The 72,089-nt window shown below is 38.0% G+C and overlaps 2 protein-coding genes across 5 annotated transcripts; both read right to left on the bottom strand.

The window, feature by feature from the left end:
* Positions 1–21,484: 21,484 nt before the first annotated feature.
* On the bottom strand, positions 21,485–30,512 carry LOC133877739 (protein OBERON 3). 3 transcript variants are annotated; one of them, XM_062316143.1, is made up of 2 exons: positions 28,332–30,512; positions 21,485–22,185 (listed from the first exon to the last, which is right to left on the bottom strand). In XM_062316143.1, the coding sequence occupies exons 1-2, from the start codon at positions 30,232–30,234 to the stop codon at positions 21,602–21,604; spliced, it is 2,487 nt and encodes an 828-aa protein (XP_062172127.1). In that variant the 5' UTR covers positions 30,235–30,512; the 3' UTR covers positions 21,485–21,601. The 3 variants fall into 3 exon arrangements, with proteins under 3 accessions (XP_062172127.1, XP_062172136.1, XP_062172120.1); XM_062316152.1 differs by having other exon boundaries at positions 21,485–22,158; positions 28,332–30,511; XM_062316136.1 differs by having other exon boundaries at positions 21,485–22,191; positions 28,332–30,510.
* A 5,879-nt stretch (positions 30,513–36,391) lies between these two features.
* Positions 36,392–44,172, bottom strand: LOC133877729 (uncharacterized). 2 transcript variants are annotated; one of them, XM_062316114.1, is made up of 2 exons: positions 43,886–44,172; positions 36,392–40,733 (listed from the first exon to the last, which is right to left on the bottom strand). In XM_062316114.1, exon 2 carries the CDS (start codon positions 39,037–39,039, stop codon positions 37,183–37,185), a length of 1,857 nt encoding a protein of 618 aa, XP_062172098.1. In that variant the 5' UTR covers positions 39,040–40,733; positions 43,886–44,172; the 3' UTR covers positions 36,392–37,182. The 2 variants fall into 2 exon arrangements, with proteins under 2 accessions (XP_062172098.1, XP_062172109.1); XM_062316125.1 differs by having other exon boundaries at positions 36,392–40,686.
* Between the last annotated feature and the right edge of the window lie 27,917 nt (positions 44,173–72,089).

The following is a 72,089-nucleotide window of genomic DNA, read 5'->3' as shown; positions in this document are numbered from 1 at the left end:
GTGTGAGTGGAAACCACCTTTGTTTTGAGACCAAGAAGCCAAGCTTTGCAAATGGAACTTTCTTGGACAGCAACTCTCCTTCACTCTCTAAGCCATTGAGGAACTTTGGGTGAGTATTTTCTCCCTCAAACTTCTCATAAGATCAAGTAGTTCTATTGCTATTTGAAATCATGACTTGCTCTTGTTTTTAATTATACATGTTATATGAAAAGTTGGCTAGCTTACATGTGAGTATATGTGTAAACATATGGATGAGTATTTACTACATGAGATTAATAATTTAGAATGGGAAAATTGTGTTTTAAAAATGGATCAAGAAATGTAAGTGTGAGAGTAAATATGTTGAGTTTTTGATATATATATATATATATATATTAAGAGAAAAGAGGTGAGCAATATTTAGGTGTGTTATAAGGATGTGAATTAAAGAAGAGTAAAATCATATGTGTGCTTGATTATATGACAATGTATTCTTATTTTTTAAAGTATATTATGTGATGGATAATTCTAGTAGTACAAGAGTTGGTGTGTAAGCATTAAAATAGATAAATAAGAGATCATGTTTAATTCGGTAGCCGTTGCGATTTATAGGAAGAAATATGGTAGTAATAATGATTTCATAAGAATACTTTATTAATTCGCTATCATCATATAATGATTGTTATGCAGTTGTAAAGGAAAATATTTGGAGCAGAAACTAGTAAGTATCTCTATACTTACTGAGGACGAAGCTGGTTGACTTTCCTATAATATTATATTTACTGTTTTATTTACTTGTTTGCGCATGTGATTTTGCATATTTTATTATTTTAATAACCTGTCTAATAACAAGCTGTTGGATCAAGATCCACGGTGGGTATGCGAGGCTTCACATGAGTTCCAAGGTTCTCAGTGAATGAGGAGATACCTGAAAAGATTAATAAATACGAAAACTGGTGTACCAAGGTCACCAGGGAAACCAAGGTTTCCGGGAGCCAAGGCTCCCAAAGATTATAATTAAAAGTTAAGTGAGGAAACCAAGGTTTCAAATAACACGCTAAACGTGCCAAGGCCAACAGAGTAGTGGAAAAAGGGAAATACCTAAAACTCTACACTTAAGACTGTCATTGCTTTATGATTACATTATGTTCATTTTATGTCTATGACTCGCGATCATGGATTATATTCTGTATATACATGTGATTATATGGCCATTGCATTATGTTGCATTAACTAAATAAATCAGCACTCATATTATTATTGGAAACAGCGGACTTACTTTAGTGTTTATGTTGTTTTCTTCTCTTTGTATGGTACTTGTAATGGTTCAGGCTATGAAGAAGAAGAGGATTATCAGGACTATCCCGACACATAGATGGTTCTTGGTTCAGTTTTGTAAGGCTGGATAGCCTATGTTTTGGGACTACCCTGTTATAGTCCATTAGCCTAACTTAAAACAATATTTATAATTCTCCGGTTATATATAGATTTTGGCTTGTATAATTATCTAGCCCTGTGTGGCATGACTGGTATTATTGTCTGTATAATTATGCTGACTGACTCATTATATATATATTTTGAGGTATTTCAGTAGTAGCTCTGAGGTGTCAACCTATTCCCAATTCATATTACATTTATTCCGTTGCCAATAATTACCTCTGATAAGTTAGTAATGTCTTGTGGAAATTCGAAAATTTTCACTGACGCTTTTTGTAAAAGCGGGGCGTTACAGTGCCTAAATACATTGAGGCTTAGTGCCTTTGAATGTCAATTGATCATGCGAGCACTAGAGTAAAACTCTAATATGCAAGCACGTCTCTACTGAAGAACAAATAACGATTTGCCTATCTATACATAGACATTAGCATTTCTAATTCTAGGCAATGTGAACATCTAGGTACATCTAAACTCAATGCTTATAAAACATGCAACCAGTCGATAAAAATATACATATGTTCGTGTCCATTAAAACTCATATGCATACTAATACGTCTAGCATAAAAACTACTATAGAAATCCATAACAGAAACACAATAATGCTCCCAATAAAATACATGCATGCTATTGCAACCAATGTGCCAAAGGGGTAACAGCCAGCCGAGTGGTCTTTTACATAAAACTGCCAAAGGGGATTTCGCATGCCCAGTGGTCTTTTATAAGGTTGTGCCACAGGGGAACCCGCCAGCCCAATGGTCTTTACAAACTATTGCCACAGGGGAAACCAGCCCAATGGCCTTCTACAAACATTGCCAAAGGAGTCGCAGCCCAATGGTCTTTTGTAAACACAATGCCATATGCTCAAAACACTATTTATTTCAGTTTTATGCTCAATGCTTGTGAGTTGTGACAACAATATTTTCTTAAAACAATTTGCAATCCAATATATCCTTTTCTAAATCATAGTTTGCATTATTTAAATCCCAACAACAATAGGAAATCAAATACCTTAAAGCAGTTTGAATAACACCTTTCATTCATGCTTCAATTTCTTTAACATCAATTTCATTAACATCATTGATATTTTTCAACATAATGAGAAACTACTCAAAACATCCAAAAAGCATATAATTAACATATATCGGTTCAGTGATGAAAAACAACATATAATTTGCAATTCTATAGATAAATAAAATGTATAGTTTACACAATGAGTAGAATACTCATCTTGGCTGCGCAGATTACAAGCTTAACTAGGTTTCTAGACAATTTCTCGCAATGTGCCACTGTAAAAATAACATATCACACATTACTTAATATTTCTTTAACACTAGATTAATATTTAGCTCTTAAATTATCAAAGAGCTAACTCATGGAAAACCCATAGAATTTCTAAGGTTCCAAACACATACTCATAAACCATAAATACTAACTAAACCCAAATGACACTAACCCAAAATATTTGCTTAGGGTTAGACATTAAAAGAATCACAACCTAAATAATTACTCATTACATTAAATAGTAACCCCCAAATTATATTCACTAACCTAATCACAATAAATACTAACTTATTAACATAAAACACTAACATATTTAAAATAATATTAACCCATAAGAAAATCTTAGGGTTAAATTCACAAAATACCAATTAGACTAAATACCCGTAAATTAGGGTTTGAGAGAAAACTTACAAGTTTACCAAACCAATACCCAAGGTTTAGGTAGCCTCTAGAAAGCTCCAAATGGCCAAACACCTAAAGAATATTGAGGATTAAACTCACATTTACAAGATTTCACCCAAAAATCTCCAAAACATGAGTTTAGTGATTTACCTCAAAAAGATCGGTCAAAACATATATCAACACTCGTAGATCACGTTCCCGAAGTTGAATTTGAGTTTGGACCCTTGGACCTTCGTAGGTCAAGGTTTTTGTATGAAAAACTTTAAGAAAAATGTGTAAAAGAAGAGAGGAAATCGGAGAAATGAACCAAAAGGGCTCAGATTCGTATTTAAGTTCGGGGCCCTTTGTTGTGCAAATATCTACCTAAATAAATAGGCAAATACTTGTACGTTTTACTCGCAAGTGCACAAGATCAGAAAGATAGTACAGTAGGCAAATACGAGATCATTCCCACGAGGATTGGTAAATTATACTTAAAAGATTTCCTAAATAATTAAGATGAGTGAAAAGAAATAAAAGTATTAATAAGATCTAATAAAAGAAAAGAGACAAAAATATTGAAGAAATATAATAGGAGATAAGGTAGGGCTTCAATATCCACCGCTAATCATACTCAAATAAGATTCACAATGCCAATGCTACCATCATAACTTAATACTTAATGCTTACCAGCCACAAGGGAATGGTATCTTCTCCTAAAGCTATTGATTTCCCTAAGCAACGAGTTAGGCATAGTATCTACTCTAACTCTTTTCTTCCTTGAAGGATTTAGCATGGTATCTACTAAGTTGTTCTTCAAGAAAGCATAAATTTATGGAAATCGGTAAACACACTCAGATTGGAACATGGTATCTATTCCAGTTGTCTTTATGTTGATTAATCTAGGAACCTGTGATTGGGTTCTTTTGTTACTTTATTATGCCCAGGATTCGGTCATCCAAATTGACATAAATAACAAATCCATACCACATGCATATGATGATCAAGCATAAACATGAGAGGAATTCAAGAAAATAGGAAATAATCAAGTTAAGCATTAATATATGAATTGTAGCAAAGGCGCCAATTGAAAACCTTAACAAGACATAATTAGGGCTTTAATCGAGCCCTAACTAAAGTATTAGTTACAACTAATATAAACTAAAATTATATACATACAGAAAATAAATAAACGAATAAAGAAAATTAAAACTAGGAAGAACCTCCTTCTTGATGTAGCCTTTGATTCTTCCTCAAAGCTTGTGTGTGTTTTCTTCAAAGGCTAGAGGCCTATTTATAGGGATTAGAGAAGCTCTAGATGCTCTAGAAATCCTAGAACAATTACAAATATGACTTCTAGTCCAAATAGAATAATTACAAGTATTTTTCTTTTCTAAAATTTCCATCCAAGTAGGAAAAGGATTCCAAAATCCATACAGATTTTCGGTCTTTTATTACGGGACGATTTTGGCATGGTAAACGTCCGAATTAGGAAAAATCTATTTCTGACATATTTGTTTCATTTTATCTTAGATTTCCAACCCCACCAATATAGTTGTAATCTGATACTTGAGCCGAAAGTTATGATTAAATTACTGAGACCTGCTCATTTTGGATTCTTTCCAAGAATAACGATTTTTTGCCAACTTTTCTTTCCTTAAATTCAAAATTGATTTGGAGATTGAATCTATCCAAAAGTGAGATTTCCAACTTCATTATAATCTTGGAATTTGATGGATTTTCTTCCAAAACCTGTAAAATATAAGAAAACACAAAAACAACACAAAACATCAAACTATAACAAAACTAAGAGCTTAACATATGTAAATTAAGGGGCTTGAATGTGTAACATTCAGCACTTATCACCCTCTGAATGAGATAAGTAAATCGTTCGGACGTGCGCACACGTGGTGCTGCGTCATTAGCCGAGACACACTATTCAGAAAGGACTTGCTACCATCCAGACGCTAGACCGCTACTGTACCTATTCGATGGTTGTTTGGTGTCCTATCCAGACACCAATTCTAGAGAGCAATTTTCGCTCTCGGTGGTTAGTGTTCGCTCACGCGTTTGATGGGCGTCTGGTCTCACTTACCAGTACGACTTTTCTCACCAAACATTTCCTTCGGGATGTTCATCATTCTAGCAACATGATCTACATCTTGAAGTTGATGCACAGAAGCCAATATGTAACATTTTGCCATTCATTAGATTTCTTCTCGCATTCGAATTGCTGTTGTAAATTAATTAATTGGTAATCAGCTAAACGGCTTGTCTCCTAGTCCCATTCCACAATGAATAAGACTCGGAGATTTACTACTCCTCAAGAAGAGAATACTACATAGCGAAAACATAAGATATTCTATCATCATTAATTACAACTAGAGCATCTACCAAGAGTTATTACAATAATTGAAATCACACTATACATATCATCGATAAATGATCCAAACTAAATCCTTAATGCACAATCAAGCCTCAAATTCTAAGCCTAGAACATCACCCAAAAGTACTAATTACCATGAACGACCTTCAAAATTCAACAATCAGTCCTCAAGCATAACCAAATCGATATCACTATGCCAAACTACCGCAATTGCTACGAGGTCCAACTCGAATCCAACATCTAAAGGTAGCTCAACTATAAAACAAAACATGTTTTATAGGTGGAAAAGATACAAGCGTAAGTACACGACTTAGTCGCATGGTAATATTGTAGTGCCCCAGATTTTAAGACAAATAATATAATGTCTTAAAATAGAATTTAAGACCTAGTAATAGTAATAAAATAATATGAATATTTATGGAATAAATATTCATCTATATTTTATGTGAATATTTATAAGATTGAATATTCATTTGAAATATATTTATAGATCTATTTCACTAGATGCGTTTAATAAACCGTAAGCAGTAGAATACAAAAGAGAATGAACCTTATACATGGGCGTTGATCCTCCAAAACCATCGATCGGTCGCATAGACACTCGATCTCCAAAACCGAAGATCGATCGACATGAGCTCGAGTGCCATTTTCATCCACTCGATCGCCATAGTTCTACAGAAACCAAAATTACGCAAGTCAATTTCTGAAGTTAGAGAATAACTAATATTTACTTACAGATAAATGATATTTTTCACCTCCTCCAGCACAACACTTGCTGCCCACGTTAGTTCGTAGCTGTTGGATGAATTTCAACTCAATTGGATCCAAACCGTTCAACATCTTTATAAATAGAAGGGCCTCATTCACGGTCTACGCACAACTTTACAACTTTCTTCCTTTCTCTATAATTTCTCTCTAGCTCTCTTCTTCTGCTTCTTTCTTTGGGCAGCAGACTGATGCTGCTCTAAGAGAAAGTAAAATTGCAAGAAAAAGAAACAGAATCCTCTTTTGCTTTCTCTCTATTTCACAAGCAGCCCAAAAGGTTAGAAGCTTCAAAACTCTTCTTCTCCCTTTTGGCTAACTGTTGTAAAACTAGTAGCAAAAATATCCTCTCTATTCCTCCCTGATGCAGCCCTATGATCCTCTCACCCTCTTGGCCCAGTAATGGGTTTGTTAGAAAAGAAATAGATAAATAAGAAAGAAAGATGTAAGCTCTTGTTCTTCTCAAAATTTAGAAACCCATATTTCCCTTTGACCACAACAACAGAAACTTTATGCTATCCTCATGAGCTGCATGTAACGCCCCACTTTACACAAAAAAAGCGTAAGTGAAAATTTCAAATTTCACGTGACATTACGACATCATCAGATCTGAGATTTGATAGCGGAATATATTTTTTCCTTAATGATAAGCATTGAATGTTTACATTCAAAGCACCTTAATTCGCATATGTTAAACCCTAAAATGTGTTGTTAAATAATGTGTTATTGTGTTTTAGTGTTTCAACTCTTTTTTAGGTCCTAATTGGAAACAAGAACAAAATCATCAAAATTAGGTCTAAGATACATCAAAGACAAATTGAAGATCATTGGAGGTTAAAGTGCTCCTGCCAAGAAGAGAAAAATCGGTCAAATACAATCGATCGATCGAAAATTCCATGCATAAAGAATGCGATCAATCGATTTTGCAGTCGAACTAAAAGTGATCGATCTACATGCGATCGAAAGAAAATTCCAAGGCTAAATAATCGATCGATCGACTTTGGATATTTCAGAAAAGATCTTCAGATGCCGACATATTTTTGTGTGATCTAAATTCATCCTCCAGCTGTGCGGTTCTAATCAGATGTTGTCACCCTTCATTTGTGCAGCTGAAAGTGATTGAATGGGTTAGATCTGTTGTATCAAATTCTTTACAAATAGAGGATGGACGTGAGAGTTAGAGAGAGAGAGTTTTTAGTTATTTTTTAGTTTTAAGTTTTTGTGCATTTCTTTGATGCACCATTTCCTTCATATTTTCCAGAGAGTTTAGATTTAGTGTATTTTAGTTCTGTAACTCACTTTAATTCTGTTTTTACTCGAGTAAAGTTTGAATTTAGTTTGTTGTAATTGTTCTTTATGTTTTCCAGCAACTTCCTTCTTTCTTTTTCTTTCTTTGTTTCATTTTATGTTTGATACAACTCTGGAATCCGAAAATTCCAGAGAGTTTAGTTAGTTCCTTTAATGCTTTTCTTTAGATTTTCCTTTCCTTAATTCTTGGTCTTTAGTGTTCTTTGTTCTTAGATTAATTCCTTTATTAGATTAAGTTGTTTTATATATTGTTAGCTGATTTGTAGCTTTTTATCCTCTTAGAGAAATGAGTTCTTCTTCTTCTATAAGAGAATCTCATATCTCCATGAGTAGCTAAATTAGTTATAGGGTATTGATGGAACTCTTTCCAATTGCCATGACTTGATTGTGTTATTCTTGGGTTTCTATACATGTGTGATGATTACATAGCCTAGAGGTTTGAAAAACTCTTGTGAATATTCTTCAAAACAAATTCAATCTTGAAAAGAAGGATCTCTTGTCTATGAGAATCCTTTGATTCTTGATTGAACTCAACATTTCCTTTTTCTTTGATTAAGGGAATGATGGTTATGTAATGGTTCTTGTGACATAATCTATGTGAACTTGATGAATCATGCTAGGGAACATGTATTACTCCACATCCTTTTAATTTAATTGTTGTTTAGATGCTTTTCAATTATAGTGTAATTTTATGTGGAGGTTATGTGCTAAACTAAGATGGTTTATGCTTTTTACATAGATATGTATGCTTATTGAAAGGTCTTGTAGTCCATACTAGGGAGCATTAATTATTCATGCATAGATATTAGTTGGATGACTATTGTATAAGTAGATGGATTATCATTACCTTTTGAACTAAACTAATTTCATGTTGAGGTCGTCGTGTGATTGACAATCATTACGCGCTATTATACTTGTGAAGAGAATCTGAGATAGACATAATATGCCATGTGTACGAGGATTGAGTGAAATTAATGCCCTATACTTTTCATTTTCTTTAATCTCTCCAATTTTAGATTGTTTCTAGTTCATGTTAGCTTAGTGATAAAAATCAAACAAAATATCTTTTTTTTTTTTTAGTTAAATTGGAGAACGTCTTAAATATTTCATAACCAAACAACCCTCAATCCTTATGCTATGATACCCTCCTTAGTCTTATTCTGCAAAGTCTCGTACTATTGCGAGTGTTACAAATATTAAAATCCACGTAGTTGTGAAAACCGATTAAGTTCAAAACCAAATTTCTTATTTTTAATCATCGGTTGGGTCACTGCCACTTAACAACTTAGGAACATAACACATCAGAGCTGACTGAATTATCTCAATATACAATTAAAGATGATCAACATGTTCTTACATAATAATTACACACAAGCATTAACACATGTGCCACAAGCGGCACTAATATAACGTAACTAGTGTTTTAACCTAACACAAACCATAGGATATTACATATTAAAAACAACACTTAAGAATATCATTCATAAATATCAAGATCAGCATAATAATCCTAGTAGTTCTAGCCTTGCTCCCATCCTGCATAAGCATATATGTGATTGTAGTTACCACCACTATCTCATACTGTAATCAAGTGAGTCAATTGCCTTCAATAATATAATGAAGTGTGGATTTATTTAAAAATATAAAATGCAATAGTACGATGTAATGACAGATCTATATGCACAATCTCATTAATAGTTCTATATGCACAGTCTCATTTATAGATGTCGTGAGACTCTAATTCATAATACAGTCTTATCATGTATAGATGGATATATAGATGCCGTGAGACTTTAATACATGATACGGTCTTACCACAGCCGTGGGTATTTTACCATCTCCACTCCTACCATAGATAGATAGATAGATAGATAGATGCTGTGAGACTTTAACACATGATACGGTCTTATCTTTGCCGTGGGTATTTTACCATCTCCGGTCTTACCATAGATAGATGGATAGATAGATGCCGTGAGTCATTAACTCATAATATGGTCTTATCATTTATAGATATTTAGGTGCAGTGGGTCTCTAACCAAACCAATCTTATCCTATTATTGGCGATTGGTGCCTTGTGACTTAAATTTTCGGTCTTTGCCATGGGACTTTAACCTTCAGTCTTCAGATTGATTAGTGCCTTGGGACTTAAACCCTTGGTCTTTGCCTCAGGACGTTAACCCTCGGTCTACATGATTGATTAGTGCCTTGAGACTTAAACCCTTGATCTTTCTTATTAATAGGTTCATATCTCATAGCAGTAAAATATGCAATGCCGATTTATTAGCAGGCTCATGATTCAAGACAGTAAAATATGCAACGTCCCAACCAAATCGCATACAATTAAATAAAGCAGAGATCACAAACCATAGAAACCAATATCACCATTTAATTAAATAAATGCATATAATTAAATAAAACATATACCACCATATTATGAAACTCAGTATCAATCTCAGTAATTGTTTTAGAAATACTTACTCATATAATTAAACAAATACATATAATTAGACAAATCTACAAACATAATATTAAAGAAACCAGTATCATTCTTAGTGAGTAGAATACTCACAATTCTATCCTGCTTCAGACAATATTCACACAAGTGCTCACTGCAATACAATTTTATACTCGTCATAGTATGTTAGTACAAAATTGTTCAAAAACCTATTTTATCACATTTATCTTTTTTGTCTTCTAACCACTTAACATAATTTCCTAATAATATAACGGCATATAAAATAGGTCGGTTGTATGTCCACATATTTTATGCGAACATTTTACGGCATTTATTAATTAACTTCCAAAATACCCTTCAATTAAAACGAGCATTATAACAGCTTTAGCATTAAAAAGCTTATATATATTTTTATATCAAATAAACATCATAACTCCATTAATATAAATAATGAGTTTTACATTTTAAAAACAACTAGATAGCACAACGGCATAAATATAAATAATCCTTATTTTAATCTTTATAAAATATGGGTAGAATAACTGCATTAGTAATACTAATGCCTAAAAATGCTTTTAGAATTTTAGGCAGCATAACGACGCTTTTACAAAACATTTCCTTTTACTCGGGCATCACAACGATGTGACTTATTATCAATTAAATACGTCATTTGAAAAGTCCTGTTTAAAACATAACTTCAAACATTAGAATAATTTTAACTCATAAATCATAAACATTCAAAATACTAATAACCTTAAAATCATGAAATAAATAGCCAAAGTTAAATAAGAAACTCACCAAATATATCACAAAGTGTGATGTCCAAGATCATAATTAAATGTATAAGTGGAAATTAGACTAAGCAAATGATTAGAGTTAGTAAAATGTCAAGAAAATGTAAGAAGACGCGTAGAAAACACTTAGAAAATCTTAGAAATGGACTTTCTAAGTGGGTGTCCAGATGCTTACTTAGCCCGTCCAGACGACCTTGGCAGAAAGTCCATGTTTACAACCCTGTCTGGATGCTCTTGAGAACACCAAAACCCGAGAGGTCCTATTTGCAGCGTTGTCCGAACACCCCTGTGAACACCAAAGTCAGAAAGTTTCCGTTCGCAGCCTTGTCCGGACAACCGAGTGAACACCTGTGACTTATTGTGCATGCGTCCAAACGCTCACTTATCCAGTCCGGACGGCACTAGAGATAAATGTGGATTTGTGCCCTTTTGGCTCATTTTATCCGAATCTCTCTCCCACCGCAAGATTTTTCTTAAGGTTTTTCATACAAAAACCTTGATCTACAAAGATCCAAGGGTCCAAACTCAAATCCGACTTCGGAAACGTGATCTACACGCTTGGATCTACGTTTTGATCGATCGTTTTGAGGTAAATCACTAAATGCATATTTTGGAGATTTTTAGGTAAATCTCGTGAATGTGAGTTTAATCTAGTGTTTTCTCTAGGTGTTGGGTTACTTGAAACTTACTAGAGGCTACCCAAACCTTCGGTATTGGTTTGGTGAACTTTTGGTAAGTTTTTCTCAAACCCTAACTTATGGGTATTTTGTTTTAAGTGTGGTTTGGTGAGTTTAACCCTAAGGAAATACTTATGGGTTAACATTATTGTGGTTAAGTTAGTAATTAGAAGTTATGGGTAAATGTCTAGAATCCTTAAAATTTTATGGGTAATTTAGTAATGTAGCCCTTGAGCGATTCAAAGTGCTACTTTTGAGTAATTATTGTCTAGAATGCTAAACAGTGCAAAGTGTTGGGTTTTTAGCGGCACTTTGCGAGTTGAACTTAGAGTCGTTTGGAGTTGGTGTACAAGCAATCTAAGGTGAGTATTCTACTCACTAAGAAAACTACTTCCATATATCTATAGAATTGTAAACATTATATTGTTTTACACAACCAAACCGATGTTATGTTGATATTATGCTTTTAGATGATTTAAGTAGTTTCGATTATGTTCAAATTATATCAATGATGTTTATGTAATGATGTATGAATGATGGGTGTTGAATTGATTAAAAGTATTTGAATGTGTGTTGTGGTTGGGATTTGAATTATGCAAAGTTGATTGGAAAGTTGTATGTTGATTGGTTTATCGTATTTGAAGAAAGCATGATTCGTAAAGAGTAGGTTATAGAATTTGAATAGTAAAGCATAAAGCATGAGTATAAAGAATTCGAGAGTAAGCCTTAAAAGAAAAACTCGGAGGTAAGCCCCATAATAAAGAGAGGGTAAGCCTCATAAAGAACTAGAGGGTAAGCCTCACAAAGAATAATAAGACGATCATGAGCATGCATAGCTTTGTAGAATTGTGTGTGATGTTTTCATAATATTGAATATTGTAGTTTTTATGCTAGACGTATTGATATGCATATGAGTTTTAATGGCAAATAGCATATGTATATTTCTATCGACTGGTTGCATGTTTTAAAAAGAGCAATGAACTTAGAAGTACATGGATGTTCACATTATTCAGGTATGAGTAATGCAGTGTCTTGGGAGTAGGTAGGCAAAATGTCATTTGTTCTTCAGTAAAGACGTACTTGGATATTAGAGTTTCACTCTAGTGCTCGCATGATCAATTTACGTTCAAGGGCACGAAGCTATAATGCCCTGGGATTTGGTGTTAACATGCATAACTGATTTCAAATTTCATACCCCACAGACTACGTGCTAGTGTGCTTGTGAGAATCAAATTGAAACAAGTAATATCTCATACTGCCAAAGAAATTAACAAAACTTCTTAATTCCCTAGTCAAGTGATCATGTGTTCATCATGTTAAGCTCACTAATAAAATACGAATCAGAATTCAAAATCAACAGCATGCTCAAGAATAACATAGCAAAATATTGAATCACACATTGTCCCTAATGTGTGTATAAAACTGAACATAACAATAAGAGGATAAGAATACCTGAATGAGCAGATGCGGGGCATATCATACCCCCAAACTTGATTGCAAAAACACGTCCTGAAAAAGATAGTGATACTCCAACCAAATACTAGTAAAGTGCAACACATTGTTGTAAAAATATAAACTAAGAATGAAGCAACAATGGAGAAGATAAACCTGGACGGAGATCATGTACCCTGACCTGATAGAGGACTCGAGCGTAGAGGGCCTCTGGTCGAACCTATGATGCTGACTCATTTAGTCGAAATATGTGGGATTCGCTAAGCCAACGGAATCCACATCCTTGATGCGCTCAGTGCTCCTTGACCCTTAAATTTAAATTTGAAGCACCAATCTTTTCTTCTCTTGGACCAGAGAGGATAAATTTTACCTACAAAAAGGTAATTCTGAATGCCCGCATATCGAGGTAGATCCCACTGAGTATTCTTAAGTAGTTTCTCATCCGGAAGGGAATCATGAACTGGAATAGAATGAGGAGAATACACAAGGAATTTTTCTACCTTGATGGTCTCTTTTTGCTCTTCTAATATCCCCAACAAACTACTCTCCTAACCTCTTGGTAAATCACAAGCAATAGGGGCTCGGGGTTCATATGGCATATCGAGAATAAGAGTGGATGATATATGAGCCTCAGTGCTCACTTCCTCGCCTTTTGCCCGATGTAGAGCTTGTGGGGCCTCAATCTGCTCCTCCTTCTTCTCTTCCCCTTGAATTTCGACCACTTCTCCATTATTCATTGTGGTGATGGTTTGCTCATGATAAGAAGTACTCTCATCCATCATATAGAATCTATCCAGATCAGCCTCTGATTGTCTTTGAAACTCTTCTTCTTCTATTTGCTTTGCCATCTGCTCCATCTGAAGCTCTAACTTGGCAATGGCTTGGGAGTGAGAGTTCAATGTTTGACCCCGAGATTTCAAATTCTGATTGATCTCACCCATAAGTTTCAACATCTGAACTTGAACGTCAGAATCTGACTGAGTAGATGGTGTAGCCTGAGACTGCTGTTGTGGAGGCCAGTAGATGGGAGATGGCTCCTCTTCGTGAGCATCCATCTTGCTCATAAATTTCAACAGCTGATCTTGAGAATCCGAATCCAACCGAGGCGGTGGTTCGGTATGGTATTGTTGTTGTGGAGACCAGTCAATGGGAGATGGCTCCTCTTCGTCAGCATATATCTTAGCAATGGATTCAGAGTGAGAGTTCCATGTCTGACTGACAAAGGTCACTATCTGATCCATCTTGTTCATAAATTTTAACAGCTGATCTCGAAAATCTGAATCAAACCAAGGCGGTGGTGTGGCCTGAGAAGAAGGTTGCCAGTTATCCTCAAAGTTAGCACAATATGGAGATGATTGCCATTGCTGGTGGGGAGGATGGAAGTTAGATGGTGGATAGGTTGCTTGAGCATTGAACTGCGGATATGTCTGATGGTACAGTTCATGACATTGTGGAGCATAACTTTCAGGAGCTTGAGCTTGCCATGGGATATCAGACTGGTTACTCCATGCCGGGTCATAGGAATCACAGTAAGGCTCATTCCTCGATCTAGAGAACTGTGTGTTCATATGCTCATAAGAATAATTAGAAAATTGTCCTGCAGTAGGACAATCTTTAACATGATGATAAGGACTATAGCAATATGAACATGGTTCATGGGGTGTTGGAATGCCTCCCCACATGAACTAAATTGAGAAAAATAAAAGAAAATAACAAAACAAAATAAAAACAAAATTGAAAGCAAAAAATAATAATAATAATAATAATAATAATAATAATAATAATAATAATAATAATAATAATAATAATAATAAAGAAACCAAAATTAAAATAAAATAAAATAAAAAAAAAAAAAAAAAAAGAGAATCAAGTTAAATTCAACCTTTAAAACTTAATAACATAACCGTTTGCAGTCCCCGGCAACGGGGCCAAAAATTGATGTGGTCTTTTGTTTACCAAAATATATCAATAATAAATAACCATTTGCAATAGGATGAATCCTTGTAGGATAAGGCTATAGAGAGGGTGTCGAACCTCAAGGACTGCGTATCTGTTGTTATCAAGCTTTTTGAGATTAAAAATAATTTAATTTAAAATATGTTTGATTTGATTTTGTTTTTTAAAAATAAATACATAAAAGTAAAAGACATAAATTTAAAGATAGTAGGGATGAGATAAAGAATAGGGGATTGATTTCACCACTCATCGCATAACAATGGTCAATAATAAATTAACAAGGAAAATTCATACTATGCATGATAAAGGGCTCGTCTCACTCGAGTAGTCAAGAAATTACCTCTAAAGAATAAGTATAATCCATCTTCGGTTGGCACGGACCGTCCACCTAACCACTAAGATGCGGTACGACCCGTCTTTCCTAGGCATGGACTAGCTACGTCTTTAATAGGATATACATACAATCAATGGAATAATATAACCCATCTTCGGTTGGCATGGATTGTCTACCTAAATTACAATAAAGTAGGGTGTAGTACAATCCGTCTTCCCTAGGCATGATCTATCTAATCCTCTTGATCATATATCAATTAAAACCGTTGTATAACAATCATTCACATAATCACAGAAAATATGAAGGATTGAGTTCAATCAATATAAAAGACTTTCTAAGACAAGATAAGAAATTCATAATAATTGAATATAAACATTAAGATCAATTCTCACAGTTATACAATCATCATGCATATAGAAAATTCCAAATTAAAATACAATTAAACCATTGTTAATTGGAAACGGCTACATCAACACCCTATTAGGAATTTAGCCGCTCATCGTGGTGCTGGGATGGCCTCCTGCCATGTTCTTCTCCTCTTCAACTTGTCAGGCCTCCAAGAATAATTTTCTATCTAAATCTAATTAAGCATAAGCCCAAGCACCAAGCACACCTTCTCATGAAGCTTAGGGGTCTATTTATAGGGAGCACACAAGTCCTAGAAACCCTTGGAATTCCAGGAAAATAGTCTCTTGAGTCTTCTTGTCCAAGTAGGAGATTGAAACTTCAATCCAAGTAGGAAAATGATTCCAAATTCGGCAAGAATTGTGGTCTTTTATTGCGAGGTTTTAGCATAGTAAACGTTCGAATTAGAGAAAAGCTATTTCTGACATATTTGTTGAATATTTTATTAGCTTTCCAACGCCACTAATTTCATTGTAATCCGATATCTGACCCAAAAGTTATGATCTAAACACTTAGACATATGCAGAATCCAAATTTGAATCCAATCTGATTTTGACTCTTAGTGGAGAAATTCCGACTTAATCATTCACTTGATTTGATTAAACTTAACCACATCATATAGGTATTCTATTATGATTGGTCAAGCTTACCAATATCTTTTAGGTCTTCTCAAAGTGCGCTTTAAACCCAAAATTAATGGAATTAATTGCATCTTTATTTAAAACCTGAAAACAACACAAAATCAAACAAATAACAATACTAAGGAATTAACATATATAAGTCAAGGGGCTTGAATGTGCAACATTCAACGCTTATCAGCAACGTTGGGTCTTGGTACAATTGAGCTGCCGATCATAAAAGTATTATTGTAAGTGGGTTTATATGTAAGGGCATCCAAAAGATTGGAACTTCTATATATGTTCCCAGCTACTTCGTATGCTTTAATGTTTTCTAAAAGCTACATGTTTCAAAAAAAAAAAAAATTATAAAAATGAGTAGCTATTATTGTAATCTTAAGACAAAAGAAAAATCAGTTCTTTGCGAAAACTAAATGATTTTTATACTATTGAGGTCTCAATATGTTTTATACTGAGACGGTGAAGTCATAATTCCACCTGTGCGGATGTGGTTAACCCCACAACCATGCAGACATTGATGCTTTGGTTGTAGGTTCTGTGGATATAGATAATGACTCATCCACCTAGCGTATGGAATGCTATGATTGGAGCACATTGCGACAGTCATAAGTCACGGACTCATGGGTAGTTCGCATTTTGGGTATTTTGATATGGCTCATGTCCCGCGTGACACATGTATCTTGTAGAGTCAGTAATTTTGGTATGTAATCATAGTAATATGTTTTAGAAGTCTTAAACAGCTATACGTTAAATGGCTTTCCTTGTTGTATAACAGATTAATTTATATAGATGTATTTCCGCTTATGATATGTGTTCCATTGCACATTGATTATGTTATCGGCTGCATTGATGTAACTCTGATTATCAGGTACATGTTATGGGGCATGTGACATATGTTGGCTGAGCGACAAATAGTCATGCCACTGTGATGATTCATTTGTATGTTTCAAAAAAAAAAAAAAGGGGGTCATTACAGCAGATGGTATCAGAGCAATTAGCTCTAGGGTTGGTTAGGAAAGTGGAAAGCGGAAACTTAGGGCTGTGTTAGAGTCCTAAAGATTACAAAAGAGTCGTAGGATTCTAAAAGCTTCAACACAGATGAAAGAAGACTTGAGTAAAATTCTTGTGTGCATTGCATGGATATTGTGATGCATCTGTTGTTGTGTAGTGCTGTTTATGTGGCATGATTCTGTGCAAACAAAGCCATGACGCCTAGACGACGCAGAGCCGCACACAGCAATGTGGGAGTGGGATCAGTGAATAAAAGTGGTGGTACTGTACCTCCAGCTCCACCACGACCTCTTTCGTCTCCTCCTCCACCCATGCCTGACATGCCTCAGTTTTGGGCCTATGCCTCGCAATTCATGATGGGCTCCATGATGAGTTTGGTGGCCGCTATGCTTAGATAGGGCGAGCGCCATGAAACCATTGGCCATACAATGGTCAACACGTGCGGGCGCGACCCATCTGTGCCTGATGGAGGTGCTGAACCTTCAACAGCAGACCATTTAAGTAGGAAATGGTCACTGCCATTGGGAGCTCTTGCTTCCTCTTCACCAAACAAACAATCTTCTGGTGGTGGCTCTAGGCTCCTTGGAGAAGGGAATGCCTCTGCGAGCCCCAGCAACATAAGTGTTCCATAGTGCATCAAGTGTGGAAAGATACACACTGGATTATGTTTCCACGAATTGGGGTCATGCTTTCGGTGTGGCGAACCTGGCCACTTTGTAAGGCAATGCCCCACACTAGTCGTTGTGAGATAGTGCAGTTCATGTGGGAAGCCACATTCAGGGATACGCTATAAGGGATCTAGAACATGCTTTAGATGTGACCGAGAAGGCCATTTTGCTAGATATTGTCCATTGAGGCTGCAGGTACCGTTGACGTCGACGAGGACCCAATGAGATACTTGGGATACTACGACTGAGGCTCATCACATTAGTCACATATGGGTTGGACAATAGATAGTCCATATTTTGTATAGACATTTGATATATGGCTTGTGTCGCATGTGACACTTATTCTGTATGGCCATTCTTGATCTAAATAATATTTTATTTAAGCCTTAAATAGATAGATAGATGTATGGCTCTGATGTTGTATTTACACTCTTAAGTCAGTGAATTTAGCTCCGCTACTATAGGTTAATCTCTGATATATTATGCATATGTTATGAGATGTATCAGATTAATGTTGGCTTAATGACTAATCATTATACCACTGTGGTGATTCCATTTTGTATGGAAAAAAGAAAAAAGAAAAAAAAGGTCGATTAGCCCTTTTTGTAGAATTTTCCCCCATTTATAAGTTTGGGATGTATTATTTCTGCAAGCAGGCTGTGACCATTTACACGGTTCTTGGATCGTTGGGACAATGTTCCTAAAATTCTGTTACCTCTTTTACATTATCATCCAAATGCTTTTTCAATTTGTCCTCTTCTGCTGACGTGGCATCGTCCAAACGTTATGTGGATCATCCGAATACTCTTCTTGATTCCCAAAATTCCTAAATGTTTTTCAAGCTCGATTTCTTAATACATACATATTTATGCTCTTTTGCTAATTACTAATCCTCTTAGTGTTTTTAGATCGTCATACAAATACTAAATTTTCTATGGGTTATTATTGTTTTGGTTATTCATAAAATATTATCAAAAATTGGTTTTTGTCATGTGTTTTGGAGAGGTATTACATTAAGTGTCGCATATAGTAATTTTGGAGTTAGTACAAAACAGGTGTAAGTTCAAGAGGCGAGTATTTTCCTCTTTAATTATTGTTGGACCTATTGTATTTTTTTTTTTTTTTTTTTTTTTATATCTTGCAAAAGTCTATTTATTTTTAGTAAAAATATTCTTTATATCTTTATATCCTTTGGTTAGATTTATTTAAATAAATAAATAAATAGAATTATTTAAGAAAAACTACAAAAAAGCTCCCCAAACTACAAGCCGTTTTTAAAGTAGCCCATGAACTACCAAGTATAGTACTATGACCCTCCAAACTACCAAAGAGTGCCAAAAAGACTACTTCTGTCAAAATATTCCTATAGTATCCTTACCACATGCCATATATTCAATTAAAAATTATAAAATTAAAAATATAACAAAAAAAAAAACAAAAAATAAATAAATGAAGGGGTGGCTCGAGCCACCCCTTTGGGCCAAATTTTGTCCCATGGGGGTGGCCAGCCACCGTCATTTTGGGCAAGGGGTGGTTGAGCCACCCCCAAGGGTCAAACCCTAAACCTTTTTTTTCCAAGGACCATGGGGATGGTTTGGCCACCACTAGATCGGCCGGTTTGGGGTAGCCGAACCTACCTCCTTGCCAAATAAGAGTGGTTTCAGCATTCCCATTTTGCTCTTTGGGGGTGGCCGAACCACAACCAAAGGCTATGGGGTTGTTCGACCACCCTCAAATCGGCCATGGCCAAAATGGGAGTGGCCAGCCACCCCCATTGGCCAAATTTGGCCCAAAGGGGTGGCTCCTTCATTTTTTATTTTTTATTTTTTTAAAATATTTTTAAATTTTCTTTGATTTTTAAATTTAATTTTTAAATTGTTTTAAATTTTATAGAAATATTTCAACAAAAGGGGTCTTTTTGACACTCTTTAGTAATTTGGAGGGTCATAGTACTACACTTGGTAGTTTAGGGGCTACTTTAAAAACGGCTTGTAGTTTGTGAGGCATTTTTGTAATTTTTACAATTATTTATTTTGGGTATTTCAAATAATTTTGAAATATATTTTATTTAAAGATTTGGAGGTTACCAAAACAGATTTAAGGATTTGGTGGTTACAAAAGATATTAATATGCTATTAAAGTGTCCATTAAGTTGGATTTGGTAGTTACAATTTGTGACCATTGGATCAAATGATTTTGGACCATTGAATGTGTCCAAAAATCAATATAAATATGACCCTTTGATGATATGCAAATACACCACCACACTATCTCTCTTATTCCTTGTACAAATTTCTTTTGTGCAATTTTCCATAAGTTACGCTAGAGTAACATTCAAGCTTCATTGTATCCCGAGGTTATTTTGTAATATGCCCTTAGCACTTGAAAGGGGGGACAAAATACATTATAAAGATATCTTCGTTACCATCGAGCATTGAAGTCTTAATTTTATTTTTGCCTTCATATTTCCCTAAATTTCCTTATATTTTTACAACACCTTTTAAAAAGATTCAATCAATAGCTACTGTATAGTTTTTAGGTTTACATATTTCTACAATATTTTAACAGTAAATAGATTTAATTAGCATATGAACAAAAATTCACAATAGGAATCATTTATCATTTCAGTTGGGTTTTTATTATTATTATTATTATTATTATTATAATTTTATGGGGAGGGTTTCTGTTGTTGGACCTATAACCTATTGATTAAGTTTTGTGGTGATGGGTGAAGTAAGCCCCCAGAGAAAATGTCAAGAGGAAATTCGATAGCTTAGCATCAATCACCTGCAATGGAATAGTCCAGAGATATACCTGCGCAAAGAGGCACTAGTGGCGCATTACGTTCCTCCTTTATTCTCCCTCCACCAGGGTTTCTTCGTACAACTTCTAACGTTGTTAATTCCTCCTTTGTTGTTGTTTTGTTTTTAAACAGAAAAGTGCTATATTTGTTTTCAAACAAAATAATACTATACCATATAATAATCATAGTAGAAAATTAAAATATAATATCTTACCCTAGCAAACTAAGCTACCGCACACATCACTATCCCCCACTACCCACGAATATTGACACAGAAATTATGCCTTGACGAATTTAACATGAGGGGGTCAGTGGCAGCACTAAATGTCCATGGGCATTGATTCCCCTTCCTGTACCCAAATTGGATTTTCGATCCTAAAAAATGAATCTGGAGTACACGCTAATTGTAGTACGTCAATTCCTAATCATTTCCCTTAAGGTAGGGCCATTTCATGATTCATCCCTGTCGTGTAAATTTTGAATACATGATCCCGCCCACAAGAACTTAAATAGGCAATCTTGTGGTATTAACCCGAATGAGTCAACCATTCGAGGTGACCTTTGCGGGCACAATTCCTATCATTTTATAGATTATGAACATCTTGGTTTCAAATCCGACAACACAAACTATTGCATCTCATTTGCTGCTATAGTATTGTGATACAGCTCCTAGTAGTGAATACTGTTTGGTATCATGCTCTGCAAGTTGCGGAGAAAAAAGAAAGGGAGTGAAGAGGAGAAAAGCCAATTATGAAAATTTCACAACAGAAACGATAGTTCATTTTGCATTTAAAATAACAAGCAGAATCCAAAATGGTAACATGACCAGACTACACACTTTTTAGCATCATTGTTAGAAAAAACGAAAAGAAAATCACACCCATTGCTGTTTTGTTGCCTCCATTCTCTCTAACAAACCGTCAATCTCAGCTTGCATTCTTATTTTCATGTTGTAATAATCACAATGTGAATTTTCCAAAACCTTTAAGTCCTCCAGTTTCTTCCTTCGCCTTTCCTCGGTCTCTTGCAGAGATAGTTTGGCAAGCTTTCCAGCATACTCTTCTTCCATCTTTTCAGTCTTGGTCTTAATCATCCGCCGGAAACTTTCAGCCTCTCTACGTGCTTCATCTGCCTTGTTCTCAAACATCATAGCTTCTGCTTCCTTGATTCGCACTAAGCTTTCCAAGCTGTCAAACCCGTCTTTCTTTGGCAATGCCCGAAACTGGAAATCATCCTCAGTGGTCAATTCACTTATGATGGAAGGTTTGCGGTCACGCTGACGGAGATCATTTAACAACAAATCATTATGTATACTAGAAGAGCTCATGTTGTATCCAGAATATTTGTGAGGTAGAGAAGTCGATTGTGGAAGAGGGGTTGCTTCTTTCCTAAGAATAGCTTGAGTTGCCACCAAATCTTTTGAAACCACACCTGAAGCAGGAAAGTCGGACATGCCATCTGTGTCTATTAATTAAAAAACCTTCAAAGTTAGGCATGGACATATATTTTCTATATATACATGTGAATACATTATTTAAGTATTTGTGTGTGTGTTTACATAGCAGAAAGGCTATCCCACACTTGGCTAGGTCCATTCCAATTAAGGCTTGATGATCTTTGCATCAATATCCTTCCCATGTGCTACAGACAGCATCAGTCAGTACCAACAGATCAGGAAGAATTTCCCATTTGCAGCCACAGTCTCAACTCAATCGGCAGAATCAACAAAACACTAAAGAAGAATTTGGAACCAATACAATATCTGTTCAAAGTTTCTAGCTAACTTTGAAGCTTAAAGTGTGTTGTGGCAAGCCTTCATTGCGGTCAAGTTAGCACTCCAGATTATATGCACTACTCCTAAATATTATTTTTTTTGTACTTCATTAAATTTTTGACAAAATTACTTTTCAAGATACATTCTAACATCTACCATGAAAAAACAACATGAATTACAAACTTTGGATAGTTAAATCAAAAACAAATAGGACACGTTTGATATGTGGAATGGCTATTACTTTAGGAAAAATGAATAGCATTATTAAGAATGAAAGAAGGTGGAATAAAATAGTCTTGGTGTTATATATATACCCAACACTTGAAATAGCCATTCTCATGGCTAAAGAGGGAATGACTATTCCTTAAATTAAGGAGTAGCTAATCCTCAATTTAAGGAATAGTCATTCCCTCATGGACCATGGGGATGACTATTCCAATGCTATTCCATTCCACTTTCTTCAATTTTCAATAAAAGCTATTTTCTTTTTCTAATGGAATAGTCATTCCGCATACCAAAGATAACCTTAATGCTTTATGGATAACTTGGTTGTATATTAACAAAAGTGATAACATATCCTTCTTATTTCATGTAAAGTCCAGCTTAACCAAATCAGTAGGTACATACGTAGACTGTCAAGAAAACTCAGGTACACATGCACACCAATACAGAAAATTCTTCTAATATTTTAGAGAGGGAAGGAGTAACAAAACAGTTTTCTTGATTGCTTCCATGGATGCAAAGAGCAGCTTATTTTGAAATTCTCACAGGAAAGGCAGTCAAAGCAATCAAGTAGCCCATGGCAATAGTGCTTCCCCTTATAAAAGATCAAGAAATATATCTCTGACTTTTGTAAAGGATACATACTGCAGATTTTATATATGATAAAACGACTTATAATTTTCATAAAATTCCTGAATATCCCCCTTGGGGCCAATTAATTATAAAAGAATAAAATAAACTAAAATTCCTGAATATCTTGAATGACTCCAAATACATGATACTAGTTAAAGTTCATTTTATGAGCTGTCGAGTCTTTATCATTGAAAACAACAACAAACTTATTATGCAAACCAACTGCAAAAGCAGCAACAATTAATTGTGCTGAGTTAGAGGTCCAAATTTACCAAGAAGACAAATGGAAGCACCATTAGTTAAATCAAATTCACCATAAAAGTAAAAAGTACCATTGCTTGTACTTATTGAAGAACTTAGCCTACTGAAAACTAATGCTTCTCAAGTGCAAATCCTACCTCCAATCACTATACAGTTCCCAACTAAACTACCAAGTCTAGTTACCTTATCCTTAAAAGAAACAGTTATATACTAACCTGTTTTAAGATATGTTAAAAAAATGTCAATCATTAAAAAAAAATAAAAAATTCTAAGAAGGTGTGATTATTAAAAAGCTCTGCCATATCAGCAAAGTAGCCATGTTGGATACAGATATGCCTGGGATCCATGAGAACAGGGAGATTGTGGTTTGGGAGGAGGAAGATGATTATTGGGATGGATTGCCATTAGATTGGGCGTCGAATGGGGCTTTTAGGGAGGAGGCCATGACAATTTGGGATGCCATAGAAGAAGATTTCCAGCGGGATAAGATGATTGCATGCCAAAAGTATAAAGGAAAAAGGGAGCTTCTGAATCTGCATAGCTCCATCAATTATGGCGACGTGAAAGATCCCTTCAGGCGTAGGAAAGGCAAGGCACACATGGTGTAGGTCGGCGTGCCTTGGAGGGTGGTGGGTTGCCTTGTATCTTAGTTGGGCAGGTGTAGGTCGGTGTGCCTTGGCGGGTGGTGGGGTGTCTTGTATCTTAATTGGGCTCTTTTGTAGTTTGCTTTTGGGTGTTTTTTCGGCTTCTGGGCTTTAGGTTTTGCGGGTTTTGTTAGGCTTTGCGGGTTAGCTTTGGCTACTCTTGTGTATACTTCTTGTATACTTATGGGTGCCTTACGCTTTTACTAATAAAGTTTTCTTATAAAAAAAGAATAGGTGTCTGATAAACATATCTACTCCATCCCAACTTTTAGATGCATCTAAAAGGAAAACATTTGAAGTTAAGTCGTATTATATGGTATTATCTAATAATGTAAGGTCCAATCTCCCTTGGAAGTATTTGGAAAGTTGAGACACCACCGAGAGTAGCATTCTCTATTTGGACTGTGGTTTTAGGGAAAACCTCAACTTTGGATAATTTACGAAAGAGCAATGTTATTGTAATGCAGTGATGTTGTATGTGTAAGAAGTGTAGGGAGTCTATTGATCATTTATTCCTTCATTGTGAATTGTGAAATGCGATTCTTCAGCTATTTGGTGTCGATTGGGTTATGCCTCGAAGGGTTAGTAATTTGTTGGGAAGTTGGAGGGAACAATTTGGAACTCGTCATGCTTTGCAAGTCTGGCGGTTAGCTCCTTTGTGTTTAATGTGGTGTCTTTGATGAGAGCGGAACGCAAGAAGTTTTGAAGATCATGAGAGTGGTTTGCTAGAGATAAAGAAGATGATTCTGCAATTCCTGTTTACATGGAAAGCGGCCTGGAATATTGTGCATGTCTCAAATTTTTCAGAGTTCTTGGAGTTATGTAGTTCTTTTTCTATATTTTAGGGGTTCTCTTATATACTCCATGTGTACTAGGATTGCGCCCCTCTACGCTTTGATTGAATACACATTACTTATATATAAAAAAAAAAAAAATACATAGTTGAACTGATTGATGCAGTCAGCAAGGAGATTGTTTCATTTTAATTTAGTTTTATTTAATTTTATGATTCAGGGGTATTTCTGTAATTTCATAATTTTTAGATGTGGACTTTACTTGTAGCACTTGAGTCATATTATAGCTTTCATATGTTGTTACATATTATTTTTGGTTTTTTTACTTATTTAGTTTGGACTTACTAGTCGAAACATATTGGAATTAGGATCAAGTATTAGTCGTTTATTTATATAGATGTGGAATTTTTTATTCAATGGAGAAAAACTTTGGCTAAAATTTCAAAAGCTATGAAGCTTTTTTTTTTTTTTTTTTTTAAAAAAAATGTATGATTTTTTTTATAAGTAAAAATAAAATAAAAAATTTCAAGGTGTGATGCCAAAGATATGCGATAGGAATGATGTGTACGAAAACTAAGTGTGATGCATCAATCTATCTAATTCGTTTCTCTCTATTTTCCAAACAGTTCATCCAACCTTCAAGCTACAATTCAATCTCAATTTCACACTCTAAAAGTCTATGTCAAACCATCATCTGGGAAACAAAACCGTCTAAGAACCGCCTGCTACAGTACTCAGGGTACTGTTCATGGTTTTATAAGAATATTATTATGGTGCTCTCCTACATTCTACATTGATTTTGGCATCAGAGAGGGTTACATCATTATGTATTTACTAGCCTATAACCCGCGCTATGCGCGTTTATACCATAAGATTCTTCACACTTGCAATGACATGTGAGAAATTGAAATTGTCTCAGACAGACTTCAATGGAGACTTTATGACGAGATTATTAGTTTTCAACAAGGTAATTTGTGAGTTATTGATTACTCCAGAACATTCGATGAACTGACTATCAAGTGTGAGTACTTGAATGTGAGTGAATGACAATTGCTCATATCAAGGGTGGGCTGAGATTTAAAATTCAGATAAAGATGTCTCCTGTGCAATTTTTTAATCTCCAAGAAGCTATTGTTACAACTCATGTGGGAAAGAATCAGAAGGGTTCTGAAATTTAACAATAAAGTAAAGGAAGCAGCGATTCTAAACCTCTAAAAAAAAGTCAAATTTGCCATGACAAAAAGCTAAAAAGCCACAACAGCCTGCTGCAAAGTTTGAACAGCAACAAAAGAGAAGCCATCACAAGAAGACATCAATGGATACTTAAAGACAGATGTTTTTGCTGTGAAGAAGGCCCCTGAATTGCTTGACAAAGACAAGTTTCAAAATATAGGCAAAGAACAGGAGGTACTTATCAAAAAAAAAAAAAAAAAAATTAGGCAAAGAACAGGAGGTTTAAATTTCTGTTTCAGAAACAGAAGCTAATTGATTAGCCTACAGAATTGCCTAGAATACCAACTAAGCCAATCCAAGGACTGCACTATGCTTTCTTCAAAAGATTCCACGAAGCCTCGACACCTATGCATGACTGGTCAACTGATTCACTCAAAAGATACAAGTACTAGTAACACAGAACATGCCAAGTTGAAGATGTAAGATGATGAGTTAGAGAAACTTGGAGTCACAATCAAAAGAAGACAAAAAAACAGATCAATGTGTTGGAAATCGATTCAAAGATTAAAAGTGTGGAAACCAACCTTTACTAACATTCTAAATGTAGAAAAAACATCAACTCAAAACATTCTTAACCTTTTTTACTTTTTATATCACATCAACAATTCTTTATTATTATTTAAATAAAAAAACTCACCACAATACAAATTTTTTTCACTTTTCCATATAAATTCTTTCTACTTTATATCACATCAATCACTTTTAACTTTTACTCAACAAAAAATATTCTCCATAAGGGGAGGGGAGGAGGATTACTAAACGGGGCCGAAATCTACATGTGAGGCAGAAATAAAGAAAGGGACAAGGGTGAATGCCATATTGCCTAGACCAACTTTTCAAAATATTGATTTTGTCATACCAGAAAATTTTAGCGGCCCAATTGGAGCGATGGACATATCACTATCAAATTGATGCTTCAAATGGAGAAAAGCAAGAAAATTTGAGTTCAACCCTTTTATCCAATGATTAGGATAGAATTCAAGAAATTGGGAATTTCTTTACTTCACCATTTCAAAACTCAAGGACAAGTTTACTCCACCAGAAGAGAAGGATGCAGGCAGCAAAGAGATTATAATAATTTATTTTATATAATTTTAGAATTCAAGAGCATTTCTGCAATTTTTAGAATTTCTAGATATGGCATGTACTTGTAACCCTTGGTTCTTATTATGGCTTTCATACTTTATTCGGTTTTATCTGGGTTTTATTTGTAATTTAGTTTGGCTTTATTCGTCAAAAACCGATTAAATCCAATAGAGCATATGTTTTGCTAAAACTTTGAAAGATATGAAGCTTTTTTAAGATTTCTATGATGTAACTTTAATATTGGGTGTGATGCCCAAGAAAACCCCCAAGTGTGATGCTTAGAAAACATAGGCGAAATGCCTAAATCTGTCTTCGTATTCTTGTCTCTCTGATTTCAATCAATTCATCCATCCTTCAAACACTACAATCCAAACTTGATTCACACTTTTAAAATCCCCTTGGGAAAGGGGGAAGAAAAAACCAAGTCAAAGCAGCATATCTAGGAACCAAAACCATCCAAAAATGGCCTACTACAGTACTCAGGGGGTACTGTTCATGATACTGAAAAAACATTTTATGCTGGTGTCCTAGGTCAGACTTGCCCTTTGTCCTATTCCACTGTTATTCTTCACTCTGTAAATCCTGAGTACTGTTCATGATACTGAAAAAACATTTTATGCTGGTGTCCTAGGTCAGACTTGCCCTTTGTCCTATTCCAATGTTATTCTTCACTCTGTAAATGGCACATGATAAATCTTTGGTTCCGGCTAAGCCATCACAAGAAGACATCAATGGACACTGCTTCACTAGTCAGTAAAAATAATATTCAAAAATTAAAACCTAAAACCTTATGTATGAAACAGAGTGGTGCATAATGGGAGTAGCAGATAAGAAAGAAGACCTTTTTAAAATTCACAGTTCAGGAAGTTCTTTCAAACATCGAACTGAAGTCACACAACCAATATACTATATGATAACATAAAAATAAAAGGCAGAGGACAAAGCTCAGAAACTCACAGTTAAAGAACTGAATAATGATGTTGCAGGCATCCGAAGGAGAGATCATTTTACTTTCAAGCTTGGATAGCATCTCATCAGCTTTGATATGCAATTCCCTGCCTTTGTAATCTTCACTTCCCTTGAAAATCTTCCTCACACAATCAAGTTCCTTTTTCAGGGTTGCCAAGCCCCACTCTTTTGCACAGCACAAAAACACGTCCTTAACGAAACCAAACATTTCTGAAGCATGCCCACACCCAATACAGTGAAACTGCATCTCCGTAGTCCCTGAAGGCCCCTTCAAGCTAGGACCGGGTTTAATCAGATTCTTCTGAATGCCACAAGCAGCATGGCACCAATGGGAGCACACGTCACAGCCAACCCAGCTACAAGTATTGTTCGCACAATCAAAGTTCAAACAGATGGGACACATGCACTGACTGCAAAATCCTTTATTGGCCGAGCAAATCTTGCAGTCACAATCGTCAACAGGCAGCATGCTCCTGCAATTCACATTTCTACATCTCATATACAAAAACATCTCCACCAGCTCAGCTGTTGGCACGCGTATTTCGCTAGATAAGTAGTTTCCATGTCCCATTTTCACAGCAAGCAATATTTCCAACTGCAATTTGTGACACTTTGACAAAGTCTCCTTAGTAAGATCAGACCTCCGTTCAAGGCAACTTTGTAGTCCTACCACTTCCTCTTTCTTCTCAGGCATTGCAATGATACATTGCAAGTATTCCTTGACCAATGCAACAGTCTCGTCAGGAAGCTCCTGAATTGTCTGAGCCATAACAGGAATAGACTTTGATACAATCTCGTGAATAATCCTTTCCTGTCCAGAAACCTTCCTAACTCTCACACTAGTATCAACGCCCTCCAAAGTCCTGAAACCCTCTGAACCCCGTCCTCTCGAATCGCCTGACTGCGTATCAATCCTCGGTCTAGCTGGGAGCTCAGATGGGAAAAACGAATGGTTATCCGAGCTCGTAGTAGTCCTATAATGACTATTATTACACGAATCCCTATTACGATCGCTCTGATTTCCCTGCATCATCGAAAAAAGACCTCCACCATTATTCGACAGCCCGACAACCCCATCTCCGATCGGCTTAAACCGACTATGAACCGAACCATTAGTTCCCTCCCCACAATTCCAAATCTGGTCATCTCTCCCCATCGAATAATCGTAATTTTCCGTTGAATTACGTGTGAGTGAGCAACTGGGGTTGTGGGAAAGGGGGTGAGAATACGAGTAAGACATCGCCGGGAAATCATTGGAACAAGTGGTTTGGGGATTGTTATTAGACGGTGCCAAAGATTGCATGCTCCTAGTAGGCTTTGGGCGAGCCAGAGAATCGGCATTTTGTGAAGGGTTGGGAGCAGTGAGAGATAGTGATACATCGGGCAAAGCTAGAGACAGATTCAGAGTCTCTAGCTTTGGCTTCTTATCCACAACATTCTCTCTCTCAACCTCTTCCTCGACCTCTCGCTTCGAAGAATTCCCTCTGGTTTCGTTCAAATTCAGGAAATCTCTCTCGACCCATTTCTCATCTTGGTTTGAATTCTCCAGAATGGAGATTTCTCTGCCTTTGAGGGCGCCTTTCTCGAAGGAATTGAGCAAGTTTTTCCCGGGAATCTCTTTCTCGGGAAGACCCAGTTTAGAATTGTCGCAGAGGTAGCTGAGAGTGAGCTCCTGGGATCCAGAGGTCCCTGCTTTGGAGGTTTTTGATCGGAACCCATCAGAACCTATTTCTGAATCTCGGAGAAAACCCATACCCTTCCCAGGAAAACTCATTTTCGCATCCGGTTTGTCCCTGTTTCTCTCAGAAATGTGCTGGGAGGGCTTGCTCTGCGAGCTGTTCTCGCCCTCAGAGGCTACAGCACCATTAGGGAGATCTTTCTCTCTAAACATGACCTTGAAAACTCTAGACACAGAGAGAGAGAGAGAGAGAGAGAGAGAGAGAGACTTACCAGAGACAGAGAGACTTACCAGAGAGAGAGGATATGATACCCAGAGGGGCGGTTTGGCAAATAAGAGAGAATCCGGGGGTGCTTTCTCAGTTCATATGCTTTGATTCTTCAGCACACCACTGCCCGTCTGCCCCTGCAACGGCTGGATTTCCAAGCTTTTACAGGAACAACTCAAACGGCGATACTTTTCTGTCTCTCTCCCAGATTACGACAATAACCCTCCGCGACACTCGATATTACACAAGTGGTCTATTTGACCGCTTCTTCCGCGTAAAGATGACGACTTTCGGTGTGAACGTAACATTGTCTTGTAGGACCGCGAAGCATTCTTTATGTTATTAAACTTCCAATTCTTTAAGGCCTAATTAACGTTCACATTACATGAATGAGGCACTTGTATTTCTGGATTTTAAGTCAAACGTCAAACTTAGCATGCTCGTATTTAAAAATTTAAAAAAAAAAAAAGAAAAGAAAAGAAAAAAAAAGACAACTCTATGCTGGTAAAATCTTTGTGTACCATTAACTTTCCTATTATATCCATATAGACATTATCCTTTACATAAAAATAAAAATGGAAGTATTTATGTCTTCTCCGAAATGCCATTGAAATTATTTCTGGTTTATTATGAAATGTCAACACATTGTTATTTCATATATAATATTTTGCCTCAATTTTGATGAAGATTACTAACTAATGGATACTTGGTTGTGGTAAGTCTGGAATCAGTTGATTGTTCGCTCCTTAAGATTCATCCTTCTCTGATTCTTTGATGAGTTAACTCTTACATGCACAGTGTAACTTCCCGAGAAATTAATTCACTTCACAGTTCGTCTTTCAGTCCCATTCTAGAAAGAATAAGACTCAGTAATCTACTACTCCTCAAGAAGAAAATACCATCCAATGAAAACATAAAATATCACCATTAATTACAACCAGAGCATCTATCAAGAGTCATTACAATAATTTAAATCACACTATATAAATCATCAATCAAAACTCAAATCACACTATACAAATCATCGATCAAAACTAAACCTTAATACACAATTGAGTATTAAATACTAAGCCTACACATAACCCAAAAGTACTAATTATCATGAGCGGCCTTCTCGATTCTGCAATCAGTCCTTAAGCATCAACCGGATCGATATTACTACGCCAAACGACCATATCTGCTTTGAGGTTCATCTCGAATCCAATATCTAAAGGTGGTTCAACTGTGAAACTTGTTTCATATGTGAAAAAGATAAAAACGTAAGTCCACGACTTAATAAGTAATAATACGCATAGTGACAGGTTATCGTGTGATGAAATCTTTTATTTATAAATCACATGTAACAATGAAAATTATAGTTCTTCTTTTGATAAAATGATTATGGATGCAATATAGATATAATATATGCTGTAATAAAATAATTATATCATAGTTCAATTCCATATGGTCTACCCAAGATATGTACTAATGAGGACTGAATGTTGTACATTCAAGCCCCTTAGCTCGCATTATTAGCCTCTTAGTTTCATTGTGATATGATGCTTTGTATTATTTTTATGTTAATAGAACAATCAGGAACCAAGGGAAAAACACAAGTAATCTTCTGTCTTAAAGCTTCAAATCCAATAAAAGCAAAATCATGCAATCTGCAAGGCAAAACGCTCGAGCGCAACACACTGGGCTCAAGTGCACATCAAGAGGGATTGAGCGCACATCAGGAGCTCGAGCGCAATAGGAAGACTTGCGTGCGCAAGACACCAACATATTGGGCTCGAGCACACATCATGAAGGCTCAAGAGAAACCTGGCTCGAGCGCATTCGTGCGGCAGAGTTGACAACAAGACATCAAATTCACTTAGGAATTGTTTCATGATTTCTATTTGGATTAGATGTCTTGATATGTACAAATCCGTGAGGATTTCACTTGTCCTCTATATCAATACCCTAGACTTGTCCAGATTGAAGGAGATCAAATTAGTTTACATTAAAGAATAGAAATCAATAGGATTAGAGGCTAGGATTTTGGAGAAAAAAGTGGAGAATTTCTAGCAACGATCTGTGATGGATTTCTCTCCAACAAAGATGATTTTCAATCTCTCCATGAGCAGCTAAATCTTTCGTAGAGTATTGATGTAACTCTTTCCAAATCATAATGGTGTAATTATATTTTCTCTTGGGAATTGTATAAACATGAGTATTGGTTGTTTAATCTTGAGATTGTTTTTAATGTTTATATTCGATTTTGATAAATCTTTTATCTTGTCTTAGAAAATTATTTATCTTGATTGAACTTGTGACGACCCTTTTTTTTTTTTTACATTCCTTAACATGTACACATTCTTTAACATGTACCTGATATATCATAGTTACATAATATATGCAACAGAATATAAAATCTAACTTCGGAAGTGAAAATTGAAATTGACTTCTAAAAGAAAGTGTGTGCAACAAGTGTCAACAAAAATCAAGCACAGCGGAAAATAAAAGACACATAGTTTTTGTTGACGAAGTGGAAACTCAATTAAGAGAAAAACCACTCCGGGGCAGCCAAACCCAGGAATTCCACTATTCAGAAGACGAAGCTAGATACAAGATAGTAACACTCACATTAATCCGATGCAGTGGTCGTACCTTGCTCTCTGACTTGTAACCCAACACGAACGCTTCCCAACCAGGTCTCCTACCTGAAGGTGTCTTCAATGGAATTCCTTACCTTAGAGCCGACCTCTAAGATAGACTTTAGTTGTAGCACAGCACACTTGAAACGGCTTCAGAGGGATCTTGAACTTCTCTGAGCTCTTGTGGAATTCAATACCGAATTCTTGCAGTTCTCAATGCCCAGGGGCCTCTATTTATTGGCTGAGGTACAGAATAGGCGACTGCAGTAATATGTATGGACGCCGTCCGGACGGTGAACTTTGGCTGTCCGGACGGACAACTGTGCGACAGGATTTTCCAAAAATTTCGCTGAAAATCTTTCCTATTTAAGACCTGCGTCCGGACGGTGAGACACTGACGTCCGGACGGTCGCACGTCCGCTGCAAGTAATTTCCATATAAGGCTTAGCGCGTCCGGACCAAGAAGGATGAACGTCCGGACGGCAATTCTTCAACACACAATTTCCATATCTGTTATGCATGCGTCCGGACCAAGAGAGGAAGACGTCCGGACGGTTGAAGACGAATCAACAGTTTCCTTAACTGATGAACGCGCGTCCAGACCAAGGCTGACTGACGTCCGGACGGTGATATTTGAATTGCGATTCTTACCTTAAGGAGAAGTGCGTCCGGTCGGGATACCACATCGTCCGGACGGTTGATCGATCTTCCCTTTATTGGAACTTGGAAAGAATCTGAGACTGTTCGAGTACTGATAGGCGTCCGGACGGGCTGCTGCGATGTCCGGACGGATGCAAGCTGGAACAGAAGCTTCTCGATACAGTGTAAGGTCCGAACGGAAAAGATACATCGTCCGGACGGATGATGCTGGTCTGTCTGGTGTCCGATCGGGATGAACACGTCGTCCGGACGGATGGAATAGTGGATAGATGGGCGTCCGGACGGGATGACACGTAGTCCGGACGGCTGACAGGGAATCTGAAATTTTCTATCTTTTTTGCAGTGCAGATTCTTCTGAAAATGCTCTGACAAGTGGAATCCTTGTTTACAGTATCTTTACATAATTGATTTTGTCCAAACACAGAATGAGGCCAAAATACTAACAAACTCCCCCTTTGGCCATTCTAAATCACTTGACCGGTTTGGAAATACATTCCAGGTCCAAAAATTAAAATTACTCTCCCTTTTTGTCACAAAGGGACAAACGGTAAAACAGAGTAATAGAAACCAATTGTCATAAAAATTACTCCCCCTAACGGTCTCTGAAGGACCCGGGTAAACAGAGTAATATTAGTTTAAGTTTTTAACAAAATAATAGAAACTATCAAAATGTCTCAAAATAAATAATAAACAAAAAACAATAAAACAGAGGGAAATCAAACATCCTCTAGCATGTGTACAGTCTGAGCTGCAACATCCTCATCATCATTGCTGTTCGGATGATGGACTCGAAGGCACTCCTGAAGGTCCAAATGGGTCTGCTCCACCCGCTTGTTGATAGATCGTACTTCGAGCTGCAAGGAGGAGATGGACTGCTGCATGGTGGACATTCCTCCCTGAATGGCAGCTAAGGCCTCCATGATCTGAGAATAATTAGCCTCTAGCTCAGATGGCGGGACAGTATGAGAGGATGAAGCCACGTCTGGAAAAGCAACATGCATAGCAGCAGGCATGTCATCATTAGAATCCTCTCGTCGCAGCTGCGCATTCGACTTCATCAGTGTCTGTTTGCTGAGGGGCTACTGGATCTTCATCCTAGGCTCTCCATTCACATTGATACCTGACTGAAGGATGATCTGAGTGATTAAGCAGCCGAAGGGGAGACCGGTATTGCTCTCATCACGAGCCTCGAGCATGACTCCCAGAATATGCTTGCAAAGACAGAAAGGCAAACGAAGACGAACAGCATAAACAAACCGTGCCCTCTTCGGTATCAGATCACTGCGCCTGGCAACTGGCCAGAGATTGTGCTGAACAATTTTGGCCAACATACGATGAGCCGGAGCTTGTGCACCAATCCTGATGTTGGTATGACGCCCCTCACCCTGTGGAACGGCATGGAAGAACTCTCGGAGATCGTCCATAGAGGGAGGAAGCACCACCTCATTGTAAGGACTAGCAGGAAGATCAAGGATTGGTACTCCGAGGAACCGACTGATGGTCTGGGGATCTACAGTGATGATGTGTCCGTCAATAGTGGACTGTAGTACCACCCCATGTTCATCATCCTGAGCCACCTCAAGGTTGGCATAGAAGAGCCTGACTAGCCTGGTGAGGACGATGCAGGCACAAGTGTAGAGGTAACCCCAGTGATAGGTCTGGATAGTCTCATAAATGCTATCCAATGGAGGCACCATGATGTCAGCACGGACCACGTTCCGCTCAGCGAGGACATTGCGGTCCATGATCTTGGCTTGGAAGGCACTCTGCTCTTCCTTTGTCCTCTGGCGGACCTGGAGTTGAGAGCTGATGGCAGACATGATTCTGCAAAAGAACCAACAAGAATTTTGACAAAAATAATCAAAAAAAATATTCTTGTTAGTGTAATAAAAATTTGGCAGAATAACAGCAGTAACAAGGACTTTTGTAAAAATAAAAACATAGAATATCACAATTAAGTCCAAGGAATTTTATCATGGCAAATATCCCAAAAACATTCCAAAAAAAATCTAACAATTGTAAAATAAATTGAAAGAAATAAGACAAGAAAAAAATATCTGGAATGAGAGTGAGAATGCACATAGAAAATGAAATCACTCCAAAAACTAAAAGAACGTACTCACAAGAAGCCAAGGAGAAAAATTTGTGGGGTATGAGGGGAGAAAGCGACGAACTGGGCAATTTATAGCCTCTGTGGGGTACCCGTCCGGACGGTGTTTTGATGACGTCCAGACGCGCACTGCCTCAGAAAGGAGCAAAACGGTTACGCACGTCCGCACGAATTAAATTACCCGTTCGGACGAGGATGACAGCTTACGTCCGGACGTGGAACAGATTCCGTCCAGACTTCAGAACGCCGTCCTCCAAAACAGGAACCGTTCGAACTGCTGAACTCCACCCATCCGGACGCCAAGAGGGACCGTCCGGACACTCCACACTAAAACACTAGAAAAACTGAAGAAAATTTTACAGAGATAAAATTTTCTCAAGTCAGTGTCAGAACATGCATGTATAATCAACTGATAACACAATCAGAGAGCATCTCAAAACTAAACAGAGATAGAAAAGAGAGTTGTGATTTTAATTAGCACAAGTATTTTTCCTGGTCATAGAAAATTTCAAATAGACAACTCAACTCACTCAATGCACGTGTGTGTGTGTGAAGACTCTTTTCTCACAAGGTATGACTTTCAATATTTTGACCAATAGCAACCAGATTTTCTTAGACAGGAGAAAAAATAAATGGAGGATAAGCCAAAAGTCAAACCTTACTAGGGTCTAGCCACCCTCATCTGATGCACTCCCCCTGCGATGTAGCATCTAAGTGATTTACTTGTACAATGAAGGACAACGTAAATATTTTACTTGTACGTAAAGGGCAAGGCATAACGCAAATGTAGCACATAAACAGAGAATATATACTGTAAAGCATAGATTTCATACGATTAACTGCTTGTTTCTTATGGTGCTGCAAACTATAGGGAGTGCCAGAGTTTATAGGCTCTAGGTTCAACTAGCATGAGGTAAATTTGGTCATCTTATCAAAAACTTCTTCTCTTATCCAGAATTTCTAGAAACAAAGAGGCTAGAGAAGGAAAGATGTACCTTTAGGGGAGCCCGGGATAGTGCACTTTTTCATCGCGTGAGGAAAAGAAGCTATCCTACTTTTTGCATAAACAGGAAAAATACTTGGCCAATATAGTCATAAACTCTCAATTATATCTAAGCAGAGTAGATTAATGCTCACAGATTTGAGTTATCAGGCAAAAAGACATGCAATATCTAAAACGCCAAGAGAAAATAAATCCTGCAAATTCTCCCCATTTTTTTTTTAAAAACAAAAAAAATAAAACAACAAGCAATATGGAAAAGACATCATATGCAAAGGCAAGATCAAACCTGTACACGCTCAATGATGCCACTACAGAAAAACAGTCGCTCGACCTGCTTTTTCTGTCTTCCCCAAAAAGTACCTATACAGTTCTCTCAAGAAACATAGGGGGCAAACACAACTAGTTCCTAGATTGCATATAACAATATGTCAAGTAAACTGAACAATCAAACCTGATGCCATAGGATTAGGAACTGAATCCTAAGCATGAACACCCGAAACTACTAGGTGTGTCTGTACCCCCTCATGGGGTAGCTGTCTTTTTTGACCCATGCCTGCCTTCCAGTGGGTGGTTGCTGGCAGGACTGCATCATCCACTCCATCATATTCTGCATCCAGATAGGAGGCTTACTGGAGTATTGCTCTTCTTTCATCTTCTGAGGCCTTCTAAGCTGCTTGGGTTTGCTCTTGTAGGTGCCACTGTGATTGGCTGGTACAAATCGCTGCTGAGGCCGCTGATGCTGAGGAGCATGAGACCAAGGGGCTTGATACTGATACCTTGGTGCTTGGTAAGGTGCCTGATGCCATGGAGTCCGATGCTGAGCCGTAGGTCTAGTGCCATAATGAGCTTGTCTGGGCACTTCTTGCTTGGCTTTGGCCTTTTGTGCTTTCAGAAGAGAGCACTGAGGGCGAACATGCCCACTGAGACCGCAGTGATGGCAAATGGGAGGTCTTCTGATGGAATGAGGCTTCTGAGTGCCTGGAACATCATCGTTGACATTTTTCTTCTTTTTACCTTCAACAGTGGGAGGAGGCTCTGGGACTGTAGGTTTTACAAACACAGTCTTTGAGGAAGAAGGAACATCAGAAGAGGGAGCTACATACCCGAGGCCAGTTTTGTCATATGGGCTCTTCTGGATAGACAGCATACGAGTCAACTTCTCATCAGTGACTCTCTCTAGCTGGAGCTGCGTCTCTAGTAGCTTTTCCTCAAGCTCTTGTACTTTGAGCAGCAATGAACTCTTCTCGGTCTGCAAACTATTTAGATCATTAAGGTGCTGCTTTCGGCCTTCCCTCAGTTTCTCATACTCTATGTAGAGTGTCTTGTAAGCCTCTTTGAGCTCTTCCTCATTATCACTATGCTCCGAGTAATACGAGTCTTCTTCTTCAACATGTGGGGCTACAAAGGCCAGAAATTTCTTAAACTCTGGAGCTTCTTCTTCTGACTCATCACTGAGAGTCACATTGTACGCTTTCCCCTTGCCCTTTCTAAGATTCCCGCAATCGGCCCGGATATGCCCAAAGCCTGAGCATTCAAAACATCGGGGTCCTCTGGGATCTTTCTGATCTTCTTCCTCAGGTTCAGCTTCTCTGGGAGATTTCTTAACTCTTTCAAAAAACTTCTTCTTGAAACGATCATCTTTCATCAGTCTTCTGAAATTTTTGGCTAACATAGCCACAGCCTTTTCTTCATCCTCCAAGTCATTTTCAGATGATGCTTCTACCTTCTTCTTGGAAGCTTTTAGAGCAATGGTCTTTATCTTCTTGACCGGGGGCAGAGATAGCTCATATGTTTGAAGAGATCCTACCAGCTCTTCAATCTTCATCTCCTCAAGATCCTTGCTTTCTTCAATGGTGGTCACCTTGATTCTGAAACGCTCAGGCAAAGATCTTAGAATCTTTCGGATGAGTTTTACATCCGAGATAGGTTTCCCAAGACTCACCATGGAGTTCCTCAGGTCACTCATCTTGGAGTAAAACTCTCCAAAGGTCTCTTCTTCCAACATCTTAATTTCTTCAAATCTTGATATCAATATTTGAAGTTTGGCAGATTTAACAAGTTTCGTACCTTCATATGTTGTTTCCAAGATTTGCCATGCTTCTTTGGCTGATTCGCAGTTTGAAATTTTGGCGAATTCAGAAGGAGAAAGTGCTTGGCATAGAGCATGGAGGGCTTTATCATTGGAAAGTCGGGTGTTTTTCAAAGGGACTGTCTCAAGTGTTTTATCCTCTGGATTAGTCCAACCAGTTTCAACAATATTCCAACAGTCAATAGATTTTAAAAAGAATCGCATCCGAACTTTCCAATAGCCATAGTTCGTACCATCGAAGGTAGGAACAGAATTAAGAGTTTGAGACATAGTAGCAAATAGAAGTCAAAAATAAATGACACTCAAGAATTTAATCTTCTCAGAGTGTAGCAAGCTCTGATACCAATTGAAAATTGAAATTGACTTCTAAAAGAAAGTGTGTGCAACAAGTGCCAACAAAAAATCAAGCACAGCGGAAAATAAAAGACACATAGTTTTTGTTGATGAAGTGGAAACTCAATTAAGAGAAAAATCACTCCGGGGCAGCCAAACCCAGGAATTCCACTATTCGGAAGACGAAGCTAGATACAAGATAGTAACACTCACATTAACCCGATGCAGTGGTCGTACCTTGCTCTCTGAAGTGTAACCCAACATGAACGCTTCCCAACCAGGTCTCCTACCTGAAGGTGTCTTCAATGGAATTCCTTACCTTAGAGCCGACCTCTAAGATAGACTTCAGTTGTAGCACAGCACACTTGAAATGACTTCAGAGGGATCTTGAACTTCTCTGAGCTCTTATGGAATTCAATACTGAATTCTTGCAGTTCTCAATGCCCAGGGGCCTCTATTTATAGGCTGAGGTGCAGAATGGGCGATTGCAGTAATATGTACGGACGCCGTCCGGACGGTGAACTTGGGCCGTCCAGACGGACAACTGTGCGACAGGATTTTCCAAAAATTTTGCTGAAAATCTTTCCTATTTAAGACCTGCGTCCAGACGGTGAGACACTGATGTTTGAATGGTCACACGTCCGCTGCAAGTAATTTCCATATAAGGCTTGGCGCGTCCGGACCAAGGGGGATGAACGTCCAGACGGAAATTCTTCAACACGCAATTTCCATATCTGTTATGCGTGCGTCCGGACCAAGAAAGGAAGACGTCCGGATGGTTGAAGTCGAATCGGCAATTTCCTTAACTGATGAGCACGCGTCCAGACCAAGGCTGATTGACGTCCAGAAGGTTATATTTGAATTGCGATTCTTGCCTTAAGGAGACGCGCGTCCGGATGGGATACCACATCGTCCGGACGGTTGATCGATCTTCCCTTTATTAGAACTTGGAAAGAATATGAGACTGTTCGAGTACTGATAGGCATCTGGACGGGCTGCTGCGATGTCCGGACGGATGCAAGCTGGAATAGAAGCTTCTCGATATAGTGTAGGGTCCGGACGGAAAAGATACGTTGTCCGGATGGATGATGCTGGTCTGTCTGGCATTCGGTCGGGATGAACACGTCGTCCGGACGGATGGAACAATTGACATATGGGCGTCCGGACGGGATGACACGTCGTCCAGACGGCTGACAGGGAATCTAAAATCTTCTATTTTTTTCGCAATTCAAAGTCTTCTGAAAATGCTCTGACAAGTGGAATCCCTATTTACAGTAACTTTACATAAGTGATTTTGTCCAAACACAGAATGAGGCCAAAATACTAACAAGAAGTCAACATCATAAATATAAATTGTCCGTTACACAAAAGAGCCAATTAACATCTATTTGTTTAAGGCTTAAGCATAAATTATACATGACAAAAGAATGGCTATCATCTAAGTGTTACAAGTCCATTAGCCATATGCAAAATATACAACAAAAGAGACTATCCAAGTCTGACACCCCTACGACTCAAGCGACATGCTTTAGTCATAGTACTCCAACTAGTTTGCAACGAAGTCATCCTCCGCATCACCAGTACCTGCATCCAAAGAAGCTCCATCTATAGGATTGTAGTGGTAGCCACATCTGTATAGGTGAAAGTGTGAGTTCACCGCCTCAGTAATAATTACCGATGCCTCAGTGATATAAAACTCACTAGGTAAACAATGCACAAACATAAATGCATGTTGGGTTCAACAGTGTTATTCACAAATCATTAAGTTCACATAGCAACACATTATCAAGTACAAGTCATGCTGTTCATCACCCACTTATATATTATCACAGTTTCCAACAGCAATCTACCACATGTACCATAAACAAGACCCGAACTCACCAACTCCATAGCTAGATGCTACAACTCAAGAATATCAACTCACATGTGCTAGAGCTACGACTCTAGGCTTACCATACACCGCTCGTAAAGCCACATACCTGCAGGGCAACAATACACAAGTGTTGAAGCCAAATACCCTAGACTTATCTTTAACACCGCCGGTAAAGCCACATACCCACAGGGCAACAATACGCAAGTGCTAGAGCCACATACCTTAGACTTACCTTTAACACCTCCCGCAAAGCCACATACCTACAAGGCAACAATACGCAAGTGCTAGAGCCACAAACCCTAGACTTACCTTTAACACCTCCCGTAAAGCCACATACCTGCAGGGCAACAATATGCAAGTGCTAGAGCCATATACCCTAGACTTACCTTTAACACAGCCCGTAAAGCTACATACCCGCAGGGCAACCATACACAAGTGCTAAAGCTACATACCCTAGACTTACTTTTAACACCGCCCGTAAAGCCACATACCCGCAGGGCAACCATACACAAGTGCTAGAGCTACATACCCTAGACTTACCTTTAACACCGTCCATAAAGCCACATACCCACAGGGCAACCATACACAAGTGCTAGAGCCACATACCCTAGACTTACCTTTAACATCGCCCATAAAGCCAGATACCCATAGGGCAACCATACACAAGTGCTAGAGCCACATATCCTAGACTTACCTTTATCAACTACTGGGTTATTATAATACCAAAGCATCTACACTATATATATATATCATCACATGTGTATTCCCAAACATCTTTCTTTCAACACATACCACATTCCACAACAAACTCACATTTAACACATAATCTCATACTACACAAACCATCTTTCCAACTTCATGTTATTCAACACCAAGCCATTTCAAACATATCAATATAGACTTATCATCGCAATTCTCACAACACAGTCACATATATTTTTATCCACTATTCTATAATCATAAATACAACCAATCTCATCAACATCTATTTATCCATAAAATCTACAATCCACTATATCCCAACTCAATCACAAACAATTTTATCAACAAATTCCATAATCCTAAACAACCAAGATTCATCAACATATATCATATTCACAACATAAATCTCATGCAATACTCAACGTCAATACAACGTCATGCCATCATTCGCAATACAAATCTCATGCATCCTTTAATATCAATTCATTAACATATATCATATTCACCATATAGTTCATAATTACATATACCAAATCATCATCGTAAAGTTAACATCAAATTAAACTAAACATAGCAATTCATATATCTAACTTCATAAGATCTCTCAGTGAGTAGAATACTCACCTTGGCTGCATTGGATTCATGACTCGAATATCCCCACGTTCTAGTTACCTTGAACTCACTGTTTGGGAACAATTGAAGTCTCCACCTTTCGTGCCTTCATATGATATTAGACTAAGCTATTGAATCTATACTCTATGACGTATAAACTACCCACGTGCTCACGCATCGCATCACCCGCATCTAAAGCTAGCTAGGTACCCCTAGCTACTATTAGATTTACCATTGGTTCTGGGTTCCTATTGTATCTTGTTTATTGACATAAAATGCATTTACTCTTTTATTTGCCTACTATTATTGTTAATCATTTTTATAGCTTGTCATTTCATTTACTAAGTTAACAATATTTATACTTAAACCATATACATGCATACAAATACAACACTTAAGCCTAATCCATTACTACACAACTACTTTACTCAACAAGAATAAATGCATTGGTTGTTTAATTACTTATTCACTTGGTATCCATCTTAGGACCTTAAACTTTGTTGCTTTGTTTCTCATCACCCAATTAGTACAAAACCAAAACCTTATCATCTATCACCATAACCTAATACAATTTCTTAGTCAACATACCAATAAATCATAATGCGGGATTCAACCATTAATTCACAATCCATTCCCTAGACATCCAAATGAACTCATTGTTCTTAAGGGGACACCCATAGACTTTCCGCAAAATCACATAGCAATACCTTTCAATCCCCTTCTAAAGTCAACTCAACTTCATTCCCACAAATACTTTGAAATCCTCATTTTCATATTAAAATCAACTCTTCTATTAGTCTTACAATCAACATCGAAACAACAATCCATAATAAGTCAATATAACTAAAACTACATTATCTAAAGACTCAATCATTGTTGTAAATCAAACACCTAAGCTCATATTCTAACCTTACCATATTCAGCCCTTTATAACCTCCACAAACCATAGTTCATCCAACACATAACACTCATCCATTCGGTCATGCTAGAAAATACCCATGAAAAATAACAAATTAAGGCCAAGGGAAACACATCCATCAACTTCAATTTCGGTTAACATCAATCCTAAATTCGGATCTAACAAAATACTTCCATCAAGGTCCCTACAATCAGCCCCTCTCTCAATTACCTCAAGCTATTCCACAATCCACCTGAAATTCAAGAAATCGACCAATCCAAACAAACTCAAATATTCAATGGAAATTAAAGAACTAAAACACCATAAATTAACTATCAAAACTGAAACCCAACAAGAACCCATTCGGTTCTTGCAACTAGAACTCACAAGAGAGCCTAAAATCAAACACTAACCCATAAGAACATCATCTAAAGCTACCAAGAACCGAAACTATGTAGGGGAAAAAACCCATTCGACCATCCCCCTTCAAAAGTCCCCATGAAACCCTAGAATTTAATCTTAAGCAAAACCTAATCAAAACCCACAAAATCCAACATCCAAAAACCTAAATCAACCAACCCAAAGCAATTCAATAGAACTCAAACCCTAGGAAAACCCAAATCAGTTCTACAGGAAAATCAAGGAAACCCATATTCAAAATCTGAATTTAAAAGCTACTGGAAGGACAATTTCTTTACCTTGGTGGACTGCATTTCGGATTCTCTCTCTCACTACAAGAAGTCTCTCTCTCGGCAGCAATCTCACGGGTTAGTGTGTGTGTGTGTGCCGAAAAGAAGTGGGAGAAGGGGAGCTGCGCGTGGGGGAGGGAGAAGAGAGGAAGGGAAATGGAGGGAGGGATCGGGTGCTGCTGGTGCGTGGGGAAGAAGAGAATCAGAGAGGGGGAGAGGGCGTGGGTCTGCTGCGGATCCGAGAGAAGAGGGAAGGAAGAAGAAGGAAAAGAAAAGGAGAGAAAGGGGAAATCGTGCAGTCCCCAAGAGAAGGAGAGGAGAAAAGAGAAAGAAGAAAAAAAAAAAAAAAAAAGAAAAAAAAAGAAAAAAGAAAAGGGAAGATAGAGGAGATAAGTGGGACACGTGGCAAGCTGTGAGTGGGTGGGAAGAGATAATGAAATCCCCACTAGCCTATCAGGTGATGCCACATGGCCAAGATTAGATTTTTTTTTTTATTTAAAACCTCAAACTTATGTGAATTTTGGTGGGATCCCGTTTTATTAAAATCATATCATTTAGTCCCACATATATTTAAGCTTACACTTAAATCAATGAAATTAATTATTTATTCAAATATGACCTATTATCATAATTGTCTATCTAACTCCGTTGTATTTTATTTTCATAACATAAATATTATTACTTAAAATCTGATTATTAGTCCCATCTATTTAATAAATATAATTTATTAAATGCTAAATTCCTATTTATTTTTCTTGGTCTTTACAGAACTCAACGTTCATATTTTTTGTGATTATGTAAACGATGGTTTTACAATGGTTTTAATGGACACAGGATTAAGAGGGTTTGATAGACCATTCCTAGAAAGAATAAATTGTTTTACGCCCTAGTTAGTTTAATTTAGGTAAAACTATTTATGCTTGCCGAAAGATGAGCTATGCTTATTCCTTGATTATGTGTAAGCTAATTGAGATATTTGATAACTCATGCCTAGGAAGAATGAGTTGTTCTACTAGGTAGAGTATTCATACCTTGCCGAAAGATGAACTATGCTTATTTCTTAATAAAACAATTTTCTTGACGACATCGTTGGGTACTTGATACACACACACACACACACGAGTCATATTATTCATGTACGTTAAACTCCCATGTCAAATGTAATTTACCATTATGATGAGGTTAGAGGTGAGATCAATCCTCTATATTTCTCCTTTCTACTTTACACTTTCATTTACATTTTAATTTAGTAATAATTGCTACAAACCAATCAACTCCCTCTCCAGATTATATTGTAATTAATCTTGGTAAACTTAACGATACAAAACCTACAATCCTTAAGGCTCGACACCCTTACATAGACTATATCTTACAATGTTTCATTTTATTGCGAGTGATTTTTATTGTACACTCCACACCACATCATGTACGCTACCATCCATCATTAACAGCCCAACCAAGTCTGACCTCGGGTAGCCCACGTTGCTATTAATGCCCGTAACCTGCATTCAAGCATGGTGCACCAATTACAAAACAACCATTGGATCCAATGCCAAACATAAAAATAAATAAACCTTTGACCATAAAGAATAACTTGTATAATAGTAAGCCCATGGCCGTTGTCCTGCACGTACCGATGTACCATGTCATGTGATGCAATTTAATATTCACAATCCTTTACATGCATACTTTTCATAAATTCAACATTTTTATTATCTTATCATTAATCACTCATTTTAACAAAATAGAGTTTATAGTAATCAAAAAGTATTTTCATGTGAGTTGTAAACATGCATATTTTGGTACGCAAAATAATAATGTAATGCGGCAAAAATGATAATAACAAGTATCCATGTGAATTTTATTCACATTAGTCATGAATTTCCCCCGGGTAAATCCCTTGACAGTCGACAACGTCCAAATTTGTGAAAGGGTCTATCATTAGTCTTAATCAAAGCTAAAATACTCCTAAAACTAAATGAAGGCAAAATTGTCATTCTGTATGACCATCGAACATTTGGTACATGTGTCAAACAATCAGAATCAAACGTTTGGTATTTGTGTCGAACGTTTGGCCAGTCTAGCAGAACCCCTATTTCTAAAAGGTCCTAGCTTAGCTCATCCTAACATTATCCAAGGCTTGATTTCACTTCTTAATACGATTCTAAGCCCAAATATAACTTCCATACATATCAATGTCCATCTAAACATCTAATCTCTAACCCTCATTAATCTTCCCAGAAAGCAACACCAAATTCATAATATCCAACTTGTAAACTTAGACCTACTAACCCAACGACAAATCTATCATAATATATCTCTAAAACACATGGGTCTAAGTTTAATCTCTCTAAACAGTGGGTTAATCATGGTAAAATAATGAAATAACATATTCTTAACAAAACTATAACCTACCCACTCAATAAACAATATCAATCACCCTAAGATTCATCCTAGAAATCGTAAACAACAAACCCATTAACCCAACACAAACCTATATCTCATAAATCTCAAAATAGTAAATATAAGTATCAACAATCAGTAAAAACTTCAAGAAACTGAAAGAGGAGGGTGTTAGAATCTTACCCTTGAAGCTTTCTCTAAGTTTTTATATTCCAATCACACTTCCTTATCTTAGTCTCTTCTCAAAATCTCATCTTCCCTTCCATTTCTCTCTCTCTCTCTCTCTCTCTCTCTCTCTCTCTATTTTCTCTCTCCAGGTGTAACGACCCATTTTTTTATACAAGACGAAATCATTATAGTGGCATGACTAAACATTAACCTAATTAATCTCATAACATATGCATAATATATTAGAGATAACACAATGCAGCAAAAACTAAATTTCATAACTAAGATAAGTAAATACAACATCAAAGCTATACATCTATCTATCTGTTTAAGGCTTAATCAAATATTATTTAAATCAAAAGAATGGCTATACAAAATAAGTAGGATATGCGACACAAGCTATATATATATATATATATATATATATATATGCATGTCTTAACAAAAGATGGAATATCCATAGTCCGACCCGCATAAACCAATGCATGAGCCTCAGTTGTAGTATCCCAAGTGATGTGGTGTGGTGTCAAAATATCCAGGTTCGATCGATCGACTTCATGGCTGCAAATATAATTGATCGATCAAATTTCTTCGACTGATGATGCGATCAATCTATTTCTTTATTGAAGAAATAATCGATCAATCGATTTGCCTTAGCCGATTTTTCATCTTTTTAGGATCAACTTTGAACTCTGGAAATGACCAAATTGCCCTCGATGTATTTTCAGGTCTAATTCAAGTGTTTTGAGCTAGATTTCAACTAAGACCTGAAATTAAGACAAAACACAAAACTACAATAAAACGTTATATACACAACACAAACTAGATATAACAAATGCAAATTAAGGGGTCTTGAATCGAATAATTCAAGACTTATCACACCCCTAAACTTACATAATGCTAGTCCCTAGCATTACAACTAGAAATTAAAATACAATAGAACAAATCTTTGTAGGATAGGGTCTATGTGAGGGTGTCGAACCTCAAGTATTGTAGGTTTATGTCATGAATAGTATTCAAGATTAATTATAATAAACTCCAGAGAAGGAGTTGATTGTTTTTGTATCAATTATCACTAATATAAGTAAAAGTAAATGAGAATGTAGTAAGGAAAAAGATAGAGTGTTGATTTCACCACTAACCTCATAATAATGGTAAATTGCAATTATCAAGGGAATAACATGAACATGAGTATAAGTGTGTGTCGAGCACCCAACGATGTCATAAAGAAAGCACTTGTATTAAGAAATAAGAATAATCCATCTTTGGTTGGAATGGATCGTTCATTGAACCACTAAGATGCAGAACGATCCATTCTTCCCTTAATATGAATTATCAAATCAATTAATTAGCATACATGTAATCAAGGAATAAGCATAACTCATCTTTCAATAAGAACAAATTGATTTACCTAAATTAAACTTACTAGGGTGTAAAACAATTTATTCTTACTAAGCATGGCCTATCAAACCCTCATGATTTCGTGTCCATTAATACTATTATAAAACCATCGTTCATATGATCACAAAAAATAAGAAGGTTGAGTTCAATCAAGATAAACAAATTTCTAAGATAAGATAAAAGATTTATCAAAATTGAATTTAGACAATAAGAAATATTCTCAAGATTAAACAACCAATACTCATGATATGAAATTCCCAAGAGAAATTACAATTACACCATTATTACTTCGGAGAGGGGTACATTAATACCCTATGAAGGATTTAGCCACTCACGGAGATGTTGGAAATCGCCCCTGTTGAAGAGAATTCCATTCCAAGAAGCTGTTGGAAAATAAGAACTCATTTCTCCAAACCCTAGCCACTAATCTCATTGATTTCTATTCTCTAAAAAGTTGTGTGTATAATGCACAAATAGAAGGTGTATTTATAGAGTACAAGAGAAACCCTAGTTGATTTCATGGCTATCTAGGAATTCTAGTCCAAGTAGGAAGAAGGAAAAGGTCTTTCCTTTTCTGGTTTCATGCTACTACTAGTTCTGCCACCTCCGATTGCGCTTAAGCCCTTTGGATGTGCGCTCAACCTCAATTGCGCTCGAGCCTAGTTCCTTCTGCACTCGAGCCTAATTGCTTTTGATGCACTCGAGCCTAGATGATTTGTGCTCAAGCGGAATGGTCCTGTGCTCGAGCTGTTTGAGTTGATCTCGAGCATGTCTGATAGTTTAGAATGCTAAATTGAGTCTTGTGATGGATTTTAGCCTTTAGGTCTAAAGAATTGCTTGCGTTTTTCCCTTGTCTCTTGAGAGTGCTACTAACATAAAAAATGTGCAAATCATTATATCACAATTAGACTAAGAGGCTAACATATGTGAGTTAAGGGCTTGAATGTGCAACATTCAATGCTCATCACACCCCTAAACTTACACATTGCTAGTCTTTAGCACTACAAAAGAAAACTAAAACTGAAATGCAATTGGTCTTTCAAACCACCAGGCCTCCCAAGTAAATGAGTGAAGTGTCGTGAGTTTTTGCCAGAAATGCTACCCACAAACATTATGCAAGATCATGCTTTTCCTAAGAATGAAATGTCAAAAGAACAATGATTTTCTATTCATTAGTGAAAAATAAATGACTTTTAATTTACAATGTGTGTGTGCACAATGTGTAACAAAATATTATAAATGCGGAATTTAAAGAACACAAATATTTTGTTAACGAAGTGGAAACTCAATTAAGAGAAAAACTACTCTGGGGTAGCCAAACCCAGGAAATCCACTATTAGAAGACAAAGCTAGTACAAAGACAGTAACACTCTTCCTGATGCAGCAATTGTATCTTGCACTTTGACACGTAACCCGACATGAATGTCTCCCAACCAAGTTTCCTACTTGAAAGGGTCTTCTATGGATTCCCTTACCTTAGGGCTCCTCCCTAAGATAGACTTCAATTACGAGCATAGCAACAGCACAACGGCAAAAGCTTGAGAGCTAGTAGATCTTCACAATTTCTTCCCAAACACCCTTTCTAAGCTTTAAATAATTCAATACTGAATTCTGTAAAAAATGTATGCCTAGCAGCCTCTATTTATAGGCTATAGAAGACCTAAATCGACACTAATTCAATTTTCTCTAGGACGCGTCCAGACGCAAGCTGAGGCCGTCAGAACGGACAACTATGCAACTTTCTTTCCATAACGTGCTTCACGTTGTCCATATTAAGGCCACATCCGGACGATGTTGCCCTAGCGTTCGGACGGTTGCAACTCTGATGCATGTAATTTCCATAATAAGGACCGCGTCCGGACGGTTGCAATTCTTCTCCACATCTTGCCTTATTAAGGACCTCGTCCGAACGATGTTGCCCTGACGTTCGGATGGATGCAGCTGTCTTCCCATATACGTGTCTGCAAAGGAAATCCAAAAACTTCTCGAACTCTGACTGGCATCTAGACGTGTTTCCATGACGTCCGGAAAAATGCAACCTTGAATTGTTCAAATTTTCTAGACACTAATGGGCGTCTGGTCGTATGACTGGGCCGTCCCGACGAAAACTTGGGATCCGACTTCTCTGAATTGGAATCTACATAAAATCTTCTTTGAACAGCTTGAACCACTTTTCTGAATGGAAGACTCCAAAATAAACGGCATCCTTGATAAAATGGCAACATTACATAATAACGATTTTGTCAAACAGAATGCAGCCAACACAAACTAAAAATTAGCAAGGTTATCAAGATAAACTCCATCTTCAAATCATTTAAGAATTCCAAAGTCTACACATTTGCCAATTGTTGACAGAGATAACCCAAGTTCAAGTTGGTGTAAAATGAACTAACACACATTTAAGAAGCTTCAAATTGATTTCAATGTGCATGACTCAATACCTCAAAATTCAATAGGATCCCCATTAGATGAAGTAACCAAGGCATTAAGATATTTTTTATTCGCTTTGTTAGTTTGTAATTGGCTTTATTCTGTTGGAGAAAATCACTTGTTTGTAAAGATGCTTTATAACATGGATTCCACTATTCAGAAGGGTTTCAAAAGATTCTGTACTGCTTGCAAGTCAGAAGATTTTTGGTTCCCTGTCAGCCGTCTGGACGACTGTCCCATCCCGTCCGGAAGCTCATCTGTCCATAGCTCCAGCCGTCCGGACGACGTGCCATACCATCCGGACGCCAAACAAACCAAGCATCATTCGTCTGAACCCTCCACTATATCTAGAAGCTTCTATGCCAGCTTGCATCCGTCTGAACATCTCAGCAGCTCGTCCGGACGACGTCCAGTGATCAATCAGCTTCAGATTCTTTCCAAGTTCAAATAAGGGAAGATTGCTGCAACCATCCGGACGATGTGGATTTCCGTCCGGACGAGCTTCTCCTTAAGGCAAGAATCACAATTCAAATACAACCGTCTGGACGTCTGTCAGCATGGTCCGGATGCACGTGCATCTGATAAGGAAATCGCGTATTCAACTTCAATCGTTCGGACGCCTGCCTATCATGGTCCGGACGCGCGCTAAACAGATATGGAAATTGCGTGTTGAAGATCAACCGTCCGGACGGCCATCCCCCTTGGTCCGGATGCGCGAAGCCTCATATGGAAATTACTTGCAGCGGACTTGCGACCTTCCAGACGACAGTGCCTCACCGTCCGGACACGGCTCTCAAACAGGAAAGATTTTCAGTGAAAATCTTGAAAATTCTGTCGCATAGTTGTTCATCCGGACGGCTCAGGTTCACCATCTGGACGGCGTCCGTACATATTACAGCAGTCACCCATTTGAACCCTCAGCCTATAAATAGAGGCCCCTGGGCATTGAGAACTGCAAGAATTCGGTATTGAATTCCTTCAGAGCTTAAAGAGTTATTTTGTGAAGTTATCGGAGCTGATTTGTTCTTTCTCAAGCCATTGCAAGTGTGCTGTTGCTGCGCTACAACTAAAGTCTATCTTAGGGGACGGCCCTAAGATAAATGATTCCATTGAAGACCCCTTCAGGTAAGAGACCTGGTTGGGAAGCGTTCGTGTTGGGTTACACGTTAGAGAGCAAGGTACGACCACAACATCAGAGGTATGTGAGTGTTACTACTTTGTATCTAGTTTTGTCTTTTGAATAGTGGATATCCTGGGTTTGGCTGCCCCAGAGTGGTTTTTCTCTTAATTGAGTTTCCACTTCGTCAACAAAATATTTGTCTCTTTTAATTCCGCATTGTGATATTTTGTTGCATACTATAGCACACAATTGTTTTTTTTTTTAGAAGTCAATTTCATTTTTCAATTGGTATCATAGCAGGTACACTCTGTTTAGGATTTATTTCCTGAGTGTGATCCTCATCTCTTGTGACTTCTATTCTTTTGATTACACCTTTTATCATGGATTTCTCTCAGTTATCTGAAGAAAATTATGATATTGAGCTCTCTAAAGTTTTTGCTAAAGTAGATAAAATTGTTTCTCCAAAAGAGATCAAAAAGGTGAAGCAAGAAAAATAGTCTTTGATTGTTGAATTATCTAAATCACATGCTTTGATTGACTCTTTATGATCTGAGAATACCATGCTATTTGACATTATTGATACACTTGAGAATAAATTAAAAGAATCTGAAGATCTCTTGAAAAAAATTCTCAAGCGATAATTTGAAGAGCATGCTTTGTATTCATTCAGATATTTCTAACAAGCCTGCCTTGATTGTTGATAATTTGAGTACTTCTACTTCACATGCTTTTGATTCTGAATTAGATATTATGCCTGTGATAGTAGATACAGCTTGTTTAGAAAATTCTTACTTAAATAATCATGTGATGCCAAAATCCAATGAATCGGGAACAAGAGGTAAGTTTGTTCCTACTTGTCATAATTGTGGGAAAATTGGTCATATTAGGCCAAATTGTTATTTGTTGAAATCCCACCGGCCTTGGATTAAGCAGGATGCTATGAGGAAAGGTAAAGTTGAAGATTCTTCCTCATCCAAATATGTCCCTCCTCATAGGAGACATATAAAAGGTAAGTGCAATATTGGGTGTAAGAATGCTAACCATATTTTTGCAGAAAAAGTCAAGCAGCATTCAAACAAAAGAAGCCTGCCCACTTGTCATCACTGCGGCATCACCGGTCACATCCGATCCATATGTCCACATCTCCAGGCTCAGAAGTCGAAGGTTCAAAGGGAGCTTCCAGCAAGAGCTACATCATGCATTCTACCTCCTACAGCAGATCAGGCTCCTCGGTATTAGCAGCAATTTGTTCCTGCCAATCAAAGTTGCAAACCAAAGAAGAACAAATCAAGGAGCTACACGAGAAAACCGCAGAAGCCCATTAGCTACCATGACTTTGAAGGGTTTCTGAGTCTGATGCAAGGTATGCTAAGGAGAATGGACAACATGGGCAAGACTTGCAAGCCACCGCCACGGGTCAAGTAGGTATGGGTCAAGAAAGATGGGACCATTCACCCCTTGAGGGGGAGTGGACTCACCTAGTAAAGGTGAAGTCCCCCATGCCTAGGATTTTGGTTCCTAAAGCAGTGCATGTCAGGTATGTTTGGATTGCATTGTTTATCATTCATGCCTTGCATTCTGTTTAAGGAACCATTTATTCTATCCCCATATTTTCTCTTGTTGTCTTGAGAAACATCTGCAGATATTTTTTTTGGGGATGACAGTTAAAGCACGTCGGGCGGCTGCTTTTCTGTCTTAGTATTTCTAAACCTCTCTCCATGAGGACAGGTTTGGCTTTACCTTACATGCTAGGATTAGATGTCATTTCCTTTTCCAGAAGCATGTCTTTGTTGTTTTTCTATTTATTGGTTTTCAACACAAAAAATAAAATAAAAAAAATTTGGGGAGAATTTGCAGGATATTTTTTTTTTTCTCTTGGCATATTAGATATTGTATATGTTTTCACATGATATCTCAATTCTGTGTGCATTAATTTACTCTACTTAGATATAATTGAGAGTTTATGATTATATCTTCCAAGTGTTTTCCTGTTTATGCAAAAGTAGGATAGCTTCTTTCCTCATGCGATGAAAATGTGCACTATCCAAGACTCCCTTAAAGGTACATCTTTCCTTCTCTGACTTTTTGTTTCTAGAAATTTTGGATAAGAGAAGATGTCTTTGATAAGATGCCCAAATTGACCACATGATAGTTAACCCTAGGACCTAAAAACTCTGGCATTTCTTTAGATTGCAGCACCATAAGAATCAAGAAGTTAATCATATGAATTATGTGCTTTAAATTGTATATTCACTACTTATGTGCTAAATTTGCCATATGCCTTGCCTTCTACGTGCAAGTAAAATTTTTACTTTGTCCTTCATGGTACAAGTAAAACAATTAGGTGCTGCATCTCAGGGGGAGTGTATCAGATGAGGGTGGCTAGGCCCAAGTAAGTTATAAGGTTTGACTTTTGACTAATGTTTCACTGATTTTCTCTCTTGTCTAGAAAATCTGGTTGCCATTTGTCATGTCATTGAAAGCCATACCTTGTGGGTTAAGTCTTCACACACACACGCATTGCATGAGTTGAGTTGTCTATTTAAATTTGAAAAAAAAAATTCACTTCTAAAAGTAAAAGGCAAGTGTGTGCACAAAGTGTCAACAAAAATAACAATGCGGAAAATAAATGACACAAGGTTTTTTGTTAACGAAGTGGAAACTCAAGATGAGAAAAACCACTCCAGGGCAACCAAACCCAGGATATCCACTATTCAGAAGACAAAACTAGATACAAAGCAGTAACACTCACATACCCCTCATGTAGTGGGCGACTGCATTAATATATACGGATGCCGTACAGATGCCGTCCGGACGGTGAACTTGAGCCGTCCAGATGGACAACTGTACGACCAGAATTTTTGAGATTTTTCGCTGAAAATCTTTCCTGTTTGAGAGCCCGGTGAGACACTATTGTCCGATCGGTCGCATGTCTGCTGCAAGTAATTTCCATATAAGGCATTCGCACGTCCGGACCAAGGGGGATGCCTTCCGGACGGTTGATCTTCAACACGCAATTTCCATATCTGTGTTGCACGCGTTCAAACCATGATAGGCAGGCGTCCAGACGGTTGAAGCTGAAAACGCAATTTCCATATCAGGTACACCCGCGTCCAGAAGATGGTAGGCTGGCGTCTGGTTGGTTGAAATTGAATTGCGATTCTTGCCTTAAGGAGAAGCGCGTCCGGACGGGAATCCACGTTGTCCGGACGGTTGCATCAATCTTCCTATAAATGAACTTGGAAAGAATCTGAAGCTTGGTCGAATACTGAGAGGAGTTAGGATGGGCTGCTGAGACGTCCGGACGGATGCAAGCTGGAACAGAAGCTTCTCGATACAGTGGAGGGTCCGGACGGAAGAACACGTCGTCTGGACGGATCCAAGCTGGAGTAGAAGCTTCTCGATATAGTGGAGGGTCTGGATGGTAGACCACGTCATCCGGACAAATGATGCTAGGTCTGTCTAGGCGTTCGGACGGTATGGCATGTCGTCCAGATAGATGGAACAGTGGACAAATGGGCGTTCAGACGGGATGGCATGATCGTCCGAATGGCTGACAGGGAACCGACTTTTCTGACTGCAGAATCTTCTGAAACATTTCTAAATAGTGGAATCCCTTGTGAAACAGCATCTTTACATACAAGTGATTTGTCCAAACAGAATGAGGCCAATCACAAACTAACAAAATTTTCTATGTCTAGGAAAATATTTGTGCTGATTGTACTCTCAACTCTCTTTTATATCTCTGCCTAGTTTTGATATGCTCTCTGATTGTGTTATCAGTAGATTATACATGTGTGTTCTAAAACTGACTTCAGAAATTGATTTCTGTAAATTTTCCTCAATTTTCTGATGTTTCAGTGTGGAGCGTCCGGACGAGGATGGAGCTTAGTCGTCCGGACGGGATCAGTTTATTTCCGGATGCGCGCGGCACCAAACGACTAGACGATCAGGATAGAAGTCTGGATGTGCGTGACCTGTCTGCTCATTTCCGAGGCAGCGCGCGTCCAGAAGGCATTAATACACCGTCCGGACAGGGACCCCACAGACTCTATAAAAGGCCCCTGGTCGCTGTTTCTCCTCCCTACCCCACCAAAATCTCACTTTTTGGCTTGTTGTGAGTTATTTCTTGAGTGTTTTAGGCTTTATCTCATCCGTCATTGCCTTTTTGTACATTAATCTCACATTCCAGGTATTCTTCTAGTCTTTTTCTCTTCAGTTTACTTTTAACATTTAGAATGTTGATTATTTAGGAATGTTTTTGAGATTATGAGATACATATATTTGCCAAATTGAGATTATTTGTGGTGATACTTTTTGGGACTACAATGTGATAATTTCTGTCTATATTTTTGAAATAGTCCTTTCACTACTGTTAATCTGCCCAATTTTTGTTGTAACCTAACGAGAATATTTTGTTTTGGATTAGTTTTGGCAAAATCTTGTTGGTTTCTTTTTGCAGAATCATGTCTGCAGGTAGTCCATAGCGCAGGGTCTGCCAGAGGACTGTGGAAGTTTGGGCTGCACTTAAAGCCAAAACTATGGATCGCACAGTCATAGCTGAGCAGAATGTAATCCGCTCTGACATCATGGTGCCACCTCTTGATAGCATCCACGACATTATCCAGACATACCATTGGGGATATCTTCACACCTGGGCCTGTGTGGTGTACACCAGGCTAGTCAAACTCTTTTATGCCAACCTAGAGGTGGTGCAGGACGATGACCACAGGTTGGTGCTTCAGTCCATCGTTGACAGCCATATCTTCACTGTTGATCCCCAGATCATCAGTCGCTTCATTGGAGTTCCTGTCCTAGAGATATTTGGCAGCCCGTACAATGAGGTTGTACTCCCTCCTTCCATGGATGATCTCCAGGAGTTTTTTTGAGCTGTTCGACAAGTTGAGGAGCATGCCACCACCATCAAGATCGGCGCTTTATCCCCCTCCCACCCTCCCACCGTATGTTGGCCATGATTGTCCAACATAATCTCTGACCAGTTGTCAGGCGCAATGACCTGATTCTGAAGTAGGCCCAATTCGTTTATGCCATCCACCTCCACTTGCCTTTTTGTCTGTGCAAGCATATTTTGGGCATGATTTTGGAAGCCCGTGATGAGGGCAATACCGGTCTCCCCTTTGGCTGCCTACTCACTCAGATCATTCTTCAATCCGGCATCAATGTTACTGGAGAACCTAAGATGAAGATTCAGTAGCCCATCAGCAAGCAGACTTTGATGAAGTCTAATGTGCAGCTACGGAGGGATGACTCCGATGATGAGGTACCCATACCTGCTGCCATGCCTGTTGATTTTCCAAACATGGCTTCGTCCTCTCAGACCGTCCCGCCATCTAAGCCGGAGGTCAACTATTCTCAAATCATGGAGGCCCTAGCTGCCATTTAGGAGGGGATGAGCACTATGCAGGTTTCTATGTCCTCCATGCAGTAGTCCATCACCGCTATGCAGCTGGATGTGCACTCCATCAACAAGCGTGTGGAGCAGAACCAGCTGGACCTCAAGGAGTGCCTCAAGTACCATCATCCTGACAGCAGTGATGATGAGGATGATGCACCTAGGATTGCACCTATGGCAGAGGACGCTTGAGTGTTTTTTTTTTTTCCTTTGTCTAGTTTGTTTTGTTTGTATTTGAGACATTTAGTTTATCTTCTACTATTTGTTAAACTTTTGGACTTATATTACTTTGTTTACCCTGGTCCTTCTGAGACCGTTAGGGGGAGTAATTTTTCTTGCAGTTGATTTTTTTTTTTTTTACTCTGTTTTACCCTTTGTCCCTTTGTGACAAAAAGGGGGAGTAATTTTTATTGTTAGACCGGGAATATATTTCCAAACCGGTCAAGTGATTTTTGTCCCAGAATGGCCAAAGGCGAGTTTGTTAGTTTGTAATTGGCCTTATTCTGTTGGACAAAATCACTTGTTTGTAAAGATACTTTATAACAGGGATTCCACTATTCAAAAGATTCTGCACTGGTTGCAAGTCAGAAGATTTCCGGTTCCCTGTCAGCCGTCCGGACGACCGTGCCATCCCATCCGGATGCTCATCTGTCCATAGCTCCAGCCGTTCGGATGACATGCCATACCATTCGGACGCCAGACAGACCAAGCATCATTCGTCCGGACACTCCACTATATCGAGAAGCTTCTGCGCTAGCTTGCATCCGCCCAAGCGTCTCAGCAGCCAGTCTGGATGACGTCCAGTGATCAATCAGCTTCAGATTCTTTCCAAGTTCAAATAAGGGAAGATTACTACAACCATCCAGATGATGTGGATTCCTGTTCGGACGCGTTTCTCCTTAAGGCAAGAATCGCAATTCAAATACAACCGTCCAGATGTCTGTCAGCATGGTCCGGACGCGCGTGCATCTGATAAGGAAATTGCGTATTCAACTTCAACCGTCCAGATGCCTGCCTATCATGGTCCGGACGCGCGCTAAACAGATATGGAAATTGCATGTTGAAGATCAACCGTTCGGAAGGCCATCCCCCTTGATCTGGACGCGCGAAGCCTTATACGGAAATTACGTGCAACAGATGTACGACCGTCCGGACGACAGTACCTAACCGTCCAAACACGGCTCTCAAACAGGAAAGATTTTCAGCGAAAATCTTAGAAATTCTGTCGCACAGTTGTCCGTCCGAACGGCTCAGGTTCACCGTCCTGACGGCGTCCGTACATATTACAGCAGTCGCCCATTTGAACCCTCAGCCTATAAATAGAGGCCCCTGGGCATTGAGAACTGCAAGAATTCGGTATTGAATTCCTTCAAAGCTTAGAGAGTTATTTTGTGAAGTTATCGGAGCTGATTCGTTCTCTCTCAAGCCATTGCAAGTGTGATGTTGTTGCGCTACAACTGAAGTCTATCTTAGGGGATGGCCCTAAGATAAATGATTCCATTGAAGACCCCTTCAGGTAAGAGACCTGGTTGGGAAGCGTTCGCGTTGGGTTACACGTTAGAGAGCAAGGTACGACCACTGCATCAGGGGTATATGAGTGTTACTACTTTGTATCTAGTTTTGTCTTCTGAATAATTGATATCCTGGGTTTGGTTGCCCCAGAGTAGTTTTTCTCTTAATTGAGTTTCCACTTTATCAACAAAATATCTGTCTGTTTTAATTCCGCATTGTGATATTTTGTTGCACACTATAGCACACACTTGTTTGTTTTTAGAAGTCAATTTCATTTTTCACGCTTTTATCAAGTTGTGCAATGCTTAGCTCTCTTAAGCTTTCTAATTGACCCATGTATCGAGTATTAGGCCAATAACTCCCAAACCAGATGGTTTTAGGGCATTAGGTATAAACACTCGAAAGACTTACTAACTCAAGTAAAAAATGCTACGAAGCTAAACTTAGCCATATTTTTAGTCAAGCCATTTTTCACTCCTTTTGACTTGAACACTCAACACTTGATGGAGTAAAAGGTCCAGTTACTTAGTGGAAAATTCAATTCTTCTTATCTTTTTTCTCTTTTTTGTTAGTTTTTTCATTTTTTATTTTTTTAATCTCATGCCAAGGTTATTTATCCAATAAGTCACCTACTTTGTTTCTAGATATTTAAAACATACAACATTGATTTTGAAAAATAGAAATTGACTTCTAAAAAGTGTGTGTGTGCACAATGTGTTAACAAAATAATGCGGAAAATAAATAACACAAGAATTTTTGTTAACGAAGTGGAAACTCAAGATGAGAAAAACCACTCTAGGGTAGCCAAACCCAGGATATCTACTATTCAAAAGACAAGACTAGATACAAGATAGTAACACTCACATACCCCTAATGCAGTGGTCGTACCCTGCTCTCTAACGTGTAACCCAACGCGAACGCTTCCCAACCAGGTCTCCTACCTGAAAGGGTCTTCAATGGAATCCTTTACCTTAGGGCCGACCCTAAGATAGACTTCAGTTTAAGCGCAGCAACAGCACACACAACAACGGCTTTAGAGAGAACAAATCAGCTCAATAACCTCACAAAATAACTCTTTAAGCTCTAGTGGAATTCAATACCGAATTCTTGCAGTTCTCAAGCACAGGGGGCTCTATTTATAGGCTGAGGACTCAAATGAGCGCCTGGCTTGATAAAGATGGGCGACGTCTAGACGGTGTCCATGGGCCGTCCGGACGGACAATTGTATTACAGAAATTCTGAGAATTTCGCTGAAAATCTTTCCTGTTTGAGAGCCGCGTCCAGACGGTGAGGCACTGTTGTCCAGACGGTTGCACGTCCGTTGCAAGTAATTTCCTTTCTAAGGCTTATTGTGTCCGAACCATGGGGATGGCCGTCCAGACGGGTGATCTTGTACACGCAATTTCCATATCTGTTGTATTTGCGTCCGGACCATGGTAGACCGGCGTCCGGACGGTTGAGTTTGAATTGCAAACTTCCCTTTAAGGAGTAGCGCGTCCGGACGGGAATCCACGTCGTCCGTACGGCTGCAGCAATCTTCCCATATTTGATTTTGGAAAGAAAATCTGAAGCTTGGTCGAATACTGAGGGTCGTCCGGACGGGCTGCTAAAACGTCCAGATGGATACAAGCTGGAACAGAAGCTTCTCGATACAGAGGAGTGTTCAGACGAAAAACCACATCGTCCGGACGGATATGCTTTAGTCTGAAGGTCGTCCGGACGGTATGACACGTCTTCTAGACGGCTGGGAACTATGAGCAGATGAGCGTCCGGACGGGATGACACGTCGTCCGGACGGCTGGCAGGGAATCGAAATCTCTGACTTGTAAACAGTGCAAAATCTTCTAAAGCACTTCTGAATAGCAGAATCCCTGTTAAAAAGCATCTTTACATATAAGTGATTTTGTCCAATCAGAATGTAGCCAATCACAAACTAACAAACTCCCATTTTGGCCATTCTGGGACAAAAATCGCTTGACCTGTTTGAAAATACATTCCCGGTCCAAAAATAAAAATTACTCCCTATTTTTGTCACAAAGGGACAAAGGGTAAAATAGAGTAATGAAAACCAACCATAACAAAAATTACTCCCCCTAACGGTCTCAGAAGGACCAGGGTAAACGGAGTAATAAAGTCCACAAGCTTTAAAAACAAGAAAAAGGACTAAATAAGGAAACATCAAGCTGAGCAGGGAGAGAAGAGCAGCATGGTTAGATCCTTCACAAGTACAATAGCATACGCATGTATCCTTGTCTGAGAAAATAGTCAAAGAGCATGTCAGAATTATGCAAACATATAGTCAATAGTCAAGGATAAGATAAGCAAAGATTCCCCTGCAAACGTAACAATGAAAATAGCTCTCAGCCCATGCAATGTGTGGGTGTGTGAAGACGTTCCCCATAAGGTATGACTATCACTGATATGACAAAATCCAACCAGATTTTCTAGACAAGAGAGAAAATCAGTGAATGATAAGTCAAAAGTCAAACCTTATAACTTACTAGGGCCTAGTCACACTCTTCTGATACACTCCCCCTAAGATGCAGCACACAAATGTTTTACTTGTACCATGAAGGACAAGGTAAATTTTTACTTGCACGTAAAGGGCAAGGCATATTGCAAGTTCAGTACATAAGCAGTGAATGTACAATTTACAGCACAGAGGTCATAAGTTTTACTGCTTCATTCTTATGGTGCTGCAACCTAGAGAGAATGCCAAACTTTCTAGGTTCTAGGTTCAACTAGCATGTGGTCAATTTGGCCATCTTATCGAAGACCTCTTCACTTATCTTAAAAACTCTAGAAACACAAAGTTAGAGAAGGAAAGATATACCTTTAGGGGAGTCATGGATAGTGCACATTTTCATCGCATGAGGAAAGAAACTATCAATCATTACAAGTGAGCAGAAATACTTTGCATATGTCAGACTTATGTTCTCAACCAGATGTAAGAATAATTCATCAATGCACAATGAACTAATAACCCAAATAAAATACATGAGATAGCTGACATACCTTAGAGAGGACCAACCTACTACAAAACTCCCAAATTTTTTTTTCTTTTATATATATTAAAACAAAAACAACATCATGCTATCAGGGGACAAGACAAAAATCTCATCCTAGCATGAAAAAGCATGTCTAGGACATGGCACAAACACCAATGGCTTTTTTGAGAGACTCAAACCTGCTACTATCTAGAGGTTTGGTAAGAATGTCAGCCAATTGGTTGTCAGTGGGGATGAAAGAGAGAGATACTACCTCGGATTCCATAAGATCACGCAGGAAGTGATGTTTGATATCGATGTACTTGGTCCGAGAGTGTTGAACTGGATTCTTGGAGATGTTGATAGCACTAGTATTATCACAGTTGATAATCATAGTATCTTGAGAGAATCTGTAGTCGCCTAGTAGTTTCTTCATCCACAGTAATTGGGTACAATAGCTACCCGCAGCAATATATTCAACCTCAGCAGTGGAAAGAGATATAGAGGCTTGTTTCTTGCTCATCCAAGCTACAAGATTGTTTCCCACATAGAAACATCCTCCCGAGGTGCTCTTTCTATCATCAGCATTTCCAGCCCAGTCTGCATCAGAGTATCCTGCAACCACAAGATTTGTTTCTCTAGAATACCAAATGCCATAAAGAAGGGTATCGTTGACATACCTAATGATACGTTTGACTGCAGTGAGATGAGATTCCTTTGGATTTGCCTGAAAGTGAGCACAAACTCCCACACTGAAGGCAATGTCTGATCGGCTGGCTGCAAGATATAGGAGACTCCCTATCATACGCCTGTAAAGGGATGGATCGACGAATTTTCCTGCAAGATCACTACTATTCTTGACAATGGTGCTCATAGGAGTTCGGGCACGACTCTTTCCATCCAAACCAAATCGTTTGACCAGATCCTTAGCATACTTGGACTGAGAGATGAAGATGCCTTCAGCAGTTTGCTTGACTTGAAGGCCAAGGAAATAGTTCAACTCACCAATCATGCTCATCTCAAATACCTGCTTCATTTCTTCAGAAAACTCATGGGCAAGAGAGTCTAAGGTAGCTCCAAAAATGATGTCATCCACATAGATTTGAGCAATGAGTTTGTGAGTACCTTGATTTATGATGAACAGGGTTCGATCAGCTTGTCCCCTTGTGAATCCCTTAGCTAGGAGATAAGTGGTGAAAAGCTCATACCAAGCCCGAAGAGCTTGCTTAAGCCGATATAAACCCTTTTCAGCTTGTACACATGATGAGGATGATGAGGATCTTGGAATCCCTTCGGCTATTCTACATAAACTTCTTCTTGAAGAAAACCATTCAGAAATGCACTCTTTACATCCATCTGGTATAGCTTGAAACCAAGATGGCAAGCAATGGAGAGAAGAATTCAGATAGATTCTAACCTGGAAACCGGGGCAAAGGTTTCATCAAAGTCTACTCCCTCTATCTGAGTATATCCCTGGGCAACAAGACGAGCTTTATTTCGGATCACAGTACCATGCTCATCAGTTTTGTTCTTGAAGATCAGGTACCAATGATATTTTGTTCTGTAGGACGGGGAACCAAGGTCCAAACATCATTTCTGGTGAATTGATGGAGCTCTTCATGCATGGTAGATACCCAGCCCTCGTCTTGAAGTTGATAAACGTCGAATGTTGCACATTCAAGCCCTTTAACTTATATATGTTAATTCCTTAGCATTGTTATTTGTTTGATTTTGTGTTGTTTTATTGTTTTCAGGTTTTAAATAAAGACACAATTAATTCCATTAATTTTGGGGTTAAAGCACACTTTGAGAAGACCTAGAAGATATTGGTAAGCTTAACCAATCATAATAGAATACCTATATGATGTTGTTAAGTTTAATCAAATCAAGAGAAGGATTAAATCGAAATTTCTCCAATAAGAGTCAAAATCAGATTGGATTCAAATTTGGATTCTGCATATGTCTCAGTTTTTTAATCATAACTTTTGACTCATATATCTGATTACAATGAAATTGATGGCGTTAGAAAGCTAATAAAAGTTTAAACAAATATGTCAGAAATAGCTTTTCTCTAATTCGGACGTTTACTATGCCAAAATTGCCCCAAAATAAAAGACCGCAATTCTGGACGAATTTAGAATCCTTTTCCTACTTGGATTGAAGTTTCAATCTCCTACTTGAACAAGAAGACTCAAGAGACGATTTTTCTGGAATTCCAAGAGCTTCTAGGCCTCTCATAGTCCCTATAAATAGACCCTTAAGCTTCAACAGAAGTTGTGCTTGGTGCTTGTGCTTGTGCTTGTGCTTAGATTTAGACAAAAAATTCTTCTTGGAAGCTTGACAAGTTGAAGAGGAGAAGAACATGGCAGGAGGCCATCCCAGCACCACGATGAGCGGCTAAATTCCTAATAGGGTGTTGATGTAGCCCTTTCCAAGTAGCAATGGTTTAATTGTATTTTAGTTTAGAATTTTCTCTATGCATGATGGTTGTATAACTGTGAGAATGGATTTTAATGTTTATATTCAATCATTATGAATTTCTTATCTTGTCTTAGAAAGTCTTTTATATTGATTGAACTCAATCCTTCATATTTTCTGTGATTATGTTAATGATTATTATACAACGGTTTTAATTGATATATGATCAAGAGGATTAGATAGACCATGCCTAGGGAAGACGGATTGTAATACACCCTAGTTTAGTATAATTTAGGTAGACAGTCCGTGCCAACCGAAGATGGGTTGTACTATTCCATTGATTGTGTGTATATCTTATTAAAGACGTAGCTAGTCTATGCCTAGGGAAGACAGGTCGTACCGCATCTTAATGGTTAGGTGGATGGTCCGTGCCAACAGAAGATGGATTATACTTATTCTTTAGAGGTAATTTCTTGACTACTCGAGTGAGACGAGCCCTATATCATGCATAATATGAATTTTCCTTTTTAATTTATGATTGACCATTGTTATGCGGTGAGTGGTGAAATCAATCCCCTATTCTTTATCTCATCACTCTAATGTTTATTTTTATGTCTTTAAGTTTATGCATTTAACTTAGCTATAAACAAAAATCAAATCAAACATCTTTTTAATTAAGTTATATTTAATCTTGAAAAACTTGATAGCAATACCCCTGCAGTCCTTGAGGTTCGACACCCTCAACATAGCCCTATCCTATAAGGATTCATACTATTGCGAGTGGTAATTTTATTATTGATATATTTTGGTAAACAAAAGACCACATCAATTTTTGGCGCCGTTGCCGGGGACTGCAAACGGTTATGTTACTAAGTTTTAAAGATTGAATTTAACTTGATTCTTTTTTTTTTTGTTATTTTATTTTAATTTTGGTTTTTTTATTTTTATTTTCTTTTGTTATTTTGTTTTATTTTTGTCAATTTAGTTCATGTGGGGAGGCACTCCAACACCTCATGAACCATGTTCATATTGCTATAGTCTTATCATCATGTTAAAGATTGTCCTATTGCAGGACAATTTTCTAACTATTCTTTTGAGCATATATGAACACACAGTTCTCTAGGCCGAGGAATGAGCCTTATTGTGATTCCGATCATCTGGGATGGAGCAACCGGTCTAATATCTCGTGGCGAGCTCAAGTTCCTGAAAATTACGCTTCACAATTTCATGAACTGTACCATTAGCATTTACTTCCAAAAGTTCTGAAGTACTTTACTGTGGGCTTTTTACCTCGCCAAATTTCATAGGGAGTCTTGCTTGTTTCAAGCCTCAGGTAGACTCTGTTGATAATATGACATGCAGTGTTCACTGCTTCTCCCCAGAAGTGTTGAGCAAGATTCTATGAGTGGATCATAACACGAGCCATCTATTGAATTACTCTGTTCTTTCTTTCGACAACTCCATTCTGCTGAGGAGTGATAGGAGAAGAAAATTCTTGCTTGATTCCATATGAGAGACAAAATTCTTCGAACTTGGAATTTTCGAATTCTCTTCCATGATCACTACGGATTCTCATAATCTGGCAATTTTTCTCAACCTGAATCTTCTTGAATAAATGCTGAGCTGCATCAAAAGCATCAGATTTTTCTCGAAGAGGAATAACCCATGTATATCGAGAGAAAACATCCATAATTACCAGTATATACCTTTTCCCGCCTAGACTAGTAGTTCTAGTGGGAGCCATGAGATCCATGTGCAGTAATTTTAAATTTGTGGAAGTTTGAATACCTGAGGTCTTCTTATGAGCGGCTCGAGTCTGTTTCCCTAGTTGGCAAGAACCACAGATTCCTTTCCCAGTCTTCTACATTTTGGGCAGATCTTTAACGATGTCTTTGCCTGCAATTTTTAACATATCGGAGAAATTCAGATGACCTAACCTTTGGTGCCACAGTTCACTGTCATCTATGGTTGCCTTGTTGCAGAAGATCTGAGGATCTGTGGTAAGACTAGGAAGACCATAGCAATTGTCAGCAGTTCTTTCTCTCCCCATAAGCCATTTGCCACTGCTGTCAAATATATTACATTCCTTCTTGGAGAATTGCACCACCAAATCATTGTCACAAAATTGGTTGATCCAGAGGAGATTTACCTTGAGCCCCTCTACGTACAACGCTTCTTGAGATGTTCCAAGACCTAGAATGTCGATGATTCCTTTTCCAATGACTTTGGATTGGCTCCCATCTCCATAGGTGATCCGTCCACCTTTTCCCATCTGAACTTCTTTCAGTAAAGTCTTGTCACCTATCATGTGTTTAGAACATCCACCACAAACAAGTATCAAGAATTTTTAATGCAGTATGAGAAACTAAACACAGATTATCTTCCTTTTTGACCCAGACTTGTTTGGAAACTTTCTTATGATTATTGACCAGAACAGATCTTTGCTCATTAGGGGTGAGGTATGCCAACTTCTCAGTAATGAGCTTAACTTGATCACTTAACTTTTTAACTTGTTCTTCAAAGCCTGGTTCATCTTTTCTAGGGACAAGAGTTTTGTTCCAAGGTTTTTGAGACCTAATCTGGAAACGATTTGGGCGAATATGACCTGTAACACCACAGTGGTGACATGTAGGTATAGACTGATTTGATCCTTTACCCCCACAAGTAGATTGAGTATGATTATGAGACATGCTAGGCTTAATGAACATGGTTCTATGAACAGACATATCGTGAGAAATAGAAGCAACTTTATCCATACTCAAAATACACATGATAGAAGTCAATAACACTCAAGAAATTAATCTTCTCAGAGTGTACCAAGCTCTGATACCAATTGAAAAATAGAAATTGACTTCTAAAATAAAGGCAAGTGTGTGTGTGTACAATGTGTTAACAAAATAATGCGAAAAATAAATAACACAAGAATTTTTGTTAATGAAGTGGAAACTCAAGATGAGAAAAACCATTCAGAGATTTTCGCTGAAAATCTTTCCTTTTTGAGAGCCGCGTCCTGACGGTGAGGCACTATCGTCCAGACGATCGCACGACCGTTGCAAGTAATTTCCTTACTAAGGCTTCGAGCGTCCGGACCAAGGGGATGGCCGTCCGGACGGGTGATCTTCTACACGCAATTTCTATATCTGTTGTACGCGCATCCGGACCATGGTAGACCGGCGTCTGGACGGTTGAGTTTGAATTGAGAACTTGCCTTTAAGGAGTAGTGCGTCCGAACGGGAATCCACGTCGTCCGGACGGTTGTAGCAATCTTCCCATATTTGATTTTGGAAAGAAAATCTGAAGCTTGGGCGAATACTAAGGGTAGTCCGGACGGGCTACTGAAACGTCCGAACGGATGGAAGCTAGAACAAAAGCTTCTCGATACAGAGGAGTGTCTGGACGGAAAAACCACATCGTCCGGACGGTATGACACGTCATCCGGACGGCTGGGAACTATGAGCAGATGAGCATCCGAACGGGATGACATGTCGTCTGGACGGCTAGTGGGGAACCGAAATCTCTGACTTGTAAACAGTGCAGAATCTTATGAAGCACTTCTGAATAGCGGAATCCCTATTAAAAAGCATCTTTACATATAAGTGATTTTGTTCAATCAGAATGTAGCCAATCACAAACTAACAGATTTCTCATGTCATACCTCACAATCATGTACTAATGTGCTTGTGTAAGTTTTTCAAATTGAAACAAGTGAAATCTTATTTGCCAAAGATAAATAAATGCCAAGACTTAGGGTACAACTGAGATGATCATCTGTTTATATTTTTAAGCTTGCCAATGAATTGCACATTAAGGTTCATGTTCAACTTTGTTCTCAGAAAAAAACATGATATGCGCTTGAGCCCAATAGAGTGTGCACTTGAGCCTACTGTTACAGAAACATAAAATAATAAAAAAATAATTAAAAAAAAACTAAACAAATTATTAAACAAATAAACTAAAAGCAAACAAACATATTAATCCATACCCCTAAACTTAAATCGCACATTGTCCCCAATGTGTAGACAAAAAAAGTATACCTGGAGGTTTGGGAGCTAAAAACACTAATGGGATCATGGAGGTGGTGGGGCAAAGGGGCTCGGGGCAAATGGAAATCTCTTCAAGATAGACTGCAGCAGCTGATGAGTTTGCGTGTGAGTCTACTGATTCTGTAGTTGATCTTCCTGGTACTCCTAACGACGAAAGACTAGTAGGGAAAGGTCCGTATCTAAGAGTGCCATCAGTGTGAACCAAATTGGATGGACACTCGTGTGGGTAGTCGAGTGTGAAGGCAATATCCTCCACGGTGATCTCCATAGCAACCTCATCAAGGGAGGTTGAAAGAAAGCCCTGCCTCTGACAGTCATAGGCCAAGTTCTAGTAAAAGAGGCGGACCTGGCGTGGGAACTGGTATAGCTCGGGACTCGCCGGCTACACGTGGATTTTAAATTTCTAAGTTTACCATTCGCAATAGTACGTATCGATTGTACTATAGTAAGGGTCATCGAACCACAGAGATTATTGGTTGTTTTGCGTAATGGAATATGGAAAGAAATGTATTTAACTTAACTTAAACATAAAAATAAAAGTAAAGGGTTGTAGAATTGTAGCTACAACAAGTGAGTAAAGAATGAAAGCGGAAATGAAATTAACTTAAAAGAAAACTTAGGGTGTTGATCTTATCCAATCCTCCACCAATGCAATGCTTAAAGTCTATATGGACCTTCCTAACATGCTTGATATGAGCGCGTAATGGGCGTCAACCATTACGACGACCTCGACACGAAAATACTTTCGTTAAGACGTAGTTATAAAGCACCTAGTTTTACATTAATCTACTCCACGTAAAGATTAAACTATAATTGAAAACATTTACTCTACCAAAGGTGTGGAGTGACTAATGCTCCCTAGCTTACTACTCTAAAACACATCCCAATAAGCATACAAAATATATGAAAACCCTAACTAGGCCACAATGATAAGGTATCTAGTTTCACACCAATCTATTCCATGTAAAGATTAAACTACAATGGAAAGACATTCTATACTACCAAAGGTATAAAATGATCGGTGTTCCCTAGCATACCCTATAAGGTGACTCTAATAGGTAGTCATACATCAAGTCATATAGAACCATTGCAAAAGACATCATTCTTGTTTCCAAGAATGTTGGTTTTACTCAAGACTTCAAGAAAAACTCATAGACAAGTTAATCTATTTTTCATGAATAATTGGATTGAAATATTAATATCAAAACCTTTTAGCATGAGTTTTGAGATCCTCTAGCCCTCAACAATCATCAAACATCTAAAGAAAATCCTAAGAACCTCAAGAACACTACATGGTTTTGGATAGGATTAGGATCAAACCCTAAGAACTAAATTAGCTAGACATGAATTTAAACTAATCTAGGCATGGAAATAAATGAAAACAGTAAAGAAATCAAGAAGAAAATGAACTAAAACAATAAATTAAAACTTCTACAATTCGGATACAAGAAAAGGAAGAAGAAAACTAACTAGAATATGAAGAACAAAGGAAGAACAACAAGGAAACAAACTCTCTGGATTTCGGTCCAGAGAGTAGCATCTAAGTAAATGAAAATACAAGAAATTGAAGTGATACACCTGAGCAAATCCGAATAAACCCCAAAAGATGCATGTTCTAACCTAAATCCCTAATCTCATATATATAGCGAATTGGATTTACAAAAGACCATCAAGAGTTAATCCTAGCCGCACAAACAGAGCTGGTCGGCGTCCATTTCTGTCCACAAAATCCAACTTATGATTTGAATTGCATAAAGAATGCAAAGATCTGGAAATATCTGATTTTTTGGAAGACAGAGAATTCGATCGATCGACTTTTATTTCGATCGATCTAACTTTCAATCGATCCAACTTTATTTCGATCGATCGAACTGCCTTGGCCAATTCTTCAACTTGCAGGAAAATGACTAAAGTACTCTTGATGTATTTTCAGGTCTAATTCAATTGTTTTGAATTAGATTTCAACTAAGACTTGAAAATAAGACATAAAACAAAACAACAACAAAACGTTATATATACAATACGAACTAGGTCTAACAAATGCAAATTAAGGGGTCTTGAATCGAATAATTCAAGACTTATCACACCCCCAAACTTACATAATGCTAGTCCCTAGCATTACAACTAGAAATTAAAACATAAACAACTAATCTATATCCTCTTTCATGGGAAACGCGATTGCATTTAGCACATGCAACAAGCCTTTTAAACCCCTAGGCTACCCTAGTGGACGAGTGAAATCTCGTGAAGGTTTAGCAGAAAATGCTACCTACAAACATTATCTTTACAAAATATCACAACAATGGTTCATAATTCATGAACAACTTTAAACTAATAAACTCCATCTTCACACAGTTCAGAAAATCATAGTCTACTCACTTACAAATGGCCGGCTAAGATCTCATATCTTAGAAATGATGCAGTTTAATATTAACATACAGTTATGAGGCTTTCAAAGGATATAACCTACATACATGCTCCAGTGTCTCAAAATTCTTTATATCTCTCGCTAGATGGAATAACTAAGGCATAGGCATACTTTAATATTATTTACATTATTTATTATGGTTGTGCAATGCTTAACTCCTTTAAGCTTCTAAATGACCTATGTACCAAGTGTTAGGCCAGTGACTCCCAAACCAGATGGCTTTAGGGCACTAGATGTAAAACATCCCTAAGGGCTTAATAACTCAAGTCAAAAAGAACTACGAAGTCAAACTAACCATTTTTATTTTAACTTGCATCTTTTGACGTGAACACTCACTGCTTAATGAGGCAAGAGGTCTGGTTACTCAATGAAGTTTTTTTTTTATTTTTTTTTTATTTTTATATATATATATATATATATATTATGCCCACATTATCCATCTAACAAGTAATCTTGGTTTTCCGAGACACTAAAAACCATATGCAAGGTATTAACTTAAGTTCATACCCCACAAACAATATGCTAATAGCTCAGCTAAAAGTGCGCTTGATCCCAATGAGGAACACTAATATGAAAACATAAACTACAAAAAAAGAAAAAAAAAATGTTACAAGATGGGTTGCCTCCCACGGGCGTTAAGTTTAACATCTTCAGCCACACAAATCAGTTCAAAATAAAAAATGAAGTTAAAAAACAAAGAAAATAGGTACAAAAGACTCATTTTAGTCTAAGTAGATGGGATTCATCAAGTTGATGGAATCAACACCTCCATTCTGTGCAATGCCCTATATGTAGGGCTTCAATCATTGCCCCTAATAAATCTATTTTTTACCTGCTTAGACCATTTTTAGATAGTGGTACCTAAAAGCAGCAGTCGAGATGTTCTCGATATGGTCAGAGGAGGAAGGTCGAGTCTGGCAGTAGTGTGAAGCAAGGAATTGGCTTGGCCTATGTTTTGCCCTGTATCACAATTATCCACCTTGATGTGTGTCATATCGTCCTTGAAGGGATCTTTAGTCAGAACACAAGGAAGGGACTCTGCAACCAAATCCTCTATGGAGTTCAGAAAGAAACACTCAGCTTTATCCTGCAGTTGTTGGAAGGCATTGAAGATGTTCAATTTTACCTTCATAATCTTGGTCCTATAGTTTATGTTCACATTTGCCATAGCTAAGAAAGGGCGACAGAGGATTATAGGGATCATCTTGGTGGGATTAGCCACTAGTTCAGTATCAAGAATGATGAAGTCGATAGGGAAATAGAAATTGTCGACTCGAATGATAACATCCTCGATGATTCCCTGTGGTTTCTTGGTGGATCTATTAGCCAACTACAAGATAATTGGTGTAGGCTTCAATTCCCCCAAACCGAGTTGTAAATAAACTTAGTAAGGTAGTAGATTCACTCAAGCCCCCAAATCAAGGAGGACTTTCTCAATCTTGTGGTCCCCAATGATGCAGGAGATGGTGGGAGCACTTGGGTCCTTCAACTTTGGAGGGAGATTGTGTTGAAGGATAGAATTGATCTGCTCTGTGAGAAATAATTTCTTCGAAGTGTGGGCCCTTGTTCTTCTCTTTTGAGTACACAAATCTTTGATGAACTTAGCATAGGTGGGATTTGTCTAATGGCATCCAGAAGAGGGATGTTAATCTTTACTTGATTGAAGACCTCTATGATGTAGTGGATCTTCTCTCATTGCTTCTTAGACTCACTTGAGCTTTTAAGGTGTTCAGGAAATGGAGCCTTCAGCTCATATGGCAACTCAAGAGGTAGAGTGGTTGAAGCTGGCTCGTCTTATAATACACTCTTGTCTTTTACCAGAATATCTTTTGGTGTAACTATTTCTTCGTACTTTTTTTTTCCACAACCTGGTTGTCAATTTGTTTACCA

The sequence above is a fragment of the Alnus glutinosa genome, chromosome 1, assembly GCF_958979055.1.
Source record: "Alnus glutinosa chromosome 1, dhAlnGlut1.1, whole genome shotgun sequence".
Lineage (NCBI taxonomy): Eukaryota > Viridiplantae > Streptophyta > Magnoliopsida > Fagales > Betulaceae > Alnus > Alnus glutinosa.
This window is presented reverse-complemented; position numbering and strand designations above follow the sequence as displayed.

Coding starts and splice junctions, on each gene's coding strand:
- LOC133877739 (XM_062316136.1), bottom strand. CDS start 30,234: ATGTTTAGAGAGAAAGATCTCCCTAATGGTGCTGTAGCCTCTGAGGGC. Junction 22,192..28,331: donor CATTATTCAGTTCTTTAACT/GTGAGTTTCTGA, acceptor TTTAATTAATAG/ACACAGATGGCATGTCCGAC.
- LOC133877729 (XM_062316114.1), bottom strand. CDS start 39,039: ATGTCTCAAACTCTTAATTCTGTTCCTACCTTCGATGGTACGAACTAT.